The following is a 69,816-nucleotide window of genomic DNA, read 5'->3' on the forward strand; positions in this document are numbered from 1 at the left end:
TCCTTTAAACACAATTCTGACTTTGATTTTTGCTCACAAAAGGATGGATTCCGACTACTGTGCGTCGCCACAATGGGTGTTATAAATTTGAATAACAGAATAACTTGACAATTAAAGCTATGAAAGAAGGCGCACGATTTCTTTTTTCGTCCTATGCTATTGATGTACTCCTCACAAGAGAATCTTTATGAATACTGAATATTTTTTCTTCTATAACTTATATTAGTGTGCAACATAACTCCTTCTTCTTCTTCTTTATAACATGATTAAATTTATGTGAAAATAATCAAAGAATATTAAAATGCTTAATTCGCATTATCAATATAAACATTAGAAAAATTTAAATTTCTAAGACCAAAAATATTTAAATAAACATGTATAAAGGCTATATTAATATGTAGATGTTTTAAATGCTTATACAAAAACGCCTCGTCTTGTCTCTTGGAATCTCTGTGCGAGGGGAGAACGAACGAATTTTATAAACAAATTTTCGCAGTTATTATCGTTAAAATGGCGAAGAGTGAACCAGATCTGGAACTCAAAAAGGTAAATATAAATAAGAAAACTAGTAGTTATGAGTTCTTGGTGTAAAATAAATTGAATGGTGATTATACAGATCTAACAAGGTAACAATTACAATGATCAATGATGAGTCAAGTTTGATGAATAAACTCACTTGGGCACCTGTTTGCTTTTCATGTGCTGTCATTTGGATTTAGCACCGAAGCCTCGTCATTTCTATTTTGGGAACGCTCATTATCATCATACAAATGGTAGCGTCAGAATGTTAAGGGTTATGTTGCTAAATTGCAGTATTGAAACCAGGTCCTTTATTATTGGCTTATAACCTAAAAGCATCACGATTCTCTGTGTATACAATATATTCTAAGATTTTTTACATATTTATGGCTACCCCTAGTTGATTATCGGTGTTGTTTCAGTAACTTGAAAACATATTTTTCACATCTCTTTTTTTTAATATATATATTTTTTTTATGGAATGGTCCAAGTCTAATTTTAGATATCCATGATACTATGTATATCTGGAAAATTTCTTTCTTCAGTTAAAGAAAGCTCCATGGTTAAAACTTGTCGCAAGTAACCAATATATGGAGGTGATGTGTATTTTTATACTCTTGCTTTCAAGGCATGCAACTACAGTCACTTAATGCAAAGGTGTCAAGTTAGTGAAAGTGCATGTCTATGGGTAAAATTTTAGTTGTGCACACCTATATGATATAGCAATACAAAATGAATTATTAATTTTGTAAATCATAATAGATCAATGTAATTGCGATTTTCATGGCAGAAATAAATAAAGTTGCTAAAATGTATTTTCTAACAAACAAAGTTGTGGCAGTTAAATGATTCGCCATGTTTTCTTTTGATAGGTGACGATGCCGAAGAAATGAAAGGATGATAAATTAGTCTATTCTAACCTAACCTACTTTACCTAACCTAGCCTAACTAACCTACGTAACCTAAAGAATGTTTAGTAATTCGGTACCTCAAATTCTAAAGATCATCCAGGTTGTTGTCATCACAGATACTGACGGCCTGATTATTATTGTACCTCGGGCAATTAACAGTCAATGGCAGAACCCCATGTTCTCTCAAAGTCCAAGGAAGCCCTATTGTCTTTGTAACAGCGCTTATTAATGTCACCTGTAGTTGAAGAACACCCGGTCCACAACGTGAAATCCATCGTCTGATAGGGACTGGACTGGTATGGCGTCTGTACAGACATTTTAAGTCTGTTTTTACAATCGAGAATGAACTTGGCATTTGACTACATGGACGAAGAGATGGTTAAGAAATTAATTGTTACATTGATAAAACCAAAACTAGAATATGCTATATCAATGTGGGCACCTAGCACAAAGAAATTAGAAAGAATCCAAAGAGCGGCGATTAAGATGGCACCTACACTATCAAATTTGACATACGAACAAAGATTGGAGAAATTACAACTGACAACGTTAGAGCAGAGATGGGAGAGAAGCGATTTGTTGACCATTTTCAGAATTATGAAAGTAATGGAAGTTCTTGATAGAGATTATCTATTAAAATGGGACCAAAGAAAAACAAGAGGACATGCAAAGAAACTAAAGACAGTTACAGAAGAGATATGAAAAAGAGCAGTTTCTCACACAGAGTGATTGACGTCTGGAACAAATTGAACAGTGAAACAGTTAATGCCAGAACTATACACGAATTCAAAAGCAAACTGGATGTGGAGAGATACAAAAATGGGTCAAAACAAGCATAGCTCTAGTCCCGTAAAATACAACTAGGTAAAATATCCTTGCAGCTTCGTTCATTAGTAAATTTGCTTGTAGCAAGGTTTTTTTGTTTTTTATTTTTGCCAAGAAAATTGCACATTATGTTCATGTATTATGATTTACAAAATTAATATTCAATTTTCTAATGCTATATCGCATTGGTGTGCACAACTAAAATAATACCTGTCTATATATTTACCTAATTGTAGTATATGGGAAAAGGAACAATGCTCATTGGGTCCTATCTCCTATTCACTAATTTTCTAACATACCTAGACTCAAATCCATGTACGGTTCCAACTTAATCTATCTCTCTGATTTCCAATTAACATATTTAGGTAGGTTAGGTTAGAATAGACTAATTTATCATCCTTTCATTTCAACCTCTGCACCTATCAAAACAAATGTGGCCTATCATTCAACTGCCGTGACTTCGTTTGTTAGAGAACAGGTTTTAGCAACTTTTTTGTTATTGATTTCTGCCAAGACAATCATTACGTTGATCTATTATATATACATATACACATATACCAGAGGCTTTCTCCCCCTTACAAGGGAGGTAGCCAAAAACAAAGGCATGAAAACCACTCCCACCCATTCCATCCCTAATACACTCCACTCCCCTCCACCCTCTACCCTCCCTCTTATCTTGGCACCTCCTCAATGACAGGTCATCCCAGCACCTTGTCCATTGCCCTGGTTCGGAAGCAGTGACTCAAGACAGCACATCCACAGCAAGGCTGCTTCATTAAATCGGCGACCCCCCCCCCCGTCCCCTCATGCAGAAAAGGAGAAATCTCTCTGGGCTGTGTCTAATTTTTCTTATACATACTACCTCTCCCTGTCCCCCCCATCCATTCCACCTCATGCATCACAGCATCATCTGTATACAATCATTTTCCATTTGCTCCTGGCTTCTGTCCTCTCCTGTCCTTCCTCAACAGACTTTCCCCTCTTCCCCAAAGCCCCTTTCACCCCATCCATCCATTTCAACCTTGGTCGCTCCCTCTTGTTCACTCTCTCCACTTCTGTCTTCCACACCTTTTTTATTAATCTCGTTTCACTCATCCTTTCCACGTGTCTGAACCATCCCAATACTTTTTCATCAACCCTATCTCCCAACTCCCTTTCCACCCCTGTTCTCCTCCTCATCTCATTTCTCACTCTATCCAGTCTAGTAACCCCTATCCTACTTCTCAGGCACCTCATCTCAAACATATTCAAACTCCTCCTCTCTTTCTCTCTTATGTTCCATGTTTCTGCCCCATACATTGCTGTCAGCACAATCACTCCTTCATACAATCTCCTCTTAGTATCCATTCCCAAATGTCTATTTCTCATTACAAGTCATTTACTTGCTTCTCTCAATCTACATTCTACCACCACCTTTTCCTGCCACATTTGCACACAAGTATCTAAAACTATCCACTTCCTCCAGTCACTCTTCCTTAATGCTCACTTCCAGTCTGCTGCCACTTTCACCCCTTGTACATCTCATCACCTTACTTTTACCCACATTTATCTTCAACTTTCTTCTATCACACACTCTCCCAAACTCTGTCACTAACTTCCTCAATCCCTCCTCTGATCCTGTTACAAGTGCAGTGTCATCCCCAAACAAAAGCTGGCTCACCTCCCACTTTTTCTCCATTTTCTTTAACCATCTCCAATCCCTGACCCACCACCCTTGCATTTACCTCTTGCACCACCCCATCCATGTATAAGTTGAACAGCCAGGGTGAAAACACATCCCTGACGAAGTCCCACCTTTACCTTGAACTACTCACTCTCCATTTCTAATTCTGACACATGCTCTACTACTCTCATAAAAACTCCTGACAGCTCCTAAAAGCTTTCCTCCTATCCTGTATATCTGCAAGACATCCCACAGTGCCATCCTGTCTACCCTGTCATAAGCCTTTTCCAGATCCATAAAAGCCCAAAAAACATCCTTACTTTTTCCTATAGCTTTCTCACATATGTCTTACCACAAAAATCTGATCTACCTGTCCTAAATCCACACTGTTCCTCACCAATTACTCCCTCTGTTCCTCTCCTAATCTTCTCAATCAAGATCCTCCCATAAGCCTTCCCAACTACACCTAACAAGCTAATCCCTCTGAAACTACTACACTCACACATCCCCTTTTCCTGTGTACAGTGGAACTATACAGGCACTCCTCCAGTCCTCTGGCACTCTACCTTCTCTCCAACAAATATTAAATAACCTCACCAGCCAGTCCACCATCACTGTACCTCCTTTTTTCAGACATTCTGCATGGCATTCATCCAGACTAGGTGCCTTACCTGCTCTCATCTTAACAACTGCCTTCACTTCATCCCTCCTTATTTCTCCTCCATTTTCGTCATTCATCCCAGTCATTTTCTTGGCACTTCCCACTGCAACTATCCCCATTCCTCCTCCACTCCTAGATCTACTCTATCCTTCACTTCCTCCCACTCCTCTCTCAGTTTCTTGTACTCCTTTTCCTTCTCATTTAAAGAGTTCACCCTATGCATCTCCCTACCTTTTGTCTTTTTCCTCTTTCTCCATCTATCCTCCACTCTCAACTTGCCTTCCACCAAAAAATGATCTGATATTCCCCCACTCTCTCCCCTTAGAACATGTACATCCTTAACTCTTCCTATTATACTCCTATCTACCACTACATAGTCCATTAATGCTCTATCTACTACCCTTTCATCCACCACCCTCTCCCATACGTACTTATGCTTGGCTTTCTTCCGGAACACTGTATTTGCTATTATCAACTCTCTAGACACATTTCCACCATTAACTCTCCACTATGATTCTTTCCTGGAACTCCACATTTCCCAACCACTCCATCAGTTGGTTCATTTCCTACCCTAGCATTAAGGTCTCCCAATACCACTACATTGACATTCCTCCCTAATCCCTCTGCACTCATTTATATCTATCCAAAAAGCCTCCTTTTCTTCTACACTCTTCTCACTACCAGGCCCATATGCACTTACAAAAACCCACATCTCCCTTCCCAGTTTCACCTTCATCCACATTAACCTTGAAGAAACCTCCTTCCACTCCACTACACATTTACCTATCTCTTCACTTACTAGTTTACCCCTTCTCTCCCTCACCCTCTCTTCACTCCTGAGAACCTCCCAACTACACTCCCAAACTCACACTCACCCTTTCCTCTCAACTTAGTTTCATTCAAAGCCAACACATCCATCTTTCTTCTCACAAACATAATGCCTATCTCTTCCCTTTACTCTCTGTACCACATCCCCTGTGGGGCTACAGGGAGAAGGATGCCTGGTCCCAATCCCTGTCCCATTTTTCTTGCCTCTTACGATCCAAGTGGGAATACTTAGTGGCAACATTCTTTTTCCCCCACCACAGGGTAGGCATAACAAGGAAATGAAATTCAGAGAAATGGTATAGGACAACAACAAGGGGTTGGGGGACAGTAGTACACTTAACCCTCGATTTAACGGACAAATGCGTGCAGACCCTTGTCCGTTATTTGAATATCGGGTCCATCCGTTACCAATACTGGATACCGGACATAAGTCCAATACGTAGAAAATCGTCTGTTAGGTTTCGGCTTGCACATACGCATTAGATATGTAATAAAAAGCTACAGTACATATGTATAATGATGTACATTACATATAAAGAAGAAATTGAACCATTTCTTACCTTAAATCTAGTTGCTGCATATTTACATATGCACATTGGAATTTGCCCGATCGAGATAGCGCCCAGACCTCCTGGCCGCCATTTTTGTTTTGACGGTTCCTGATCGGGTCAGTGTAAAACATGGAATCTGCACTTTAGGTAAATACCAAATAATGATAAATTGACATAATAACAAATGAGAATTAAGCAAATAGGAATAAACAGACAAATGATAACAAAACAAATAATATAAAATAGATGATAGTCATTACAGCATCTTGCTTAGGTACTTATCTGCAGGAAGTTCATTCCATTCATTAACTACAAATTAGATATTCCCTGGCAGTTTTAGACCATTGTTTCTTGTCTGATTCTCATTCAATGTGAAAATTTTGTCACTTTTGATGTCAGTTTCCTTTATTGGAATTATTGCTCATTTTCCATGATTGACTCCATGCATATTGCCAAGATCCTGTCTGTCAGTTGGTTGCCCCAGGTCTCTCTTGCCGGTACCTGGCAATGGCATCTTGGTGGGCCCCTAAGTCAATAAAGGAGGTTACATTGTTTTGTTGTCTAGGGATTGTTAGTGTGGTACATTGAAGTTTGAGGTGCTCTGTCTTCTGAATGGTGGCTGCAACTAGGACAGTCTGAATCTGTGGCCAGGCTTATTCTGTGTTGGTATTAGTACAGTGCTGGATATAATTTTTTTTATGTAGTTTTTTATCGAAAGGAGTGTTGTTTCTTTGTGCAGGTTTTGGTGCATCCTGTTATTATATCCTCCGAATTCCATTCTATATTGTGTTCATCTTGTTGATTGTTGGGAACCATGCTGTGGAAGCATAGTCAAGGGTAATTCTTGTGAACTGTTTAAAGTGTTTCTGTTGTCAGTCAGTGTAAGCAATAGATTCTAATAGGTTTATTTTCTTGTTGATCTTCACACTTGGATCTTTTATATATGGCCTGAAAGTCACTTGAGTAATATTTGAGACCCAAAATATTAGGGTTCTTTTTGAATTGAGGAGAATTCAATGTGGTATGCCTTTCCTACAAACTTGCTTGAAAGGCAAGGTTCAAAGTATCTCCACTCCTGACCTCTGCCACAAGTAGTGCTTCTCTGACCTGCTCAGTTAGTAATCATCCAATCTAATGATCATATCAAGATGTAATTCCATGTATGGTTCCAGTTGCCTGTATTCTCTCTGTTTTGCTTATGTCTTTCATGGTGTGGGCACCATGCCACCTGCACATATTGTAATCAATATATCTAATGAGTTTATTTACTTTGATTTGTGGAAAACATTCAAAATTAGCCATTTACAGGTATTCGTCTATTTATGCATGTTCTAGTAACACCTTTTTGCTTTAGCATGCCATGTAATACAAGCAGGTTATTTTAGATTACGTGTTTTAAATTACTTTTATGTGTTCAGGGCTAACCACATCTTCAAATTGTGCACAGGCAACCAATGCACCACCAAGTGGCCATCTTGTAAACTAACCATTCCTGCCTTTTATATATATATATATATATATATATATATATATATACACGCGCACACACACACACACACACTTTCAACGAACGGATGGCTTGAAGAACGTTCTGAAGAAAAGTGAAGATTGTGGATCCCAACGCAAAGAGAAGTGCCTTTTTGTATTTGCAGGGTGGGGGGAAATTGCTCGTGGGGTAGTGGGAAAGTAAGGAAAGAGGAGAGGGGGAGGGATTGCTGGGGAAATGGAAGGTAATGAGGAGGTGGAGGAAATGGCCCTTACGGGCCGCCGAAAGGTAGACAAACGACCCCAAGACGAGTTGGATGATGACGACATGTCTAATAGGAATGTGAAGATTAGAGGTATAGATAGGAGCAATATAGCAGAAAGTGATGAGAATATTTTCAAGGGATTTAAAGAGAGTGGGGGGGACACAAACCCCCCCCGACTGACAAGACTAGAGAAGAAGGTTGATAAGGTGATCGAGGACTTGGAGAGTAGGTTAGGTCATATGAACACCATTTTACAAAGGGTTGAAAGATTGGAAGAACTGGAAAAGGCGAATAAAAACTTAACTGATGAAATAGAAGACCTGAAAAGACAGTTAAGAGAGGTAAAGGTGGAGAATGAGGAATTGAAGAAGAATAGTAAAGAAAACAGAGAAACGATAGCTAAAGAAAGTAAAAATTGGAAGAAAACCCAAGAAGGAAATAAGATTTCATTCACTGACATAGTCAAACAGCAATTGAAAGAACATACTGAAGACTCAGTTATTAAAGTGATGAGACAAAAGGAGAATATAGTAAGGGATTTAGCGGACAAGAAGAAATGTATAATTATATTAGGAATGGAAGAGAAACACAACACAGATAGAACCACAAGAATCAAAGAGGAAAATGAAAAAGTAAGCCAATTACTAGAATCAGTTCAGGAAGATGAACCAGAAATTATGAAACAAATCGAAGAGAAATTTAGACTCGGAAAGTATAGCACAGACAAGACCAGACCAATTAAGATTAAATTCAAGTCACAAACAACGGCAGAGAATATCTTATCCAAAACAGGGAAACTAGCAACAAGTGAACAATACAAAAAGATATGGATAAAAAGAGAAATGAATAAAGAGGAAAGAGAGGAAGAAAAGCAGAAAAGACTGGAAGCTAAGGCAAAAAACGAGAACAGAACGGAGTCAGAGAAAGAGAGATTCTATTGGAGAGTAGTGAACATGAAACTAAGGAAGTTCGACATACAAAAGAAAAACATAAGGGAAACAGAGAACACAATGGAAGTGGCAGAAAACTAAGAGTGTCTTACACAAATATAGATGGATTAATAACAGGATTGAATGAGCTGAATGATTATTTGAAAGAAAAAGAACCGGACATAATGGGAATTGTAGAAACAAAATTAAAAGGCCCACTACCACCCAACAGTGTAGGACATGATGCATACAATTATTGGATTAGAAACAGAGAGAAAAAGCAAGGGGGTGGAGTTATGTTCCTGACTAAGAAGGATATAAACGTGAAAGGTGTCATATATGGAAAGAATACAGTAGAGATGATTATGATAGAAGTGGAAGACAGAGATAAGAAGAGCAGAAAATTTGTGATCAATTATGTGCCTCCGAAAACAGCCTCATGGGAGGAGAGTGAATATAAAAGTATGTTAGAGGACACAAAGATAGCATTAACTAAAATAATGGAAGACGGAGGAAGAATAGTTATGATGGGCGACTTTAATTGCAAAGAAATCTGCTGGGAAGAAATGACAGTAAAGAGTGGTGATGACTCATGGGGAAATGCTCTACTTGAGATGATTACTGACCATTCAATGACACAATGGATACAAGAGAACACTAGGTATAGAAATGAAGAAGAACCATCGAGGCTAGACTTAATAATTACATCTGAACCTAGAATAGTGGACAAGATTTAATATAAAACACCAATAGGTAAAAGTGACCACATATTGATTGAACTGGAACTTAATGAAGAAAAATATATGAAAAGAAATGAACAATATAGAAAAGGAAGAATGATGTATGAAAAAACAAACTTTGATAAAATAAGAGAATTCTTCCAACAAGAAAACTGGGAAGAAATATACAAAGAAGAAACATCAGTGGAAGAGAAATGGAATATTTTGACAAAATTTACAAAAAAGGAGTGGAAAAGTATGTCCCAAGACAAAAACAAGAAAAAGAATATGTAAAATGCTGGTACAACAAAAGTTGTAGGGAGTTAAAAGACAAAAGAGACAAAGCCTGGACCAGATGGAAAAAAGACAGAAGACCTGAAAAATGGAAAATATATACTGGTTATAGAAATGAATATGTACAAAAGTGCAGAGAGGAAAAAAGAAAATATGAAAAAGATGTTATAGAAAAGTGTAAAGATCAACCAAAACTATTCTACAGATTTGTAAACAATAAACTGAAAAACAAACAAGACTTGGAGAAATTGAGACAAGGAGGAGTTGAATACACTGAGGAAATGGAAATGGCAGAAATTATGAACAAACATTTTAAATCAGTGTTTACAAGGGAAAATATACAACCTGAAGAGATTGAGTGGAAAGAAAAAGTCCCCCCTATGGAAGAAATAGAAGTAACAAAGAATGAAATATTGACACACTTGGGTAATTTTGATGTCAGAAAATTGCATGGGCCAGATGAAATAGCAAACTGGATTCTGAAAGAATGCAGGAATGAACTGGCAGACAAAATACATAGCATAATAAGCAGTTCCTTAAAAGAAGGAAAAGTTCCAGAAGATTGGAAAAAAGCAAATATAGTACCTATATATAAAGGAGGAAATAAAGAACCTACCAACTATAGACCAGTCTCTCTAACAAGTACAATAGCAAAAATTTGTGAAAGAATTATCAAAAGTAGATGGGTAAAATACTTGGAAAAAAACAACGTACTAAATCCAAGCTAATTTGGATTCAGACAAGGACGGTCATGCGTCACCAATTTAATATGTTTCTATTCAAGGCTAATAGATATAATACAAGAAAGAGATGGATGGGCTGATTGTGCATTTCTAGACCTAAAAAAAGCTTTTGACAAAGTACCACATAAGAAGTTGCTTAAGAAATTAGAATATGAAGGAGGAATACAAGGTAAATTGCTAAATTGGATGGAAGACTTTTTGCAAGAAAGAAAAATGAGAGTAGTGATAAGAGATCAGCACTCAAAATGGAATGAAGTAATAAGCGGTGTCCCGCAGGGAACAGTTCTGGCCCCAATAATGTTTGCTATATATATTAATGATATGGATGAAGGAATTGAAAGCTATATGAGCTTCTTTGCAGATGATGCAAAACTACTGAAAAGAGTGAAAACTGAAGAAGATTGTGAATCACTACAGAGAGATCTAAATAAAGTACAAGAATGGAGTAGGAAGTGGGAGATGGAGTTCAATACAAAAAAAAGTGTAGTATAATGGAATTTGGAAAAAGCAAAAACAGAATAACAGGATCATATAATTTGGGAGAAGAAGGAATAAAAAAGGTAGAAAATGAGAAGGACCTGGGAGTCATTGTTATGAATAATATGTCACCTGAGAAACATATAAATAAGATTTTTGGAGAAACTTATAATTTAATAAGAACAATCAAAGTGGCATTTACATACCTGGATGAAGAAATGGTGAGGAAAATCCTAATCACCCTGATAAGACCAAGATTGGAATATGCAGCAACGATATGGTCACCAAGTACAAAAAAATGTATAAAAAAACTTGAAAGAATACAAAGAGCAATCACAAAACTGGCACCAACACTCTCAAAACTATCATATGAAGAGAGACTACAAAAACTTAAACTACAGACACTAGAGCAAAGAAGAGAGAGAGGAGATTTGATAGCTATTTACAGAATCATGAAAGGCATAGAAATTACTGATAGAGAGAATCTGATAAAATGGGATGACAGAAATACAAGAGGACACGGAAAGAAAATAAAAAAAGACAGCTATAGAAGAGATTTGAAAAAGAACAGCTTTCCTCACAGAGTAATAGACAGTTGGAACAAGTTAGATGAGAAAGTGGTGTGTGCAAAAACAATACATGAATTTAAAAATAGTTTAGATAAAATGAGATATGAAGACGGGACCCCACGAGCATAGCTCCCCTTCCCGTAAAATACAACTAGGTAAATACAACTAGGTAAATACACACACACAAAATACAACTAGGTAAATACACACACACACACACTTTCGTCGGATTCACGGCGTGGATTGGAACTCCGGAAAAAAACGCATTTTTTGTGGATCTCAACTACGAGGAAGTACCTTATTGTATTTGTAGGGAAGGGGAAAACTCGTGGTGTAGTAAAAAGGTAATGAAAGGGGAGAAGGGAAGGGATTACTGAGGGAAATGGAAGAAAATGAGGAGGGAGACGAACGGGCTCCCCCTGACAGCAGAAAAAATGTAAACAAAAGGTCAGCTGACGACACTGGGGAAATTGAAAATATCAGTAAAAGCATTAAGGTTAGAAATATAGATAAGGTCAGCACAATGGAAGGTGAAGATAATAATTTCCAGGGATTTAATGAGGGGGAGAATACCAGCCTCCCCCGATTAGAAAGACTATAGGAAAAACTTGAACAAATGACCGAACATTGGGAGAAGAGGTTCGGTAACGTAGCAAAGATTGCGCAGAGAGTTGAAAAATTGGAACTAGAGAAGGTGAACAAGAACTTAACTAAAGAAATAGAAGATTTAAAAAGACAGTTAAAAGAAGTAAAAGAGGAGAATGAGGTATTAAAGAGGAATAATAAAGACAATAAAGAGGCCATAGCAAAAGAAGCACAGGGTTGGAAAAAAATCCAAGAAAACAGTAGAGTTGCATTTACTGACATAATTAAACAGCAAATGAATGAACAAACAACAAACTGAAGACTCGGTTATTAAAGTGATTAGACAGAAGGAGAATATAGTAAGAGACTTGGCAGATAAAAAGAAATGTATAATTATATTAGGAATGGAAGAGAAATATAACCCAAATAGAACCATGAGAATGAATGAGGAAAAAGAAAGTAAGCAGTTTACTAGAATTAGTTCAGGAAGATGAACCTGAAATCATGAAACAAATTGAAGAGATGTATAGAGTCGGAAAGTATAGTACAGATGAGACCAGACCAATTAAGATTAAAGTCAGGTCACAAACGACGGCAGAGAATATCTTATCCAAAACAGGGAAACTAGCAACAAGTGAACAATATAAAAAGGTATGGATAAAAAGAGAAATGATTAAAGAGGAAAGAGAGGAAGAAAAAGAGAAAAGACTTGAAGCTAAGGAAAAAAACGAGATAAGAACAGAGTCAGAAAAAGAGAAATTCTATTGGAGAGTAGTGAATATTAAAATAAGGAAATACGACATACTAGAGAAAAACAAAAGGGAAACAGAGAACACAATGGAAGTGGCAGAAAACTAAGAATGTCTTACACAAATATAGATGGATTAATAACAGGATTGAATGAGCTGAATGATTATTTGAAGGAAAAAGAACTGGACATAATGGGAATTGTAGAAACAAAATTAAAAGGTCCACTACCACCCAACAGTGTAGGACATGATGCATATAATTATTGGATTAGAAACAGAGAGACAAAGCAAGGGGGTGGAGTTATGTTCCTGACTAAGAAGGATATAAACGTGGTGTGTGTCACATATGGAAAGAATACAGCAGAGGTGATTATGATCGAAGTGGAAGACAGAGATAAGAAGAGTAGAAAGTTTGTGATAAATTATGTGCCTCCGAAAACAGCCTCGTGGGAAGAGAGTGAACATAAAAGTATGTTAGAAGACACAAAGATAACATTGAATAAGATAATGGAAGATGGAGGAAGAATAGTTATGATGGGCAACTTTAATTGCAAAGAAATCTGCTGGGAAGAGATGACAGTAAAGGGTGGAGACGGCTCATGGGAAAACGCTCTACTTGAGATGATTACTGACAATACAATGACACAGTGGATACAGGAGAACACTAGGTATAGAAATGAGGAAGAACCATCGAGACTAGACCTAATAATTACATCTGAACCTAGAATAGTGGACAAGATTGAATATAAAACACCAATAAGTAAAAGTGACCACATATTGATTGAACTGGAACTAAATGAAGAAAAATACATGAAAAGAAATGAACAATACAGAAATGGAAGAATGATGTATGAAAAAACAAACTGATAAAATAAGAGAATTCTTTCAAAAAGAAAACTGGGAAGAAATATACAAAGAAGAAACAACAGTGGAAGAGAAATGGAATATTTTGACAAAAATTTACAAAAAAAAAAAAGAGTGGAAAAGTATGTCCCAAGACAAAAACAAGAAAAAGAATATGTAAAATGCTGGTACAATAAAAGTTGTAGGGAGTTAAAAGACAAAAGAAACAAAGCTTGGACCAGATAGAAAAAAGACAGAAGGCCTGAAAAATGGAAAATATATACTTGTTATAGCAATGAATATGTACAAACGTGCAGAGAGGAAAAGAGAAAATATGAAAAAGATGTCATAGAAAAGTGTAAAGATCAACCAAATCTATTTTACAGATTTGTAAACAACAAATTGAAAAACAAACAAGACTTGGAGAAATTAAGACAAGGAGTTGAATACACAGGAAATTGAAATGGCGGAAATTACGAATAAACATTTTAAATCCGTGTTTACAAGGGAGAACATACAACCTGAAGAGATCGAATGGAAAGAGAAAGTCCCTCCCATGAAAGAAATAGAAGTAACAAAGAACGAAATATTGAAACACTTGAGTAATCTTGATGTCAGAAAATCGCATGGACCAGATGAAATAGCAAACTGGATTTTGAAAGAATGCAGGAATGAACTGGCAGACAAAATACATAGCATAATAAACAGTTCCTTGAAAGAAGGAAAAGTTCCAGAAGATTGGAAAAAAGCAAATATAGTACCTATATATAAAGGAGGAAATAAAGAAGACCCTACCAACTATAGACCAGTCTCTCTAACAAGTACAATAGCAAAAATTTGTGAAAGAATTGTCAAAAGTAGATGGGTAAAATATTGAGAAAAAAATGTTAAATCGAAGGCAATTTGGATTCAGACAAGGACGATCATGCGTCACCAATTTAATATGTTTCCATTCAAGGCTAATAGATATAATACAAGAAAGAGATGGATGGGCTGATTGTGCATTTCTAGACCTAAAAAAAGCTTTTGACAAAGTACCACATAAGAAGTCGCTTAAGAAATTAACCGAAGGAGGAATACAGGGCAAACTGCTTAACCACTTCAGTACGGAACTTAAATCTCGCGGGCAGCAGCCAATGCCAGCCGTATGACGTGTCGTAATAATATTCTTATCATAAAATATAGTCACCGCTTATATCGATCGTTCTCTCTTTCACCCGCGAATTTTGAAAACCACAGAGAATGGGATTCAGGGCGCATTTGGGAGAATGTAAAAACACAGGGGCGACTACAATAAATATAATCAAGACGCCGATATGGCAGCGTCGCGAATCCACTTGCTCCTCATGACGCCTACGTGTGCGGCACCGTATGGAAGGGGTTAAATAGCTGGAAGACTTTTTGAAAGAAAGAAAAATGAGAGTAGTGATAAGAGACAAACACTCAAATTGGGATGAAGTAATAAGTGGTGTTCCACAAGGAACAGTTCTGGCCCCAATAATGTTTGCTATATATGTTAATGATACGGATGAAGAAATTGAAAGTTATATGAGCTTCTTTGCAGATGATGCAAAACTATTAAAAAGAGTGAACATGGAAGAAGATTGTGAATCACTACAGAGTGATCTAAATAAAGTCTGGGAATGGAGTAAGAAGTGGGAGATGGAGCTCAATACTAAAAAGTGTAGTATAATGGAATTTGGAAAAAGCAAAAACAGAATAACAGGATCATATAAATTGGGAGAAGAAAGTATAAAAAAAGTTGAAAATGAGAAGGACCTGGGAGTCATTGTTATGAATAATATGTCACCTGAGAAACAAATAATATTTTTGGTGAAACTTATAATTTAATAAGAACAATCAAAGTGGCATTTACATACCTGGATGAAGATTGGAATATGCAGCAACGATGTGGTCACCAAGTACAAAAAAAATATATATAAAAAAAAAACTTGAAAGAATACAAAGAGCAATTACAAAATTGGCACCAACACTATCATATGAAGAGAGACTAGCAAAACTTGAACTACAGACACTAGAGCAAAGAAGAGAGGAGATTTGATAGCTATTTACAGAATCATGAAATGCATAGAGATTACTGATAGAGAGAATCTGATCAAATGGGATGATAGAAATACAAGAGGACACGGAAAGAAAATAAAAAAAGACAGCTATAGAAGAGATGTGAAAAAGAACAGCTTTCCTCACAGAGTAATAGACAGTTGGAACAAGTTAGATGAGAAAGTAGTGTGTGCAAAAACAATACATGAATTTAAAAATAGTTTAGATAAAATGAGATATGAAGACGGGACACCACGAGTATAGCTCCCCTTCCCGTAAAATACAACTAGGTAAATACACACACACACACGGAAAGAAAATCAAGAAAGACCCTATAGAAGAGATGTGAAAAAGAACAGCTTTCCTCACAGAGTAATAGACATTTGGAACAAGTTAGATGAGAAAGTGGTGTGTGCAAAAACAATACATCAATTTAAAAATAGTTTAGATAAAATGAGATATGAAGACGGGACACCATGAGCATAGCTCCCCTTCCCGTAAAATAGAACTAGGTAAATACACACACACACACAAGTACTTGCACCAGCATGCTCACTCCAAAGGATTATTTTTTGCGTATTTACAAATTAAATTAATTTTTGTGATATGATAGGCGGGGTTTCATCCTCCTTCCATGCCCATGGTATGGAGAATGACTCAAGGGGAATCCACTCCAATTTTTATTTGCACAATTTTGTAATTATACAATGGCTAAAAGAACCCATACATTGCATAAATAGATGAATGCCTGTACATGATAATGTAAAACATTTAGTGATCTCTCATTCTAGTTTCATGTACTGAACAACATGGAAAAACTCACTATTTTTCTCTCCCAGGTTTTTTTTCTCTTAGTTGAAGCTACAGTCAAACCTCGGTTCTCAAATGTCTCTGAACTCGAATAAATCTGTTTTTGAACTAAATATTCGACACTGACAAAACTTAAACAGTTCTCTGTTGACTGCTGAGCTGAATAGTTGTGCTCTGCTTTCGTTATCAATTTTATTGCATTCAGCATTTATTTTTCCTACACTAGCCCTCAGTCATGGCACCAAAGAAAGCAAAAAGTTATATTGGTCAAAGAGAAAGAAAAGTTGTGAGAAAAACAATCAAAATGAAGAAAGAAATTATCACAAAACATGAAAATGGTGTTCATGTATCTTATCTTGCTGTGCAGTACGGTATGGCAAAGTCTACAATTTGCACTATTCTCAAGAATAAAAAAAAAGTGACAAAGTCGGCTGATGTTGCAAAAGGAGTGACCATCATTAGTAAACAAAGACCGCAAATACTTGGGGAAGTGGAAAAGTTGTTGCTTGTTTATATAAATGAGAAACAGTTAGCCGGTGATGGTATTTCTGAAGCATTTTTATGTGAGAAAGCGTTAGCAATTTATGATGATTTAGTAAAGAAAAGCCCTGGTACAAGCGCTGATGATTTTGTATTTAAAGCAAGTCGAGGATGGTTTGAAAAATTTAAGAACAGAAGCGGAAAAATTTGTGGTTGAGTTTGGTGACTATAAAGAAAAGGTTTTCTCTCCCAATAGGTATGTATTTAATGCTGATGAAACTGGATTATTCTGGAAAAAATTGCCAAAAAGAACCAATATCACTAAGGAGGAAAAATCGCTGCCCTGGTACAAGCGCTGATGATTTAGTATTTAAAGCAAGTTGAGGATGGTTTGAAAAATTTAAGAACGGAAGCGGAAAAATTTGTGGTTGAGTTTGGTGACTTTATAAAGAAAAGGTTTTCTCTCCCAATAGGTATGTATTTAATGCTGATGAAACTGGATTATTCCGGAAAAAATTGCCAAAAAGAACCAATATCACTAAGGAGGAAAAATCGCTGCCCTGGTACAAGCGCTGATGATTTTGTATTTAAAGCAAGTCGAGGATGGTTTGAAAAATTCAAGAACAGAAGCGGAAAAATTTGTGGTTGAGTTTGGTGACTATAAAGAAAAGGTTTTCTCTCCCAATAGGTATGTATTTAATGCTGATGAAACTGGATTATTCTGGAAAAAATTGCCAAAAAGAACCAATATCACTAAGGAGGAAAAATCGCTGCCTGGGCACAAGCCAATGAAAGACAGACTCACTCCTCTGCTGTGTAGTAATGCAAGTGGGTGATTTCAAGGTCAAACCATTGCTAGTGTATCATTCTGATAATCCAAGAGTTTTCAAAAGAATGTTATGAAAAGTAAACTGCATGTAATGTGGCAAGTTAATACGAAGGCATGGGTGACAAGACAATTTTTTACAGATTGGATTCATGAGGTTTTTGCCCCAAGTGTTAGAAAATACTTGCAAGAAAAAAGAAATGGCACTAAAATGCCTTTTCGTGTTGGATAATGCTCCTGCTCACCCTCCAAGTTTGGAGGATGACTTAGTTGGTGAGTCTGATTCTATCAAGGTCAAATTCCTGCCACCTAATAACACCTCTAATCCAACCTATGGATCAACAGGTCATAGCTAACTTTAAGAAACATTACGCTAAAGCTATGTTTCGTAAGTGTTTCCAAGCTACTAATGTCACTCGGTTAACATTGAGAGAATTTTGGAAAGACCATTTCAATATCTTGAGTTGTGTTATTCTTATTGATAATGCTTGGAACCAAGTGAGTATTAGAACCATGAATTCAGCATGGCAGAACCTTTGGCCAGGCTGTGTACCACAGAGAGACTTTGAGGGGTTTGAAACTGCTGGATCTGCTGCTGCTATTGTTGAAGAGATTGTTTCTATGGGAAAAAGGATGGGCTTAGAGGTCGACAGTGAAGATATTGAAGAGTTGGGGGAAGACCAAAATACTGAGCTTACCACTGAAGAGCTTGTACACCTTCAAAATGAACAGCAAAAGAAATTGGCTGAGGAACAGTCTTCTGAGGAGGAGGAAAGAATTGAAGATATGCCAAGATCTTTAATCAAAGAAATTTGTGCTAAATGGGGTGATGTTCAAAATTTTGTAGAAAAGTACCACCCAGACACCGTGGTAGCACATAAAGCAGTAAATCTTTTCAGTGACAATGTCATGTCACATTTCAGAATTTTTTTTACAGCGGAAGCTAAAACAACAAACATTGGAAATATTTTTAGTGAAAGAAAAAAGGAAAGAAACCCAAGAGAAAGATTTACCTGAGCCAAAGAGAAGAGAAGAAACACCCGAACAAGAATCACCAGAAGTTGTTATGGAAGGGGATTCCCCTTCCAAGCAATAACTTGCCCCATTCCCTCCCTCATCTCCATCCACCTATGCCATCACATTACAGCCAAAAGGGTACAGTACATGATAACTGTACAGTGTTGCTTTGTCATTAAATTTACTTCCGTTATGTTTTTTGTTTGATTTACACTTTTGTTTTAATATATATATAAAGTGTAGGTAAATAAGCATTCATCTGGTGCTTGGGAATGAATTAATCTCTTTTTACATTATTTGCAATGGGAAAATATGATTCAATTTTTGAACAATTTGAATTTAGAACAGATTTTTGTAATGAATTATGTACCTAGGTTTGACTGTACCAATTTTTTGCTTCAACAATGACCCTGAATACCATTGCTCCCTCAACAGTGTATGCAATTGGTACATATTCTCCATTAGAGGTCTTTAAGAAGGCTAAGTTCAAGACATTGATTTTGCGTTGACTTAGTTTTACCTCTCTTAGTGTGTTACTGCATGTGTATTTGTGGTTGCATATGTGTTTGTAAATATTTGAATAAGGCATCAGGTTAGTTTGAGAATATGCAAACATAGTGCTTTATTTATGAAGCCTTACTACCAGCTTGGGTCATTCAGGTATGAAGTGAAAGCAGTAACCTGAGCCACCTGGGACTTTTCCCCATAGTGGTGAATGAACACACCTTTTCCTATATTTTTCAGGCATTTGGTGAATTGCAAGGAAAGATGCAGGAAACCAACCAGAAATTACGCATAGCAGATGTACAAGTTGAGGGATTGAAGAAACAAATTGTTCATGCTCAACTTACAGATAAGGAGATAGAGGTAATGTACAAACATACATATACTAAGGGCTTTTTTCCCCTTACAAGGGAGGTAGCCAAAGTCAAAGGCATAAATCCTCTCCCACCCATATCATCCCCACATATTCTACTCCCATTCACCACCTTTGCCTTCCTCTTTTCTTGGATCCTGGATTATTGATCATCCCTGCATCTCACCCACTGCCCTGGGTCAGAAACAATGCAGCAAGACACAGCGCATTCACAGCAAGGCCACTTTATTTAATCTGCAACTAGGGGTGTGCAAATTCCTTTTTATTTTATTTATTTATTTTTTATTTTATTTTTTTTATGCCAATGCCGAGTCCACTTTATATAATTACGTTATATCAAATTTTAATATAAAGTAATTAAACTATGATTTTTACTTGCTATATAATCTATGTAGATTTATACATGCCAGTTATTGAGATGTTGGATGCTAATGATTGAACTTAATGAACTACTTATTGATTGACCACTTTATGATTATCAGTGTATGATTGCATTATATTCTATCGGTTGAAAAAAAAAGAGGTTAAGAATTACCTATTTCACAGATTTTTATGTAACTACTTTAAGTAACTTGAATTATTTAATGTATGGTTTTAACATGTGCAGAGTGTAAAATTTATTAATCAGTTTCGTAATCCTAACTTAATAGTAAAACCTAAACCTAACTTAGTCTCTATCTAATATCAGGAAATCACATGGCCCAGATGGAATTGCAAATTGGATATTAAAAGAATGTAAAGAACATACATATACCAAAGGCTTTTTCCCCCTACATGGGGGGTAGCCACAAAGAAAAAGGCATAGAAACCACACCCACCCATTTCCTATATATTCCATTCCCCTCCACCCTCCTCCTTCTCTCTTATCTTGGCACCTCCTGGATGACGGGTCATCCCTGCATACTGTCCACTGCCCTGGGTCAGAAGCAGTGTCGCTGCATCAATTTTCTTCTCACACATACCTCCCCACCCCCCCCACCCACTCCCCCTCATGCATCATAGCATCATCTATACACAACCCCTCTCCATTCACCCCTATCTTCTGTCCTCTCCCGTCCTTCCTCCACAGACATTCCTCTCTTTTGTAATGCCCCTTTCACCCCATCCATCCATCTCATCCTAGGACGCCCCCTCATATTCTTTCCTTCCACACTTCTTTTACTAATCTTTCTTCACTCATTCTTTCCATGTGTCCAAACTCCTTCATAAAACCATCCTCTTAGCATCCATTCCCAGATGTCTATTTCTCATTACACTTTTCAATCAATTGAGACAATTTGGATTCAGATGGGGAAGATCATGTGCCACAAACTTAATCATTTTCTACTCAAGACTAATAGATATAATGCAAGAAAGGGATGGATGGGCTGATTGTCAAAGGCTTTTCGTAAGTCTAGGAAAACACAAAGTACCACAAAAAAAAAAAACATAGGAGGGATACAAGGTAAATTACTAAACTGGATGGAGGATTTCTTGCATGGCAGAAAAATGAGAGTAGTGCTCAGAGAAAAGAGTTCAGCTTGGGAGGAGGTGATTAGTGGAGTTCCACAGTTCCAATAATATTTGCTATTTATGTGCATGACATGGATGAAGATGTGGAATGTTACATGAGCTTCTTTGCAGATGATGTTAAATTGCTGAGGAAAGTGAATACTGAAATGGATTGTGAATCACTACAGGGAGACCTAAACAAGGATTGGAAATGGAGCCAAAAGTGGGAAGTAAACTTCAACATTAAGAAATGTAACATAATGGAGTTCAGAAAAAGTAAAAAAGGAATATCAGGACAAAATAAGATTGGAACAAAGGAAGTAAAGAAAGTGGGATCTGTAAAAGACCTGGGAGTAATTCTCAAATGACATGTCCCCTGATAAACAGATGAGCAAAATTGTCTGAGAATCTTACAACTTGCTAAGATCAATAAAGGTGGCTTTTACCTATTTAGATGAAGAGATGGTTAAAAAAAAAATACTAGTCACACTAATAAGGCCTAGACGTTTGCTGTGACACTGGTCACCCAATACCAAAAAGAATATAAAGAAAATTGAAAGAATCCAGAGAGCGGCCATGAAAATGGTTCAGACTCTTTCAAACTACATGAAAAGAGACTGGCTAAATTGAAATTACCGACTTTGGAACAAAGAAGAGAAAGGGGTAACCTGCTGATTATTTATAAAATCATGAAAGGCACGGAAGTCCTCGATAGATAGGACTTACTAAATTGGGGTAAGAGAAATACAAGGGGACATGAAATGAAACTAAAAAAGGATAGTTATAAAAGAGACATGGAAAAAAAAAAGTTTTCCACCCAAAGTGGTGGATATCTGGAACTTTATAAAACAGTGTGTGCAAAAACTATATACAAATTTAAGAGCAAACTAGACACTGTGAGATACAAAGATGGAACACCACAAGTATAGCTCCCCTTCCCATAAAATACAACTAGGTAAATACATTTAAACTTTTCCTCTCTTATGGTCCATATTTCCCTTTACTTGTACTTCATAAAATACCATTATAAGAAATGAATGTGAGTAAAACTAAATATTCTATGTAAGAAGGAGTTAACATAAGAAATGACAATTTGTGCCTATTCCAGAGGCCAGGTACCAACCCCCTGTACTGTGTGGAGGTAGGGGAAGGTGTGGTAGTTTGTTCCAGAGGCAATGCCTTGGTTGATGAAATTTTGCTTGGATCAGTAGTCCACATTTTGGGCAGAGTAGGCATACGAGGAAATGTTAAAAGTATGTTCTGCTTGTTGAAGCTTTTCAAGTACATGTACTTAAAAAGGCTTAAGAAGTGAAATGTTTTAATTTTAATAAAAGATTCATCATCGTATGGTGTCTACTCTGACCATTTTGTTGGCAATTGCCATTTTAAACTTTCCACATTTTGGACCTGTGTGAAAATGCTTAAATATAAACCTCTTTTATGTAAATAATATTTTTTGTAAAAGATGTTTTCAAAGTTTATATTGAAAGTGATTGTTCTATCCATCCTTTGTTTCATAGTTTTCTCAAGGGTCTTTGTTGTCAAAAATTTGCAAACTAAGCTCCTGTCTTAGTATGATGTTCATGTAATGCACATATGTTGATGATTTTAAATTTTCAGAGTTTGGGTGATGGAACACGAGTGTATGAAAGTGTGGGAAGAATGTTTCTTTTAAGAGATATTCCCAAAATTCGAAATAATTTGAAATTGAAGGTTGATAAATGCAATGACAAAATAACAAGCTTGCAGGTATGTGATATGAATATTTTGTGTTCTTTCATTTCTTTTTGTACTTGTCTTGTTGTGCTTGTGATGCATAAAAGGGAGTGGGTGGGGGATGGGGGTGGTGGTTAGGGAGTAATTATGTGTGAATGTGTCTTGCTGCATTGCTTCAGACCCAGGGTGATAGGCAAGATGAAGGGATTACTCATTATCCATGAGCCAAGATGAGAGGGAGGGAAGGGTGGTGGATGGTAGTAAAATGTGTGGGAATGGAATTATGCCATTTGACTGGCTACCTCCCTGGTAAGGGAGAAAAAGCCCTTGGTATATGTATTATTGTTTCTAAAGAGGAGAAACTTTCTGGTACTAATACATAAAAATACCATGGCTTTTCCCCCCCTTACAAGGGAGATAGCCACAGTCAAAAGGCATAATTCTACTCCCACTTGTTCCACTCCATTCACCACCCCTCCCTTCCTCCCTTTCATCTTGGCTACTACCAGATGATGGATCATCTCTGCATCTCACCCATTGTCCTAGGTCATAAGCAATGCAGAAAGACACAGCGCATCCACAGCAAAGCCACTTCATTTAATCAGGGAGCCCCCCCCCCCTCTCATGCAACATTGAAGATGGGGAGAAACCCTTCAGGCTGCATCAAAATACAGCTTCCACATAACCACCCTCCCAATCCCCCAACCACTCCCTTCCATGTATTACAGTATCATTCAGGTATGAAGTAAAAGCATACTGTGATGCATGGAAGGTACTAATATATATTTTCTATTTCAGTCAAATAAGGAATACTTGGAGCGCAGTCTACAAGAAAGTCAAAACAATTTGAGAGAATTGATTAAGCAGAAGCAGGCAACAGCATGATCCTGAGTTTCTCTTTTAAATTTATCTTCCTTTTATCAGTGTGCCCATTTAAAGTTTGTATGATTTACAGTTAATTTGTTTTATTAAATGCTGTGATTATTTTGCATTACACTCCTTTGTTAAGTTCTGTTAATAAAAAGTAATAGCAAAGTTGGAGTTTTATTTACACACACACAAAGCACCAAGCAGTCAACAGTGTCAACTAGAGTTCCATAGGCTACTGATTAAGAAGAATTCTCAATAGTGAAAGGAGAGTAGGAGACCTGGGTTGTATTGAGTGGGAGGGGGACCTTGGTTGCCCAAAATGATCTAGAGCAGTGCTAGTAGTGTCTATCGAGAGAAAATGCAATGAAATCAAGAAGGATCAAGTGAAAATGGCAATGAGTTTTAACTGAATGTCGACATGAATGCAGAGCCCTCTGGAGGCACTATACTGAAATTTAACTCATTATATACCACTGTCCTCATTTGAGGACGCCGAGTATATTATTGTTATATTCATAAATAAGCAAATAGAATAACTCAAAGATACATAAATTACAAAGTAGAATATTTTTTCAACAACCTCACATTAAAACTTTCACTGATGCATACAAAAGCATTTAGTTGGGGTCCAATTTCAGTGATAAATTGAGCCACAAATAAGCCAACATTTCATCTCCAATACAGAGTACTACTCTATCGACACCGATATTATAGGTGTCACATGTTTCTAAGACACTGATTTACCATTTGCATTATATATCATGTAATTATCATTAAGTTTTTGTAAGTGCATATTGGCCTGGTAGTGAGAAGAGAGTAGAAGAAAGGGAGGCTTTTTGGATAGATTTAAATGAGTGCATAGAGGGATTAGGGAGGAACATCAATGTAGTAGTATTGGGAGACCTTAATGCCAGGGTAGGAAATTAACCAATTGACGGAGTGGTTGGGAAATATGGAGTTCCAGGAGAGAATCGTAGTGGAGAGTTGATGATAGCAAATACAGTGTTTCGGAAGAAAGCCGAGCATAAGTACACATGGGAGAGGGTGGTGGATGGAAGGGTGGTAGATAGAGTGTTAATGGACTATGTAGTGGTAGATAGGAGTATAATAGGAAGAATTAAAGATGTACATATGCTAAGGGGAGAGAGAGTGGGGGAATATCAGATAATTATTTGGTGGAAGGTAAGTTGAGAGTGGAGGATAGATGGAGAAAGAGGAAAAGGACAAAAGGTAGGGAGGTGCTTAGAGTGAACTCTTTACATGAAAAGGAGTACAAGAAGAAGCTGAGAGAGGAGTGGAGGAGGAATGCGGATGGTTCAAGGAGGGAGTCGTAAAGTGTGCAAAGATGGTGTATGGAACAAGAAGGACAGGAGGAAATAGAAGGAAGGGTAGTGAATGGTGGGATGAGGAAACAAAGAAGGTTGTAGAAGAAAAGAAGTGAGCTTTCACAGATTGGTTACAAAATAGGACGAGGGAGTCATATGAGAGGTACAAAGAAAAGAGAAGTAAAGCACAAGGTAAAGGAGGCAAAGAGGAGAGCAGATGTGAAATGGGGTAAGAGTATGGCAGAAAATTTTGAAAGTAATAAAAAGATGTTTTGGAAAGAAATTAAGAGGAAGAGGAGGCGAATCAAATAGAGAAGAAAAGGTAAAAGGTGTAGATGGAGAGATGATAATGGAAGAGAAGGCAGTAAGGGGAAGATGGGCAGAGTATTTTAGGGAGTTGCTAAATGTGAATGAGGATAGGGAGGGAAAGATAGTTGCAGTGGGAAGCGCTAAGAAAATGACCGTGATGAGTGAGGAGAAATAAGGAAGGATGAAGTGAAGGCAGTTGTCAAGATGAGAGCAGGTAAGGCACCTGGTCTGGATGGATGCCATGCAAAATGTCTAAAAAAAAAAAAAGGAGGTAGAGTGATGGTGGACTGACTGGTGAGGTTATTTAATGTTTGCTGGAGAGAAGGTAGAGTGCCAGAGGACTGGAGGAGTGCCTATATAGTTCCACTTTACAAGGGAAAGGGGAACAAGTGTGAGTGTAGTAGTTTCAGAGGGATTAGCTTGTCAAGTGTAGTTGGGAAGGGGAGGATCTTGATTGAGAGGATTAGGAGAGGAACAGAGGGAGGGATTTGCGAGGAGCAGTGTGGATTTAGGACAGGTAGAGGTTGCGTAGATCAAATTTTTGTGGTAAGACAGATATGTGAGAAAGCTATAGGAAAAGGTAAGGATGTTTTTTGGGCTTTTATGGATCTGGAAAAGGCTTATGACAGGGTAGACAGGAAGGCACTGTGGGAGGTCTTGCAGATATACGGGATAGGAGGAAAGCTTCTAGGAGCTGTCAAGAGTTTTTACGAGAGTAGTAAAGCATGTGTCAGGATTAGAAATGGAGAGAGTGAGTGGTTCGAGGTAAAGGTGGGACTACATCAGGGATGTGTTATGTCCCCCTGGCTGTTCAACTTATACATGGATGGGGTGGTGCAAGGGTGGTGGGTCAGGGGTTGGAGATGTTTAAAAAAAAAAGTGGGAGGTGAGCCAGTTGTTGTTTGCAGACGACACTGTGCTTGTAGCAGGATCAGAGGGATTGATGAAGTTGGTGACAGAGTTGGGAGAGTGTGTGAAAGAAGAAAGTTGAAGATAAATGTGGGTAAAAGTAAGGTGATGAGATGTACAAGGGGTGAAAGTGGCAGCAGACTGGAAGTGAGCATTAAGGGAGAGCTACTGGAGGAAGTGGATAGTTTTAGATACTTGGGTGCGAATGTGGCAGCAAAGGGTGGAGTGGAGGTAGAATGTAGATTGAGAGAAGCGAGTAAATGCCTTGGTGGATTGAAAAGTGTAATGAAGAATAGACATTTGGGAATGGATGCTAAGAGGAGATTGTATGAAGGAGTGATTGTACCAACAGCACTGTATGGGGCAGAAACATGGAACATATGAGAGGAAGAGAGTAGTAGTTTGAATGTGTTTGAGATGAGGTGTCTGAGAAGTATGAAAGGGGTTACTAGGCTGGATAGGGTGAGGAGGAGAACAGGGGTGGTAAGGGAGTTGGGAGATAGGGTGGATGAAAGAGTATTGGAATGGTTTGGACACATGGAAAGAACGAGTGAAGAAAGACTAGTAAAATAGGTGTGGAGGGAGTGAACATGAGGGGGCAACCTAGGATGAGATGGATGGATGGGGTGAAAGGGGAAGAGGGAATGTCTGTTGAGGAAGGATGGGAGAGGACAGGTGAATGGAGAATGGTTGTATATGGATGATGTTGTGATGCATGGGGTGGGATGGGGGGTGAGGTAGTATGTGTGAGAAAAATTTGACACAGCCCGAAGGTATTTCTCCCCGTCTTCTCCTTTTCTGCATGATGGGACGGAGAGGGGGGGGGTCACCGATTTAATGAAGCGGCCTTGCTGTGGATGTGCTGTGTCTTCCAACACTTCCTCTGACCCAGGGTAGTGCACAAGATACAGGGATGACCAATCATCCAGGAGGTGCCAAGATAAGAGGGATGGTGGAGGGGAGTGGAGTGTATTCGGGATGGAATGGGTGGGAGTGGTTATTGTGCCTTTTTCTTTTTGGCTACCTCCCTTGTAAGGGGGAAAAAGCCTTTGGTATATGTACACAGCAGGCCAGCAATGTTAGAAAATGCCTGTCCTCAAATGAAGACACTGGGACAATATAATAAAAGCATGTGCTACTACAGGTTACAACAGGTTACAACAGGTTACAACAGAACCTGCGACTCCCTCCGATTATTCATGTTACAACAGTCCATGGATGACTGTGCCTGCTACACCCACTGAAACATCATGTCGTAGGAAACATAAAACTCCTGAATATAAGAAGGTCAAAGAGCATTCCGAATATCACAGGGAATATTTGCAGAACATGAAAGATAATCTAGCTACTTTATCATCTCTGGAACTGTTTGAGAAACTTATGACTCCCAGTACCTATGAGCACGTTGTCAAAGAGACAGTTCGCTATGCAAGTTCATGTAAAAATGTGTGATTTTACATTGTGTTAATGAATTGAAAACATTCACTGGAATACTACTATTTTCTGGATATCACAAAGTTCCTTCTGAGAGAGATTACTGTCAAGTGAGGAAGATCTCGGGGTCCCAATCATTCAAAGGGCAATGTCAAAAAATCATTATCAGCTTGTGAAAAGTCTTATACATTTTTGCAATAATGAAGATGCCAAGGACAATACACATGACAAAGGGTTCAAAATTAGGTCTCTATTGTCACTAGCCAAAGAGTCATTTCAGCAGTTTGGCATATTTGAGGAATTCATTATCTGTAGATGAAATGACTGAAGTACTATGGACATAATTCACTGAAGCAGTTTATGAGAGGTAAACCCATCAGATTTGGGTACAAACTCTGGGCTGTATGTGGAGTCTCAGGTTACTGCTATAATTTTGACTTGTATTGTGGTAAGAGTTCTAGGAATGATGATAATGATGGCCTGCTACTTGGAACAAAGGTTGTTTTGAGAATGTTAGAGGCAGTGAAAGTACCAAATTCTCACTGTTTTCTTTGGCATCTTTTTCACTGGGTATGGTTTGTTAGTTCATCTTAGGAATCTCGGTTATCTGGCCACAAGCACAGTCAAGGAAAACAAATTGAGCAAATATCCTTCACGGCCAACAAATATCATGAAAAAAGAGAAACGAGGCACCTCTGAGTACATGTTTGACACAAATAAAGAAATTCTTTTTGTCAGGTGGTCTGACAACAAGTGTGTGTGTGTTGGAACAAACTATGATACCATTGAACCTGTCAAAAAGGTTAAGAGATGGCAAAATGATATCAAAGCAAAAGGTGATGTTCCTCAGCCAAATGTTCTGAACAACTACAATGCTTATATGGGAGGTGTAGATCACCATGACTAGTTGGCTGGGAAATACGCAACTTCTCTATGGGGAAAGAAGTGGTATTGGCTGCTCTTCACATGTGTATTAGACATGAGGATTGTAAATGCGTGGATCATCCATAATTTCTACATCAAGGAAAGGAAGAGCTTGACTTAGTAAGCTTCAAAAGAGTAGTATGTGTGCCACATTTGAAGTCAGGAGATGCACACAGAAAACTGGGGAGAAAAAGTAATGCACCAAGCCCTTCTACGAAACTCGCTGATGTTCGGTATGATGGAAAGGACCATGTTGTTGCAAAACGGGAACAACAAAGACGGTGCCAAAGGAAGCCTTGCTCCAAGAAACCAAGAACATATTGTGCTAAATGCAATGGAACACTGTATAGAATGTTTTGTCCCTTATCACAAAAAGTGAATGCAAAATGATATATTGGCTTTCATGATTCTGTTTATTTGTATTGGGTTATTATATATGATTTTTCAGAATATCAGTTATTTTTACAAGTTTTCAGCATCAAAAACACAGGAAGAGAAGATATTTTTCTTTATAGTATCCTTTGTTAACAGCTTATTTTATGAAACTATTATATTATCCCAGTCTCCTCATTTAAGGACAGCTTATTATAAGCTTACTGCAAGAAATAAAGCATTATAACCACTATATATTGTCCCTCATAATCCTTCACATTACTTAGATTACAGAAAACCGTGGAAATTCCTTACAAAAAAAACTTGGGATGTAATGGGTTAATGTAAACAGAGGCCTTGAAACGTCAAAGGGACTGCTGAGGCTAAGTACTGATGATCCTTTTTCAGGATTTGGTAAGTACGAAAGAAGAATTTTTAGTCAAATCATAGACATGGAAAGGGTGAAGAGTTTTAATAGAAATGCATGTGATAGAGAATTCATGGAAAGATTATGAATTTCAGAAAGGATTACTTTGAAGTAAACAAAGAGGTGTGTGATTTAAAGAAATAGAATGCTGAAATAAATAATGAACTCAGTTAATTAAAAAAAAGAACTGATGTTAAATGTGAAAATGAAAAGATGAGAAACAAAGGTACCACCAGTGGTGAGAATTTAAAAATAGGGTAAGTGAAACGAAAGGAACAGAAAAATGGACAAGGAAAAAAAATTTAAAAGTGGCTTATATTTGACGGATTGATCTCAGGATTAAGTGAACTAAATGATTATCTGTCGGAAGAAAAACCAGACATAACGGGAATTGCACAGATGAAATTAAGGGGTCCACTACCACTAAAGAGTGTTGGACATGGATTATATAATCATTGGATTAAAAATAAGAGAATAGAAACAGGGCAGAGGAGTCATGTTTCTCGCCAAGAAAAACTGAAGTGATGAAGGTTACAGAGGGCATAAACAGTGTGGAAATGATCATGATAAAAGTTGAAGCTAGTGACATAAAAAGTAGAAAGTAATGATTTATGTGCCCCCAAACATGGGCTCTTGGAAAGAGGGTGAGCATTCAAAAATGTTAGAAGACACAAGTTTGGGAGATTTTAACCCCTTCCATACGGTGCCGCACACGTAGGCGTCATGGGGAGCAAGTGTATTCGCGAGGCTGCCATATCGGCGTCTTGATTATATTTATTGTAATGGCATTCTTTCTAATTCTTTTGTAATCGCATTTTCTATGGTTATCAAAATTCACGGGTGAAGAGAGAACGATCGATATAAGCGGTGACTATATTTTATGATGCGAGTATTATTACGACACGTCGTACGGCTGGCATTGGCTGCTGCCACCGAGATCTAAGTCCATGACGCCTACGTGTGCGGCACCGTATGGAAGGGGTTAACTGTAAAGAAATCTGTTAAGAAGAGATGACAGTGAAAAGTGGAGAGGACCTATGGGGGAATGTATTACTTGACTATAGAATGTACAATGACACAATGGGTAAATAAAAATACCAGGTACAGAAGTAATAAAGAATCATCAAAGCTAGATTAAATATTTACAACAGAACCTGAAAATGAACAAAATTAAATACAAGACACCATTTGGGAAGAGTGATCACATATTACTAGAATTTGAACTAAAGGAGGAATTATAGAGAAATGAGAAATACATTAAAGGAATACTGATGTACAACAAAATGGACTAAGGGAAACTAGAAATTCCTTCAAAATGCAAATTGGGAAAAATTCTCAATGAAGAGATGGAAGTGAAAGATAAATGGATGATTTTTATGGAAATTCATAATGAAGGAACGGATAAATACATACCAAGACAGAAACAGGAAAGGGTATATATTAAGTGCTGGATCAACAGAAGATGCAGTGAGGTAAGATAAAGCTTGGAAAAGATGGAAAAAAGATAACCCAGAAAGTGACAAATACACATCAACCAAAAAAATATGTAAAAATGTGCAGAGGAAAATAGAAACAATGAAAAAGACATTATAGAAAAATGTAAAGATCAACCTAAGCTATTCTATAGATATGTGAATGGTAAACTTAAAAATAAACGGGAAATGGTGAAACTACATGGAAATAGTACACAGAAGATTTAGAAATGGCTGAAATCATGAAAAATCACTTCAAGTCTGTTTTCACTAGAGAAAAAGTACAGTATTGGGATGAAGGGAGTAACTTCAACATGAAATGTAGCATAATGGAATTTGGACAAAGTAAAAAAAAAAAGAAAGAAGAATATCAGGACAATATAAAATTGGAACAAGAAGAAGTAAAGAAAGTGGGATTTGAAAAAGACCTGGGAGTAATCATCACAAATGACATGTTCCCCAATAAACTGATAAACAAAATTGTTGGAGAATCCTAAAACTTACTAAAATCAATAAAGGTGGCTTTTACCTATTTGGATGATGAAATGGTAACAAAAATCCTAGTCACACTAATAAGGCCTAGACTGGAGTATGCTGCAACACTGGTCACCCAGTACCAAAAAGAATATAAAGAAAATTGAAAGAATCCAGAGAGCAACTATGAAGATGGCCCCAACACTTTCAAACCTGTCATATGAGAAACTGTCAAAACAATTTACTGACTGGAACAAGGAGCATATGGGTCTGGTAGTGAGAAGAGTGTAGAAGAAAGGGAGGCTTTTTGGACAGATTTAAATGAGTGCAGAGAGGGATTAGGGAGAAATGTCAATGTAGTGGTATTGGGAGACCTTAATGCTAGGGTAGAAAATGAACCAATATATGGGGTGGTTGGGAAGTGTGGAGTTCCAGAAAAGAATAGTGGAGAATTGATGGTGGAGATGTGTCTAGAGAGTTAATAGCAAATACAGTGTTTAGGAAAAACAAGCATATGTACACATGGGAAAGAGTGGTGGATGGAAGGGTGGTAGAGCATTAATGGACTATGTAGTGGTAAATAGTATAGTAGGAAGAGTTAAGGATGTACATGTTCTAAGAGGAGAGAGTTGGGGAATATCAGATCATTTTCTGCTGGAAGGTAAGTTAAAGAGTGGAGGATAAATGGAGAAAGGGGAAAAGAACAAAAGGTAGGGAGGTACTTAGAGTGAACTGCTTAAATGAGAGAGAAAAGAAGAAATACAGGGAAGCTCAGAGAGGAGTGGGAGAGAAGGATAGAGTAGAACTAGGAGTGGAGGAAGAATGGGGATAGTTCAAGGAAGGAGGCACAAAGTGTGCAAAGATGGTGTGTGGAATAAGGAGGACAGGAGAAAATAGAAGAAAGGGTAGTGAGTAGTGGGATGAGGAAACAAAGAAGGTTGTAGAAGAGAAGAAACAAGCTTTCTCAGATTGGTTACAAAATAGGACAAGGGAATCATATGAGAGGTACAAAGAAAAGAGAAGTAAAGCATAAGATAAAGGAGGCAAAGAGAAGAGCAGATGTGAAATGGGGTAAGAGTATGACAGAAAATTTTGAAAGTAATAAAAATGTTTTGCAAAGAAATTAAGAGTGGAAGAGGAGGCGAATCAAGTTGAGATGAAAATGTAAAAGGTCCAGATGGAGAGATGATAATGGAAGAGAAGGCAGTAAGAGGAAGATGGGCAGAGTATTTTATGGAGTTGCTAAATGTGAAGGAGGATAAGTGGGAAAGGTAGATGTAGTGGGAAGTGCTAAGAAAATGACCGTGATGAGTGAGGAAAATGGAGGAGGAATAAGGAAAGATGAAATGAAGGCAGTTGTTATGAAGATGAGAGCAGATAAGGCACCTAAGTTGGATGGATGTCATGCAGAATGTCTGAAAAAAGGAGATAGAGTTATGGTGGACTGGCTGGTGAGGATATTTAATGTTTATTTAAGAGAGGGCAGAGTGCTGGAGGACTGGAGGAGTGCCTGTATATTTCCACTTTACAAGGGAAAAGGGGACAGATGTGAGTGTAGTAGTTTCAGAGGGATCAGCATGTTAAGTGTAGTTGGGAAGGCTTATGGGTCTTGATTGAGAGGATTAGAACAGAGGGAATAATTGGTGAGAAATAGTGTGGGTTTAGGACAGGTAGGGGTTGTGTAGATCAGATTTTTGTGGTAAGACAGATATGTGAGAAAGTTATAGGAAAAGGTAAGGATGTTTTTTGGGCTTCATGGATTTGGAAAAGGCTTATGACAGGGTAGATGGGTACTGTGGGAGGTATTGCAAATATATGGGATAGGAGGAAAGCTTTTAGGAGCTGTCAAGAGTTTTTACAAGAGTAGGAGAGCGTGCGTCAGGCTTAGAAATGGAAAGAGTGAGTGGTTTGAAGTAAAGGTGGGACTTAGTCAGGGATGCGTTATGTCGCCCTCTCTGTTCAATTTATACATGGATGGGTGGTGCAAGAGGTAATGGCAAGGGTAGTGGGCCAGGGATTGAAGATGGTTAAAGAAAATGGGGATAAGTCAGCTGTTGTTTGCAGACAATATTGCATTTGTAGCTGGTTCAGAGGAGGGATTGAGGAAGTTAGTGACAGAGTTTGGGAAGGTGTGCGAAAGAAGGAAGTTGAAGATAAATGTGGGCAAAAGTAAGGTGATGAGATGTACAAGGGGAGAAAGTGGCATCAGACTGGAAGTGAGTATTAAGGGAGACTGGAGGAAGTGGATATTTTTAGATACTGTACTTGGGTGCAAATGTGGCAGGTAATGGAGGAGTGGAGATAGGATGTAGATTGAGTGTGTCAGGAATAGAAATGGAAAGGGTGAGTGGTTTGAGGTAAAGGTGGGACTTTGTCAGGGATGTGTTATGTTGCCCTGGCTGTTCAATTTATACATGGATGGGGTGGTGCAAGAGGTAACGGCAAGGGTAGTGGGCCAGGGATTGGAGACAGTTAAAGAAAATGGAGATAAGTCAGCTGTTGTTTGAAGACAACACTGCGCTTGTAGCAGGATCAGAGGAGGGATTAAGGAAGTTAATTACAGAATTTGGGAAGGTGTGCGAAAGAAGGAAGTCGAAGATAAATGTGGGTAAAAGTAAAGTGATGAGATGTACAAGGGGAGAATGTGGTAGAAAACTGGAAGTGAATATTAAGGAAGAGAGAAAGGAAAATGCGGATAGCTTTAGATACGTGGGTGCGAATGTAACAGGAATAGGAGTGGAGGTAGAATGTAGATTGAGAGAAACAAGTAAATGCCTTGGGGGATTAGAAAGTGCAATGAGAAATAGATATTTGGGAATGGATGCTAAGAGGAGATTGTATGAAGGAGTGACTATGCCAACAGTACTGTATGGGGCAGAAACATGGGGCATAAGATAGGGAGGAGTTTGAATGTTTGAGATGAGATGTCTGAGGCTGGATAGAATGAGAAATAGATAATTGGGAATGGATGCTAAGAGATTGTATTTACCTAGTTGTATTTTGCGGGAAGGGGAGCTATGCTCATGGTGTACCGCCTTTGTATCTCACAGTGTCTAGTTTGCTCTTAAATTCATGAATGGTTTTTGTGCACACTTTCATTCTCCAGTTTGTTCCAAGTGTCCACCACTCTATGTGGAAAACTGTTTTTCTTCAGATCTCTTTTGTAGCTATGTTTTTTTTTTCCATGTCCTCTTTTACTTCTCTTGTCCCAGTTTCACAAGACCTCTCTATCGAATATTTCTGTGCCCTTCATGATTCTGTAGATGGTCAGTAGGTCACCTCTTTTTCTTCTTTGCTCCGGAGTCGGTGACTCCAGTTTAGCCAATCTCTCCTCATGTGACAAGTTTGCAAGTACAAGTGCCATTTTTGTGGCTGCTCTCTGTATTCTATCTATTTTCTTTATATTCTTTTTGCTACTGAGTGACCACAATGTCGCCGCATATTCTAGTCTAGGCCTTATCAGTGTGACCAATATTTTTTTTAATAATTTCTTCATCCAAATATGTAAATGCCACTTTTATTGATCTTAGCAAGTTGTAGGATTCTCCGACAATTTTGTTTATCTGTTTATCATAGGACAAGTCGTTTGAGATAATTACATACATACATACATATACCAAGGCTTTTTCCCCCTTCCAAGGGAGGTAGCCAAAAAGGGAAAGGCATAAAAACACTCCCACCCATTTCATCCCTAAATACACTCCACACCCCTCCCACCCTTCCTCTCATCTGAGCACCTCCTGGATGACGGGTCATCGCTGCACCCTGCCCACCGCCCTGGGTCAGAAGCAGTGTCGCCAGACACAGTACATCCACAGCAAGGCCGCTTCATTTAATCGGCGACCCCCCCTCTCCGTCCCCCTTTGCATATAAGGCGAGGACGGGGAGAAATCCCTTCGGGCTGCGTCAAAATTTACTCACACATACTACCCCCCCCCCACCCCCCCCGCCCATTCCTCCTCATGCAGTCACAACATCATCCATATACAACCATTCTCCACTCACCTCTGTCTTCCGTCCTCTCCCTTCCTTCCTCAACAGACATTCCCCTCTTCCCCAAAGCCCCCTTCACCCCATCCATCCACCTCATCCTAGGACGTCCCCTCATGTTCACTCCCTCCACATCTGCCTTCCATACCTCTTTTACTAGTCTTTCTTCACTCATTCTTTCCATGTGTCCAAACCATCCTAATATTCTTTCATGAACCCTATCTCCCAAATCCTTTTTCACCCCTGTTCTCCTCCTCACCTCCTCATTTCTCACTCTATCTAGCCTAGTAACCCCCACCATACTTCTCAGACACCTCATCTCAAACACATTCAAACTCCTTCTCTCTTCTTCTCTTATGTTCCACGTTTCTGCCCCATACAGTGCTGTTGGCACAATCACTCCTTCATACAGTCTCCTCTTCGCATCCATTCCCAAATGTCTATTCCTCATTACACTCTTTAAACCACCAAGGCATTTACTCGCTTCTCTCAATCTACATTCTACCTCCACCTTCACTCCACCTTTTCCTGCTACACTTGCACCCAAGTATCTAAAACTATCCACTTCCTCCAGTCGCTCTCCCTTAATGTTCACTTCCAGTCTACTGCCACTTTCACCCCTTGTACATCTCATCACCTTACTTTTACCCACATTTATCTTCAGCTTTCTTCTATCACATACTCTCCCAAACTCTGCCACCAGCTTCCTCAATCCCTCCTCTGACCCTGCCACAAGCGCAGTGTCGTCCGCAACCAACAGCTGGCTCACCTCCCACTTTTCTCCATTTTCTTTAACCATCTCCAATCCCTGACTCACTACCCTAGCATTCACCTCTCGCACCACCCCATCCATGTATAAGTTGAAAAGCCAGGGCGACATAATGCATCCTTGACGAAGTCCCACCTTTACTTCAAACCACTCACTCTCTCCATTTCTAATCCTAACACATGCTCTACTACTCTCATAAAAACTCTTGACAGCTCCCAAAAGCTTTCCTCCTATCCCATAAATCTGCATAACCTCCCACAGTGCTTTTCTGTCTACCCTATCATAAGCCTTTTCCAGATCCATAAAAGCCCAAAAAACATCCTTCCCCTTTCCTATAGCTTTCTCACATATCTGTCTTACCACAAAGATCTGATCTACACAACCTCTACCCGTCCTAAATCCACACTGTTCCTCACCAATTACTCCTTCTGTTCCTCTCCTAATCCTCTCAATTAAGATCCTCCCATACGCCTTCCCTACTACACTCAACAGGCTAATCCCTCTGAAATTACTACATTCACACTTGTCCCCTTTTCCCTTGTAAAGAGGAACTATACAGGCACTACTCCAGTCCTCCGGTACTCTACCCTCTCTCCAGCAAACATTAAATAACCTCACCAACCAGTCCACCATCACTGAACCTCCCTTTTTCAGACATTCTGCATGACATCCATCCAGACCAGGTGCCTTACCTGCTTTCATCATCTTTACAACTGCCTTCACCTCATCCTTCCTTATTTCTCCTCCATTCTCCTCACTCATCACTCTCATTTTCTTCGCATTTCCCACTGCAGCTATCTTTCCTTCCCTATCCTCCTTCACATTCAGCAACTCCCTAAAATATTCTGCCCATCTTCCCCTCACTGCCATCTCTTCCATTATCAACTCTCCATCTGTACCTTTTACCTTTTCTTCTCTACTTGATTCGCCTCCTCTTCCTCTCTTAATTTCTTTCCAAAACATCTTTTTATTACTTACAAAATTTTCTGTCATACTCCTACCCCATTTCACATCTGCTCTCCTCTTTGCCTCCTTTACCTTTTGCTTTACTTCTCTTTTCTTTTCTTTGTACGTCTCATATTACTCCCCTGTCCTCTTTTGTAACTCTCTTTCTAGACACATTTCCACCATCAACTCTCCACTACGATTCTTTCCTGGAACTCCACACTTCCCAACCACTCCATCGATTGGACCATTTCCCACCCTAGCATTAAGGTCTCCCAGTACTATTACATTGACATTTCTTCCTAAACCCTCTATGCACTCATTTAAATCTATCCAAAAGGCCTCCCTTTCTTCCATGCTCTTCTCACTGCCCGGCCCATATGCACATACAAAGACCCACATCTCCTTTCCCAGTTTCACCTTCATCCACATTATCCTTGAGGAAACCTCCTTCCACTCCACTACCCCTTTACCTATCTCCTCACTTACTAGAATAGCCACCCCTTCCCTCCCTCGCCCTCTCTTCACTCCTGATAACCTCCCACTTACACTCACCCTTCCCTTTCATATTGTCCTGATATTCTATTTTTACTTTTTCCAAACTCCATTATGCTACATTTCTTAATATTGAAGTCCACCTCCCATTTCTGACTCCACTTCCAAATCTTATTCAGGTGGTCTTCCTGTAGTGATTCACACAATCCGTTTCGGTTTTTACTTTCCTTAACAATTTAGCGTTTGCTGCAAAGAAGCTTGTGTAACATTGCACATCATCCATGTCATTCACATAAATAGCAAACATTATTGGAACCAATACAGATCCTTGCTGAACTCCATTAATCACCTCTTTCCAACCTGAATATTTTTGTCTGAGTACTACTCTCATCCTTCTACCAATCAGGAAGTCCTCCATCCGTTTTAGTAGGTTCCCTTGTATACCTCCTGTATGTTTCAGTTTTTTTTTAATCATTTTTTGTGTATGAAGGAGTGATTAAGCCAACAACACTGTTTGGGGTAGAAACATGGAACAAAGAGAGGAAGCGAGGAGTTTGAATGTATTTGAGATGGTGTCTGAAAAGTATGATAGGGGTTACTAGGCTAGAAAGAGGGAGAAATGAGGTGGAAAGGGAATTGGGAGATAGGATTGATGAAAGAGTATTGGGATGGTTTGTACACATGGAGAGAATGAGTGAAGAAAGACTAGTAAAAGGTGTGGAAGGCAGAGGTAGGAGAGAACATGAGGGGTTGCCTTAGGATGAAATGTATGGGTGGGGTAAAATGGGCTTTGGGAAAAAGGGGAATGTCTGTTGAGGAAGGACAGGAGAGGACAGAACACAAAGGTGAATAGAGAATAATTCTATATGGATGATGCTGTGATGCATGATGTGGAGTGGATGGGGGATGGGGGGTGAGGGAGGATGTGTGAAAAATAAATTGGCACAGCCTGAAGGGATTTCTCCCTGTCTTGTCTTTTTCTGCATGAGGGGGTGGAGGGGGGTGCCAATTTAATGAAGCAGCCTTACTGTGAATGTGGTGTGTCTTGTAACACTGCTTCTGACCCAGGGCAGTGGGCGAGATGCACGGATGACCCATCATCCAGGAGGAGCCAAGATAAGAGAGTGGAGTGTGATAGGGATGGAATTGGTGGGAGTATTTTTTATGCCTTTGTTTTTTAGCTACATCCCTTATAAAGGGGAAAAAGCCTTTGGTATACAAGGGTGATAATGCCTATTTGAAAAAAAAAAAAAAAAAAAAAAAAAAAAAAAAATTGGCTGGGAGTCAAAGGGCCGCCAAGGGCCCCTTGCTGGTCTAGGGCAGTGCCCTGGTGGGGGTCCAGGGGGTGGAGGCCCTAGAGGCTCCTGGATTTTAGCATTTTCCAAGCATTTTTGAAGCCATTTTGAAGTAGATATGAACTACTTTTGAAACACCATGATCACAATAAATCCTATCCCCTATGTCCACTTTATCTTAAAGTAATTATTGATTGAAGATACCATTGGCAATTCATTGGAACTGGGATATGTCAATATTTTTTTTTAAAACAAATCCTCATTTCTATTTAGTTTCCACCATATTCACAGAGATATGAGTCTAGCATCTGATGGTGAGTACTGCAATGTTTTTTATGTCGCATGCCATGTACTCTCAGTTTCTTGAGTGTGTGCTCCACTGGTTAGGCTAGGTTAGGTTAGGTTTGGTTCAGTGAGATTTGGTTAGGTTAAGTTGCATTAGGTTAGATATGGTTAGGTTATGTTAGGTATTTGAAAACAACCACTGCAAGTTATATTCAACATCCATCCTCTCCATGGTCTCTTTACATACTGATGCGTAATGCCCAACTTCGCCAGGGAGTCACCTAGTAATTGTGCTTTGCAAACTAGTGTGCAGTAAAAATTTTTTTTTTTAACTTTCATTTCTCCACAAAATAAATGTTATACTCATATTCAGCACTAAAATTTGTATTACTGGTGAAATTTTGGTGAAAAAATTCTGCATGCCATAAAATGGAAAAGATCCAAATGTAGAACCATCTACACGTTGTCCCACTCCAGCCATGGACAGTTGATAAAACCCTATTACCCCCCCCCCCCCCACTTGAATTTATGTCAATCTTAAAAACGGTCCTCAGAGCCAAAAATCTGTGGAAAATTGCGGATCCGTGAAAGATTATCACCCCTGGGTATATGTGGTATACGTGTGGAACAAAGAGAAAGAGATGACCTGCTGACTATCTACAGAATCATGGAAGTTCTTGATAGAACTTACTAAATTGGGATAAGAGAAATGCAAGGGGAGATGAAAAGAAATTCAAAAAGAATAGTTATTGAAGAGACCTGACAAAACTGCTTTCCACACAAATATGGAACAAACTGGATGAAACAATAGTGTGTACAAAAACTATACACAAATTTAAGAGCAAACTATACACTGCGAGATACAAAGATGGAAGACCATGAGCATAGCTCCCCTTCCCATAAGATACAACTAAGTAAATACACAGTGGATAAAGGAGCCAACAAGATATAGAGGGAAGATAGGCCTGCAAGATTGGATTTTATTTTAACCAAGGAGCATGAGGCAACTGAAACATTATGCCCAACTGTTCCTCAATAAGAGTGACCATGTCATACTTGAATTTATGCTGGAAGTAGGAAAGATATACATACATACAAATATATACCAAAGGCTTTCCCCTTACAAGGGAGAAATATATAGACAAGAATGGCAGGTCCCACAGGGGGTTTCTTATGCTCAAGTCAATCCGTCTACTGTTCCAGGGCTCTCTTGCAGGATAACCATGGCTCCCGGGTAATTGGCATCAGCTGCTGGTTGGCCCCACAAGTCACTTGGGGAAGAAATATTGTGTTCTAGTCTTGCAATTGTTAGTGGAGGACTTTGTTGAATAAGGTGCTCTGTGTCTTTTGTGTGATGATTGTACCTATGGCAGTTTGATTCTGAGGCCATGCCTATTGTGTTGATATTATAATACTGGATGGTGTCCTGAATGGAAGCATGCAAGTATTTGTTTTGAGGAAGTGTTGTCAAGGGTGGATCTTTGAACTGTTTGAAGATAATTATTAGAGTTTGTTTCTCTAGTCCATAGTCCATGTTTGTGATGGATTTTAGTAGGTTAATTTTCTTGATTATCATTGCCACATCTTTCATGCAGGCTGAAGGTAATATGAGTTTGTCCATTTAGTTTTACTGTAGGGTGATTTTTTTTTTTTCATGGCTGTCAGGAATAAGCAATGTTACTGTTGAGAAATGGAGGAGAAATAAGGAAAAATGAAGTGAAAGCAGTTATTAAAATGATGAGAGCAGTAAGGCACCTGTGTTTGATGGGTGTCATGTGGAGTGTCTGAAAAAGGGAGGTACAGTGATGGACTGGCTGGTGAGGTTGTTTAATGTTTGTCTAAAAGAGGGTAGAGTGCCAGTGGACTGGAGGAGTGCCTTTGTAGTTCCAGTTTACAAGGGAAAAGGGGCCAAGTGTGAGTTTAGTAGTTTCAAAGGGATCAGTTTGTTGAGTGTAGTTGGGAAGGCTTATGGGAGGGTTTTGATTGAGAGGATTAGGAGAGGAACAGAGGGAGTAATTGGTGAGGAACAGTGTGGGTTTAGGACAGGTTGGGATTGTATGAATCAGATTTTTGTGGTAAGGCAGATATGTGAGGAAGTTTTAGGAAAAGGTAAGGATGCTTTTTGGGCCTTTATGGATTTGGAAAAGCCTTATGACAGGGTAGACAGGAAGGTACTATGGGAGGTATTGCAGATGTATGGGATAGGATGAAAGCTGTTAAGAGTCAAGAGTAGTAGAGCCTGTGCTAGAATTAGAAATGGAGAGAGTGGTTCGAAGTAAAGGTAGGACTATGCCAGGGATGTGTTATGTTGCCTTGGCTGTTCAATTTATACATGGATCGGGTGGTGTGAAAGGTAAACACAAAGGTAATAGGCCGGGAATTGGAGACGGTTAAAAAAAAATGGAGAAAAATGGGAGATACGTTAGTTGTTTGCTGATGACACTGTGCTTGTAGCAGGATCAGAGGAGGGATTAAGGAAGTTAGTGAGGGAGTTTGAAGTGTGCAGAAGGAAGTTGGAGATGAATGTGGGTAAAAGTAAGGTGATGAGATGTATTGGGGGAGAATAAGCAGCAAATTGGAATCAAGTATTAAGGGAAAGAGACTGGAGGAAGTGGATAAGTTTAGATACTTGAGTGCAAATGTGGCGGGAAAGGAAGGAATGGAGGTAAAACATAGATTGAGAGAAGCAAGTAAATGCCTTGGGGGATTAAAAAGTGTAATGCTAAGAGATTATATAGAGTGATTGTGCTGACAGCACTGTATGGGTCAGAAACTTGAAACATAAGAGTGGAAGAGTTTAAATGTGTTTGAGATAAAATGCCTGAGAGGTATGGTTGGGGTTACTAGGCTGGATAGTGTGAGAAATGGAGAGGTGAGGAGAAGAGCAGGGGGTGGAGAGTTGGGAGATGGGTTAATGAAGGAGTATTGGATGGTTTGGACACAGAACGAATAAGTGAAGAAAGATTAGTAAAAGAGGTGTGGAAGGCAGAGGTGGAGGGAGTGAACATGAGGGGTCGACCAAGGATGAGATAGATGGATGGGGTAAAAGGGGGATTGGGAAAGAGGGGAGAAAACACAAGGTAGGGGTGAGTGGAGAATGGTTGTATATGGATGATGTTGTGATGCATGGGAGTGGTTGGGGGATGGGGGGCTGAGGAAGTATGTGAATGATATTTTGATGCAGCTCAAAGGGATTTCTCCTCATCTCTTTTTCTGTATGATGGAATAGAGAGGGGGGTTGCCAATTAAATGAAGTGGCCTTGCTGTGGATGCACTGTGTCTTACTACATTGCTTCTAACCCAAGGCAGTGAGCAAGATGCAGGGATGACCCATCATCTAGGAGTCAAGAAAAGAGGGAGGGAGAGGTGGTGAATGGGAGTGGAGTATGTGGGGATGCAATGGGTGGGAGTGGATTTATACCTTTGGCTTTGACTACCTCCCTTGTAAGAAGGAAACACTCTTGGTCTATGTATGTACTGTTGATTCCTGAGGTGTGGCTACCATTATGTTATTTCTGAGCTATTGCTCTAGTCTATTCATTTAAAGGCTACAGCAATAGCTCAGAAATAACAAAATGGAAGCCACACCCCAGAAATCAACAGTACATACATATACCAAAGGCTTTTTCCCCCTTACAAGGGAGGTAGCCAAAGTCAACAGGCATAATTCCACTCCCATTTCATCCCTACCCATTCACCACCCCTCCCTCCCTCTCATCTTGGCTCCTCCTGGATGATGGATCATCCCTGTATCTCACCCATCACCCTGGGTCAGAAGCAGGGTGATGGGCAAGATGCAGGGATGACCTGTCATCACCAGTAACATTGCTTTAAAAAAGGAGAGAGAGAGGGTGGTAGTGGATGGGAGTGGAATTATGCCTTTAAATTTTGGCTACCTTCCTGGTAAGGTGGAAAGACCCCTTGGTATATGTATGTATTGCTCTAGTATGTTAGTTGGATTGGGTGCTGCAATGCTATAGTTTCTATTCTGGGTTATTTTATTGGGTCATATACATGAGTGTTAAGTTCAGGGGTTGGGAGATTGCTTGTGAAGAGATTGAATGATGTAGGTGAGAGTATTACCAGTACACTAAAATTTCCTACACAATATGGGGATGTTGATAGGGTAAAGAGATGTGATGATATTTCCAAATTAATGTTATCTGGTGGGGATATGAATAGAGTAGATTGGGCAATATAGGAAAACTTGGCTGCGATGACTTGTAGAGGGCTATGGAGTGTAAGTGGTAGTGATGAGGTACCTGGGTAGATAAGGAGTATTGTGCTTCCTCATTTGGCTTACATAGCTTGGGGGAGCAAATAGTATGTGGTAACCTTATGGGGTGGGAGGGGGTTGTGCATCTGTCTAGTTGTGCTTCTTGTAAACGGAGACAGTGAAATTTATATTGCTGATGATGGATACATATGTTTTCCCAGTTTTGCCTAGCTACCTCTCTTATAAGGGGTAAGAAACCTTTGGTATATGGACAGTGATAAATCCTCTGCTGCTCATTGTATGACAGAGTACATTATTGTCGTTTGGTCTGATGTGATATAGTGTTTGTTTTGGGGCATGTACCATCAGGGGTTGGTGTAAGATTTGTTGGTTGTGGTAGTTGATAGTATTTTTTATTGTGCTTGGGTTTGTGGTTTGGTGCAAGTCTGAACTTGTTATATACAGTACTTGTACATACTGGTCTGGTGTGGGCAGTAGGAAATCTAGGTAGCTTACATAGTGCTTGTTGTTGTTGGATCACATGCTGCACTCATGATCAATAGCTATTACTTTTTGGAGAAGAGCTAATAGATCATATATTGCCCAATCTATGGATGATACTATGAGCTTACACACACCCTATCACCTTGCTCAAAGGAATGTGGTGCTTTTTGGCAATGGGTGGGAACCAGTCAGGACTGCTTAGCAGGCCAAGTCAATACCACTACACCATCAAGGTGCATTTACCTATTTGTTGTATACAGGAAAGGAACAATACTCATGAGATCCTGTTTCTTAGTCTCCAATTATTATATAAATACATATATGGCTCCTACTTGGGCTATCTCTTTATTCTTCCAATTATCATACATGCATATAGCTCTTTTTTCCTCCTTACAAGGGAGCCAAAGTCAAAGGCATAAATTCACTCCCACCCATTTCATCCCCACATACTCCCCTCCCTCCCTCTTTTCCAATTATCATACTAAGATTTAAATTCATGTATTGTTCCAGCTTGGGCTTTATTGCTGCCTAAGCTATTCCAAGTATTTATGCAGTTGTAATGAAAAGTTAGTTTCTTCTCATCCTTTACACATTTATTTATTTATTCTTGTGTCCTGATTATATTTATTTTGTAGTTGTGGCTGAGTGACCCCCATATTCTATGAATAGGTTTGGTCGCATTTTCTGTGGATATAAACAGTCAGGGTGAAAAAGAATGAGTATAACAGCTGTAATTTTATATTTTATAACATGCATGTTATGATGCATCACTGTACATCAAGCAACCAAATGTGTGCATGAGTAAACTCATATTGAGGAGGATAAAGACCTCCTATCCCTAATCAAGAGATATCTTTTAACAATGTAGTGTATTCCCTTTAATGACCTGAACACTGTAATCAAGTCACCCTTTTCTTCAATTTTTCAATACTGGCAGTTCCAAAGGTTTTTGTCTTTCCTTGTATTGCTAATCTGCCAGGCTGGGAACCAGTTTGGTTGCTGCTCTTTGTACCCTCTAGATCTTGCTTGTATATTTCACTGTATGGGGACCATACCACAGATATATTAGGGGTTCTATAAATTACCATCACTTCATGTAGTAAAAACACACTTTACTTTTCTGCAGCAAGATTGGAAAGATGCAAACATGGTACCAATATATAAAGGAGGAAATAGGGAAGATTCTACAAACTTCAGACCGGTATCCCTCGCAAGCACAATAGCAAAAATATGCGAAAAGGTCATCAGAAACAAATGGACCAAACACTTGGAAGAAAATAATAATAAACCCCAAACAATTTGGCTTTAGAAGTGGAAGATCATGCACCACAAACCTAATCTGCTTTTACTCGAGATTGAGATAATACAAGAAAGAGATGGATGGGCAGATTATGTCTTCTTGGATTTGTAGAAGGCATTTGACAAAGTACCACATAAAAAAATTAATAAGAAAAATTGAAATAATAGAAGGAATACAAGGTAAACTGCTGGAATGGATGAAGGATTTCTTAACTGGGAGAAAAATGAGAGTGGTACTTAGAGACAAAAATATTGTATATAGTAATAGCATTTTGTATCCATATTAGGAAATGCAAGTGATGCATAATTGGAAGTGTGTGTGTGTCATACGTATGTCAAATCATTCTTGAAGTTCCAGGAAGAAATCGTAAATTAGCATGCCTGTTTACTTATCATTTCAATTATTGTAATGTGAAAGTGGAATTAATGTAAAATAGATTATCCTTATATAATTATGCTTATTAACATATCATTTTGGGTGTCCGTTGTTTTCTGTGTGAAAGGGAATAAATGAAACAACTGGTAACCGTAGGATGAATATGCCCAGTGAAAGAGACGTGCAGTGTCGCAGAGTAGTTAGCGGGCTACCAAGTGAGTGAGAGGTGTATATTTTGCAGTGATCCAATAAACAGTGACCAGGAACTCTAATATAATTTTGTTCACCAAACCTATGTTGAGTCTTAAATGACACACAACATAATGGTGGCACACTTGTGGGATCTTAGCTATGAATATTAACTACAAGTGAATTCTTACCCACCCACCCACCCATTGTACATCAACTCTTCAACGCTAATTCCGATGCTATCAGATGACATCCTGCTTCACACTTCATGGCAAGAAGTGATTACCTGCTTCCGTCCTCAGTGACCAACATTTGCCTGCAAAAACATTCTCTTCCATCTCTAGAGAACACCTCTGAGATCTTCTCTAGGGTCACCTCCGCCTCCACAACCACGTTCACCAAGTGTGAAGGGTAAGCCACAGCCCAGCAAGTTTACCCACTTTCTGTTTATCACACCTGCGTACCCTCCACCATCAGCTCTCACTCCCTCTGTCTAGCAGTGGCAGGAAATTGCCTGTCACTCATCGGTCCGTGTGGGTCAACTCATCTGCCACCCTACATCCTCGTGTGACCTAGTTTCTGCACGCTATCGGCACGGATCCACCTCTACTACCCCAACCTCCACCACCTAGCTGTGGGCCACCTCATCCGGTCTTCCTCCCCCACCATCTTTGCTGAGCGTTGAACCTCCTCTTCTGCTACCCCTCCACCGTGCCCTCCATTGTTCTCTGAGAACATCCCACTCCTCTGCTCCTCCACACTTGCTGTCGTTCTCCGATCAATTCCCCCACCTCCGCCCTACTGCACTCATTGAGTCAGGACTTCACCGAGCATTTCTTCTCCCCCACTCAACGGCATTCACCAACTGAGTGAGACCAGTGCTTCACTTCGCCTCCTGAGTGCCAAATTCTGTGCTGTGAACTTGACTAATAGTGTTTATTGTGCCTTCCAGTATCTATAAATACAACATTTTTCAAATTGTCTTATACATATCATAATTATATACAATTAAGGTTGTACCTCCTCTCCGTATCTTTTCTAATTATTTCCACTGTTTGCAGCCAAGAAATTCTTTGTGTCTTCCTTCTTCAGTGTTTCTCCTTCCCCTTCGATACTACCTGCTTCTTCAACAATTCTTCCTACTACAGCCACTATCCGAGTTACGACCAACCAGTCGTAAGTCGGATCCTATTCAAAATGGCCGACACGAGGGTTCTACTCTAGGATACATGATATCAATCTGGTGCGTTTTTAAATAACTTTTTCTATTGAATACTATTAAATACAAGCTGTTTACTGTTTATTTATCAATGCTTTTTAGTTTCATTTTTATAATTTTTTTAATGTTTTAATACTGTACTGTATTTCAGTATACATACGTATGCAGGTACTGTATGTATATACTATACCTGTATATACACACACACACATATTAAATATAACCTTGCTTACCATTTTTAAGTTTTTTAAATTGTAGTTTCCTTTTAATAATTTTTTCTTAATTCTTCAATTGTTGTATGTACTCTAAATATATGTGAATTTTAAGATCTATTTTTCTCATCCATTTCAATCCATTCTAAGTGTGAGATATAGGTACAGTACATTTATCTTTGTATACAGCATTGAGTAAAAGCAGCAATGACTGCAACAGCACTGTAGGAGAGAAGCCAAACGCAGAGTATGGGATCCAATGTATTTAATGTTGCGCCCAGCAGGGCTTCTCCCGAAATAACATAGTGGACTTTTTTAAGGTTATCGACCCATAAGGGGGTCATTAAGCCTGGTGTGAAGTTGTTCAGTCTCTACTTTTTTTTTTTTTTTAATACCAGTTTCATGTTCGTTTCTCCCCGCAAGCTTGGGTTATATAAGGAGTCAGATGTTTGTCCACTATGTTATTTCTGAAGAAGCCCTGGTGGGCTTCTCTCCTACAGTTGTATACAGTATTGTTTTCAGTTGCTTAGTTGTTAATATGATATGGTAAGTTAAAGAAAGAAAATACTTATTATAGTGTATTCGTATTAGTAAACTCATAATAGGCATCAGCTAGACGTGGTCGTAAGTACGTAAATATCCTTCATCCATAATTTATCAAACTATTCCACAAATGCCTTAGCTGCAGGCGCATCACTGCTAGCAGCCTCACCTTTCGACAACATGTGGTGAACCTGGTAACGCTCTCGAAAGCAACGAAACCACCCAGCACTCACCATGAACTCATGTGAAGCGTATTCTTCACCTGCACGTTCTTTCAACATGTGAAATTAACTTGTAGCCTTACTTTGCACTGCTTGCAATGTCACTCTCACATTTCTTTGCCTATTATCTTCCAACCACATGTATAGCAACTTTTCCATCTCTGCCATAACTGCCGTATGCGATGCTGGTTGCCACAACTATCTTACGCGCTGTGCTGCCAGACATGTACAGTAAACTCATAATAGGCATCTGCTAGATGTGGTCGTAAGTACGGGTGGTCATAACTCGCGTACGTCGTAACTCGGATAGTGACTGTATTTCCAAGGTAAGTGGAAAACTCTTTGGCACTACAGCTTTCCTGCATGACTAAATTCCCATGATATCCTCTTCCAAATCCCAAATTCCCTCGTCATTCAATCCATTTCTCTCCACGCACTCCACCATTCTTTAACCGTCCACCGCCCCACATGGCCCCAGTGTCACCACCTCCACTCCCTCCATCCCTAGAGTCACCACCTCTACTACCTTCATCCCCAGTGTATCAGACTCCACCTTTGAGCCCTCCTACCATGGCTTCCTTGTCCACCCAACCTCCCCCCCACAACTAATGACTATAGTACATGAAACTGTCAACGTCACCAAGTTTAATGGTGACAACATTTCCACCCACACCTTTCTTTCAAATGTCCATATGGCTATTGACTGCAGAAAATGTGCAACAGATCAAGAGAAAATTGCAGTTCTCCTCAGCTTTGTTGACCTTAACTCTAATGCTGGTGATGTCCTTCATCCTGATGCATTCATAGACTGCACTAATTATGCTGACTATGTTACCCAATTCAAACGTACCTTTGGGGAACACGACACCCTGGGTTCCCTCACTCCTCTTTACAACCTTGCTCTGAAAACAAACTCTCCTCCTTATGTGCAAAAAGAGAAAACATTAAAACTCGCATCTGACCTTAAGTCCGAACTGAAATCAGCTCTCACATCTTCCGACTGGCTTGAAGCTGGTGACAAAATCTCCCTTGCCAATGTTGTTTCCCTCATTTCCTACTTTCAATTTCTTTCTCCTCTCCATCCGGACACCTTAGCCAAAACTTCGTCCATGCAGTTCACTCCAGGTATGACCTTAACAGATTTCTCTCATAAATTTCATGATTCATCCAAGACACTGAATGACATTGCTGCTCAGTCAGTCCCTGTCACCAAACCTACCTTCCCTATTGCTCATATTTCCAAATCTTCATCTCGTTATAAACACACTTCTCGCGCCAGATCCAACTCCCGTCCTAGACACAGATCGTACTCCCGTAACTCTGTCATCTGCTACTTCTGTCAGAAACCGGGACACTATGCCAACTGTTGTACTCTCTGTCTTAACACTCCTCCCGATAAACAATGCCCTATTTAAGGCCTTTGTTTTCACACTGCTGCCGAGTGTCATGTTTTGAACTCCACCCAATCTAATAATCCCTTCCCTCCCAGTCAGACTTCCCCTTCTTCTCCTAAATGACTATCTGCCTCTGTTTCTCTCAAAACTCCCCTCCTAGCATTCATGTCCCATCCCCACCACCCGCCCCCATGTCTCTTCCCGTTAGTACTCTTTCTAACTCTAACACATGGTCACATGCTCTTTCCATTCCTGCTACTGTACATAACATTGCTATATCTCTCTTCATAGATACTGGATCCCCTGTAAATATTATATCTTCTTCAACCTTCCTCAAACTCTGCTCCTACTATAAGCGTATCACCTTCTTGGAACCCTCCGACTTACAATTTACTAACGTAGATGGTGTTCCATTTCCAGTCCTAGGTAAGATCCATCTTCCAATCAGTCTCACTACTCAAAGTCCAGAGATTCAAACTCCCCTTTATGTAGCCGATGTACAGTTTCCTGCAGATGTGCTTCTAGGTCTACACACCATGCAGCAATATATCATTGTCGTCTACCCCACATATCATGGCATTGCTTATGGTAGTCATTTCATTCCTGCCCTCCCTTTGGCGACTACCCCTACACCACTTCCTACAGTTCCTAGTTCTGAGCAATCCCCCTCCCCTCAACAAAGCATGCCAGTTGTTTCTGTTCCCACTATTGCTGCTCCTCCTCCTTCTCCCCCTGACCATGTTCAGTCACCTCCAAAGGATATTACTTCCTCCCTGCCTACTCGAGATTCCACTTCACAGGATACTGTGCAGCCTTCATCTGAACCTTCTATTCAGACTTCACTCCCTCCTTCCAGTGAACCTGCCTTGACCAAATCTTCCAACCATACGAAGTGAATGCGTTCTTCTCGCATATCCCAATCTAGGAAACGGAATACCAAATGCCCTTCCCCTTCTCCAAAATTCTCTCCAACAGAGCAACATTTCTCTCCTCCCTTAGATGAATTGGTAATTACCTCCTCCCCTGTCTTCACTGTGCTTTCCTCCATGTGTCGTACCACTCATGCAGTGTTAACAAGATCCGTGACTCTACCACCACATGAGTATTGCAAAGTGCAGCTTCGCATTTTCCGAGCTCAGGAATGCGATGTTCTCTGTATGCCAGAATCCACCCGTGTCAATGGCATATCACTAAATTCAGCCTTATGCACTACCACCAAGAAAGGTCATACTTCTTTTCTAGTTGCCAATGACACTAATGCTCCCCTCCATCTCAAACTTGGTACAAACTTATGTGATTTTCTAGTGTATCCTTCAAGAGTAAAAGTCATCGATGACCACAATTCTTCCTTGCCAGTTTGTACCATTACCTCCGATGTGCCTCATGCACAGGTTCCTATTGACGCATCTCACTTCAATTCCCTTGACTTCCCCGATGCTCAACAGGATTTAGTTTCTCTATGCAATGCCTTTCGACATGTCATTGCCTTGCCTGGTGAATCCCTAGGTTCTACTGACCTCATTCACCATCACATTCCCCTTCGAGATGGCTCCAAACCTTGCTACATTCCGGCTTACAGAATGCCGCACAGTAAACGTAAAATTGTGGACAAGCTCATTGCAGACATGCTTGCCCAAGATATCATTGAGCACTCCATTTCTGAATGGAATTTCCCCTTGTTTGTTGTACCCAAACCAGATGGTACTTTCCATCCTGTTGTAGATTTCCGAGAACTAAACAAGATCACCATTCCAGAACGAACACCTATTCCTGTCTTACAGGAAATTTTACATTCTGTTGGTCAGAATAATACTGTCTTTTCAACTTTAGACCTAATGTCCAGCTATTTCCAGATTGCTCTTACTCCAGAAAGCTGACCCCTGACAGCCTTCTCAACCCTTTCTGGTCATTTTCAATTCAGACGCTTAGCTATGGGTCTAACCTCTGCTCCTTCTGTCTTCACAAGACTTGCATACTGTTCTTGATGGCTTACTTGGTGATAATGTCTTTATGTATTTGGATGACATCATAGTAGCCTCTAAGTCAATACCAGAGCACCTTCAAACCCTTCAACAGGTATTTTCTCATCTTGCTGATGCCAACCTCAAACTGAGCAAATGCTCTTTCCTTAAGAAATTCGTTTTCTCGGTCATGTCCTCATTTTTCATGGCATTCTTACTGTTCCTGATAAACTCAAAGCTGTTGCTGACTTCCCTCGTCCCACAGATGTTGAGCACCTTTGCTCCTTTCTTGGACTTTCAGGATATTACCGAAGGTACATTTCTAATTATTCTACTATTGCAGCTCCTCTTCATTGCTAAAGAAAGATGTTCCTTTTCACTAGTCATCTGCCCAGGAACAAGCTTTTGCAGACTTAAAGATGCCTTTACTACTGCTCCTGTCTTAGCTTTTCCTGACTATAACTTACCTTTCATTTTCTACACTGATGTTTCTTTCCAAGGTCTTGGTGCTGTCCTTATGCAAGAACAAGACACACACCTTCGCCCCATTGCCTTTGCCAGCAGACTCTTTTACAAAGCTGAACGTGACTATTCTGTTACCGAAATTGAAGCTTTAGTGGTTATTTATGCTCTTCAACATTTTAAAGAAATTATCCTTGGCTACCCTGTCACAGTCCATACAGACCACCAGACGCTTCTTCAGCTTTTTAAAGGCAAGAACCTATCCGGGAAACTTGCTCGTTGGTTCTTGACCATTCAGGAATTCAACCCCACCTTCTCTTATGTCCAAGGTAAAGCAAACGATGTTGCTGACACACTTTCTCAGAATGTTGCTGCTATCAATTCCCTCCCTCAGCCAATCACTCTTACTCATGCATGTATTCATTCAGCTCAAAGATCTGACTCAATGTGGAAACGAGTGATATTTTCTCTTGCGTCAGGAGATACATCAGACCTTACAGACTTCCCTACCTCCTTGGAACATTTCAGATTCATTGATGACATTCTTAACCACGAAACCATGCTTTCCAACAAGCATGAAGCAAACAGACTTGTACAACAACTTGTAGTTCCTTTTTACATAGTATCTGAAGTTCTGTTCCTTTTACATGGTTCTCCACTTGCTGCACATCCAGGTAAAGACAAATGCTTAACACAGGCCAGACATCAGTACTTTTGGCTTACTATGAGAAAAGATATCCATGCCTACATTGACTCCTGCCATTCTTGTGCTACCCATAAAGGTCATATTCATAGTAAAGTTCACATTCTGACATATCCAATCCCTAGCAAGCCCTTTGATATGGTTGTGATTGACCTTCTCAAATTACCACTCGCTTCTAGTGGAAATCAGTACCTGTTTGTGTATGGACCATTTTTCCAGATTCTGTATCCTTGAACCTGTTCCAGACAAGACTGCTAAAATGATTGCAAAGACCTTCATTGACAAAATTATTTGCCCCTTCACTACTCCCAAAATTCTTCTCTCTGACAATGGAATGGAATTCAACAATGAGATTCTTTCAAATATTTGCAAATCCTTTCAGATAACAAAATGTAATATTGTTGCTTACCACCCCAGTTCAAATGGCCTTGTCGAATACCAAAACAAAAAGATTCTCAATGTTCTCCGACACCTCGCTTCCGACCTTCATCTCTCCTGGGATCACCATGTCCCTATGATTCAGTCTTGCCTTAACAGTGCCATCAATATTGGAGTCGCCTCACTTTGTCATCTTTGCTTCAGACAAGCGACTTCCATATGACCTTCTTGCTTCAGATATAGGCCCTATTTACAACCTTGATGATTTTGTAAAGGTTTCACTTGCCAACTTCAGCACTCTCTTTCTCTCGCCAAAGATGAGATGGCCCATTTTCATGATAAAAATACGAGAGAGTCTAACGTTGCATTAGGTGACATTGTGTATGCCCTGACCCATTCTCCCTCTTCCAAGCTTTCACCAAAATTCCTTGGTCCCTTCCATGTCCTCACCTTTGGACCTATTAACAAAGTCAAATTGAAACATCTACAGACACAGAAACCATTATGCACCTGGACACCCTTAACCTCTTCAGTACGGGCCTTAAATCTCGCGGGCAGCAGCCGCTGCCAGCCGTACGTGTCGTAATAATACTCGCACCATAAAATATAGTCACTGCTTATATCGACTGTTCTCTCTTTCACCTGTGAATTTTGATAACCATAGAAAATGTGATTAAGGACAGTTTAGAGAGTGTGTAAAAACGCAGGGGCAACTACAATAAATATAATCAAGACGCCGATATGGCAGCATCGCGTATCCACTTGCTCCTCATGCCGCCTACGTATGCGGCACCGTATGGAAGGGGTTAAGCTCTTCTCCTGAGGTGTAGAGCTGCGACACTGAACCTCCGATTCCCTCGACTCCCACTGACACAAATCCTCCTTCCCTCCCCCTTCACCTGTCTCCCACCCGTATAATCTTCACAGCCATAATAATTCTTCTTGAACCTCCTAACCGTCTAGCTGCCAAAGTGTTCTCCACTTCCATCCTTTCAAAACCCTTAAAATTTCATTAATACATTTGTTCTTGTCTTATGTGTACATTATATCTTAATGTTTGTTCATTCTTACAAGATTGTATAAATACTGCCTGTTCAATTTATACATCACTGGGGTCAGCGACAGATAGCTGGCCGAGCATTTATTGTATATAGTAATAGCATTTTGTATCCATGTTAGGAAATGCAAGTGACGCGTAATTGGAAGTGTGTGTGTGTGTGTGTCGTATATCTGTCAAATCATTCTCGAAGTTCCAGGAAGAAATCGTAAATTAACATGCCTGTTTACTTATCTAGTTATCATTTCAATTATTGTAATGTGGAAGTGGAATGAATGTAAAACAGATTATCCTTATATAATTATGCTTATTAACATATTATTTTGAGTGTCTGTTGTTTTCTGTGTGAAAGGGAATAAATGAAACAAATTGAGAAAATGGTAACCATAGGATGAATATGCCCAGTGAAAGAGATGCGCAGTGTAGTTTGCGGACTACTGAGTGATTGAGAAGTGTATATTACGCAGTGACCCAATAAACAGTGACCAGGAACTCTAATATTATTTCGTTCACCAAACCTATGTTGAGTCTTAAACGACACACAACAAAAATTTGAACTGGGAAGATGTGAAAAGTGGCATCCCACAAGGCTCTGTACTGGCTCCTTTAATGTTCGCCATATATATAAATGATATGGATGAGGGAGTAAACTGTTACATGACCTTCTTTGCTGACGATGCCAAATTACTCATGAGAGTAAGAACAGAAGAAGATTGCATATCACTACAAGACCCCCTAGACAAAATATGGGAATGGAGAACTTCAACATTAAAAAATGTAGCATAATGGAATTTGAAAAAAGTAAAAATAGAGTATCAGGACTATAAAATTGGAAACAAAGAAGTCAAAAAAGTAAATTCAGAAAGGGACCTGGGAGTAATCATCTCAAGTGACTTGACACCTGATAAACATGTCAATGAATTATTTGGAGAGACTTATAACTTATTGAGGAGATGGTTAAAAAAAATAGTTGTTACACTGATAAGACCTAAACTAGAATATGCTGCAACACTATGGGCACCTAGCACAAAGAACATAGGAAAGTTAGAAAGAATACAAAGAGCAGCAACAAAGATAGTGCCTACACTGACAAACCTGACATACGAACAAAGATTGGAAAAATTACATCTGTCATCACTGGAACAGAGAAGAGAAAGACCATTTTCAGAATTATGAAGGGATGGAAATTCTTGACAGAAATGACTTATTAAATTGGGACAGAAGAGAAACAAGAGGACACAAAAAGAGACTAAAGAAAGACAGCTACAGAAGAGACCTGAAAAAGAATAGCTTCCCACATAGAGTGATTGATATCTGGAAGAAACTGAACAGAGTAACAGTGAATGCCAAAACTATACATGATTTTAAGAATAAACTGGATGTGGAGAGATACGAAAACGGGTCACTACAAGCATAGCTCTCGTCCCGTAAAATACAACTAAGTACAACTAGGTAAATACATATGTCTCTCCTACAACCTTAACACCATGCAAGTAAAGCTTTTAGATCTTGCAACAGCTGACAGCCCTCCTCATGATTTTTGCATCAATTGCAAACATGTTAGCATAGCTCACCTTCCATCATGTCACTGACATAGATGCATGTATACATACATATACCAATGACTTTTTCCCCCTTACAAGGGAGGTAGCCATAGTCAAATGTATAAATCCACTTCCATCCATTTCATCCCTACATACTCCACTCCCATTCATCTCTCCCTCCCTCTTTTTTTGGCTCCTCCTGAATGATGGATCATCCCTGCATCTCGCCCACTGCCCTGGGTGAGAAGCAATGTAACAAGACACAGCACATCCACAGTAAGGCTGCTTCATTTAATCAGAGACCCCCTCTCTCCCCTCAAGCAGAAAAGGAGAATATGGGGAGAAATCCCTTCGGGTTGCATCAAAATATCATTCACACATACTCTTTCACCCCACCCTTCCATGCATCATGGCATCATCCATACACAACCACTCTCCACTCACCCCCAACCCCTCCTATATCATGGTTACTCCCCCAACCTCCCCTGCTAATCTCTCCTCACTCATTCTTCCCATGTGTCCAAACCATCCCAACACACTTTCATCAACCTCATCTCCCAACTCCCCTCCTCACTCTACCCAGCCCAGCAACCCCCACCACTGACATAGATAAGAAACATTATCAGTGCTACCACCAAACCTTGTGGAACTCTACCGGTCATTGCTTTCCATTCTACTGCTTTATCTATTATTACTGTCCTCATGCATCTGCCCTTCAGAAAATCTTTGACTCATTCAAGTAGTTTACCTCTAAATCTTCCAGCATGCTCCATTTTCCACATAACTCAATTGAGAGGTATTTAATCTTAACCCTTCTCTAGAATGAGGTACACAGTTCACCTAGCCCTCCTCTTGCAGTACATAAATCACTTGAGTAAAAAATTAATATGTTTAACTTTCCAGCTCTTAAAGCCAAACTGAGTGCCAAAACATTCATCTTTGGCACATGTTTGCTCATTCTTTATATGAAGTGATGGGAAAATGGTGAAAGCCGATAGATTTTTTGGGAATGGTTGACCAAATGCCAGCCCCTTAAGGTTGTAATTCTTGATGGAGGTGAGGGTACTGATGGGGTTTGAAGACAGGGTGTAGGGAGAGGAGCCTAACATGTATTCTGTAAAACCACCTTGCAGGTGCCTAAAACCAACCCACCACTTGGTGCACCTCACTAGTCAAAATGACAAAGAAAGGAAAAAAAGGAAAAATAATGATACATACATATACCATGGGCTTTTCCCCCCTTAAAAGTTAACTAGCCAAAGTCAAAAGCATAAATTCACTACCACCCATTTCATCCCCATATACTCCTCTCCCATTCACCACTCCTCCCTCCCTCTTTTCTTGGCTCCTGGATGATGGGTCATCCTTGCATTTTGCCCACTGCCCTGGGTCAGAAGCAATGTAGCAAGACACAGCACATCCACAGCAAGGCTGGTTCATTTAATTGGTAACCACCCCCTCTTCATCCCATTACACAGGAAAAAAAGAGGCCATAAGGCCTACACTAGGCAGTTCCATGTTCATTACCAAAAAGGGAGAAAAAGGAAGAAAAGCAAAGAAAAAATACAATAATTGTTTTCACTGACTACCTTGCATTGACTGCTTAAGTTTCATGCATTCAATATTTTAGGGACTGAAGACATCTCTATAGACCAGTCACACAGCATTCTTTTAATAAAGAAAAATCTTCACTCAAGTCAATCAATCAATCAATTTACTGCCTTAAATCTCTCTGCTCCAAAAAAGAATGCTGATGGCTTTCAATTTCTGCTACCTCTCTGCTGTCATCCTTATTAAATCTCTTCTTGACCACCTCCATTATGCTGACAACTGCAGCACCTCTTCTCAGTGCAATACTGTTTCCTAGGATAGAAGTGCTTGTCACCAATAAAATACTTAGAATTTAAAAAAGTGAACTTGGAAAGAGATCTTGGAGTAATAATCAGCAAAGACATGACACCGGACAAACATATCAATTAAATAGTTGGAGAAACCTTCAACCTATTAACCCTTTAAGCAGTTGCGGCACAGCATCTGTGCCAGTACAAAAACCCATCTCTGGTGGGTATGGCTCACGTTCTGTGCCAGAAAGATTTTTTTTTTTTTTTTTTTTTTTTTTTTTGGAGTACTGATTCTTCCCATCACGTCTCCAAGGGGATAATCGTATTTTCCATCCATACCTACTTTATCTAGTAATTTTTACACAGTGTTCCAGTCATAATCAATCACGAAATTAGTAAAAAGGAGTAATTTATGTTGGCAACTATAACTGCGGCTGTATGGCGGTATCTGGCATCTTACCCTGTCACTGAGTCGAGGCCACGCCCACCACGTTAGTTGCAATCAAGATGTCAAAGGGTTACTGTTACGAATTTGATGAGCAGGACGATGCTATGCTTCTCAGCGACAATGACTCCTTATATGGTTCTGATGGCTCTCATCAGTCCGATCGTCTATATATAAACAAAGAATTACTTTATGAAAGTGGTAAGTAACCCCCAATTTTTTGTAATAAATTGATGTGTTAATAAAATTGTTTCAGTTGACGTTTATCATAGTCTAATAAGCCATAAAATTACTTTATGTGCAATGCTGTACGACTTCCGAATCATACACATTTCCAGACCATGCCAGTGAGGATTACATAAATGGCACAATAACACCACGGTCAAAGCGTGCTAGAGTTAGGAGTGAAGAATCAGGTGAGTTTAGTAATTTAGGTAAACGGGAGTCAGATTATTCATTCAGAAATACTGTTCATTCATTGAGAAATAGAATAGTTACCTAGCTTTTATACGTCTAGATTATCAGCATAGGACAAAGGACATAAGCATCGAATTACGAGTTCAGAATATGAAATTTATGATTTCGAAAATTTAGCTTTAGTAATAGAGTATAGAGGACTTACACAGGAGATGAGGACTCCGCTTTACAAATATAAGAATTTTGATGAGATTTACATTTTTATTTATTAGAGGTCTATAAATTCCAGATTATTTATTTCTAACACCGTATTAACTCATTCATATAGATGACATGTATCAATATACATACAATATACCCGTCAACATGAACCCACGAAAAACAGCTTTGGCAAAAGGGAAGTGACATTACGTCACTGCTAACCATCGTTGCTGTCTTGCCTGTAAGAAAGTGTAACGGTTGATGTTCTGGTCCACGGCATTATTCTGACCAAGCTAAATAATTTCCTTTGCTCATTTTGTTTTAATTTTCTTCGTAAGGGAATTTTTTTTTTTTTTTTATTGAATAAGATATTCTTGTCATTGTAACAGTGCTTGCCATGGCTTTCAACGTTACTTTGGCTTCTATCATGAAGATTTTTCCTGATCATAGGTTTCAGCCCTGCAACTCCTAATCTATTATGATTTTGTTGCAAATGCTTATACCACTGTTGATTTATTATTAACATTCTAGAAAAGTAACATTTAGTCTAAACTTTTTTTGTAGTCGAGTCCACTGCAACCGTAGGTGCTTCCACAAGCGGAGAGGATGCAGCTACAGCGAGAGGCTGCCTGGTTTGGGAGCACGTACAGCCGCAGGAGAACACGGCGATTGACAGGCTTGAGACCCCAAGATGGAGTTCCAGCAGATTCACTCCAACTTTATTTCCTTTCACAGAGGATGTAGGAATATCTGATGAGTCTGTTACTGATGACTCAGAAGAATTAGAGTATTTCCTTGAATTTTTTTATAACAACCTTGTGGAAAAAATTGTACAAGAAACCAATAGTTACAATGATTTCCTAATGCAGACTAAAACATTTCCATTATATAGTAGAATACGCAAGTGGGTTCCTACTAACATAGATGAGATGTACGTTTTTCTCGGTATGGTAATGGCTATGGCTCATGTAAAGAAGAACAGACTGAAAGATTACTGGGCAAAAGATTCCCTGTTTTCAACTCCAGGATTCACACAATTTATGACCTATGACAGATTTTTACTTATGCTGAAGCATTTACATTTCTGTGATAACAGGTCACAAATGGAGGGTGACAAGTTAGCAAAAATTAGAATTATATTAGAAGATATTAGAGAAAAATTTTCCTCCAAATTCAAACCATTCCGTGATCTTTGCATTGATGAAAGTCTTGTTCTGTGGAGGGGTAGGCTATAATTTCGTCAGTTCATGCCTCTAAAACGTCATAAGTTTGGGATGAAACTTTTCACTCTGTGATGTAGAGAGGAGGGTGGAGGGGCGTGGAGTGTATTCAGGGATGGAATGGGTGGGAATGATTTTATGCCTTTTTCTTTTTGGCTACCCCCCTTGTAAGGGGGAAAAAGCCTTGGTATATGTATGCATGTATGTAGAGAGTGGCTACATTTTGGATTTCATACTGTACACTGGTGGTGGCACAGATCTGAATTTTGACAGTGAACTAGGCTATTCGGGATCAGTGGTAAAAACAATGATGATGCCATATTTGGATAAGGGACACAATTTGTACATGGATAATTGGTATGCTAGTCCTACATTGTTTCATTTTCTTCATGGCCACCAGACTGGTGCATGTGGAACGGTGCAGGCCAGAAGGAAAAAAATGCCAATGTTTCCAAATGTAAGGCGTGGTGAAATGATGTCACTTCACAATAACGGAGTAATGTTTATGTATAAAATGGCGTGACAAGTGTGTTGTACATATACTAACATCAATACATGCAGACGAAATGGTAAACACAGGTAAACGAAATCATGCTACTGGAGATCTAATCCAGAAACCTGCTGCTGTAGTTGAATATACACATAAAGCCAGAAGCGTTGATATGGTTGACACGATGATCAGCAATGTTGATTGCATGAGAAAGTCTCAAAAGTGGTACAAAAAACTATTTTTCCATATTCTTGACATGACTGTCCTAAATTCATATTATATGTTTCTAGTAAGAACAGGAAATAAGCCACCACTTGCAGATTTCAGTAAATCAATTATAAGGCAAATCATTGTAAGATTCAGTCACCATACATATACTAGGAGACCAGGCAGAAGTCCAAATGTTCTTTCAAACCCGACAAGACTAGTGGCACGGCACTTCCCTTCGGAAGTCCCTGCTTCAAATGCCAGCTCTAAGCCGCGCAAGCGTTGCCATGTATGTGCACACAGTGTCAGACGCAATAGAAAACGCCAAACTACGTACTGGATGTGTAGCGAGTGTGGTGTTGGTCTTTGTCTCCCAGAATGTTTCCGAGAATACCATACTTTGGCCAACTTTTGAGGAGAGAATAAATGGTGACAAAGGCAAGACTTATGTAGGGGAACTGTGATATAGTTTATGTTCTGTATCTAAAAATGACACATCGACATAGTACTGCAGTACCTTATTTTTGTATCCTCACATTTGCCTGACATCCTTTTCATGTAATATGATATATAGTTTATGTTCTGTATCTATAAATAATACATCCACATAGTACTGCATTACCTTATTTTTGTTTCCTCACATTTGCTTGACTTCCTTATCATCTATAGAAGATACACAGGAGTTATGTATCCAGATATAATGTGTATTAATTTTGTATTTGTATATTCAGTGGAATTTACAGTCACACACACATGGTAGTTGAGGGTCATCGAACATCTGCTGCATTTTTAGGGTGTGCTGGCACGAGCCGATGCTTAGAATTGGAATAAAACCTTCTTTAAGGTGACATCCTTTATACTGTTTACGCCAGGATGGTTGACCATATAGCAATTGAGAGGGTGATATGCATTGAGAATTTAGAGAGTTCAAAGAAAAAAAACTACAGTTTGTGTTTGAACTTAAAAAAAAAGAGACTATATGTGGTAAGTTCGAATCTTTCTCATAAAACTCATCTAATAAATACATTTAGTAAATACACTTACATGCATACGCCCATACACTCATCAGTACTTGTGCTTGATAGCCAACTTATCTATAAGTCGTGCCTTTACAATCGCCTACATTTTTTCTCAACTAAATACGAGACGAGTGCATGCTCTCTCTCTCTTTATATATATAAAGATTTCATCCTCCCTTCAGCCCGCCCCCAGGAACATCATCCCCAACAAAAACAACAAAATCAAGGTGCATCCGAACCCCAACTAGACCAATACCTTCACCAAAACCCTCAGCAGCTTCAAAATTCCCAGCCCACAGGACCTATAACCAGAAGTCGAGCGAGACTTTCCTCCACAAGCTCCGGAACAAGACTGGTGTCCTTGCCTACCTATCCTAGTGACCTCACCCAGGGCCCCCTTCCGACTTCGCCCGCTTCTCCAAGTGACCTCCCCCAGGGCCCCCTTCCGACTTCGCCCGCTTCTCCAAGTGACCTCCCCCAGAGACTCCTGTCGTCCTCGCCTTCCACTAGTGACCTCACCCAGAAACTTCTAACCTCCAGTGACCTTTCCCAAAAATTGGGATGACCTCTCCCAATACCCTTACCATCCTGCTTTTTAAGGACTGACAGTCGGCCACAGACCATTCACATTTCCCTTCATCTTCGACGATAGCAGACCTAGTTAGCCTTGATATTATAGTTCTTCTCACCCTGAAGAAGCCTCCGTGAGAGGCGAAAAGACTTAAGTTTTCGGTGATTGTGTCAACAGCTTGTGTACTGTTACCTTGTGTTATTATAACCATTGGCATTCAGCAGCGCCTTTTACTGCACCCTCTTCTCCATGATTTTGAAATCATGAATGATTATGTTCATATTTTGAACTGTGAAGACAAAAGATTATTCTTCAAACTGAAGAATTTGAACCTCAAGATAGCCAAAGCTATTAGCGCAGTTGATTTTAATCAAAATTATATATATATATATATATAGCCATACATACATGAATAATGACAGTGTGTACTTCTTGTAGTTGACGAATCTGATGGGGTAACACCACATCGAAATTGCCACTAGTGTTTTGAGTTACTGTATGCTACTGACGATTCTGTTACTTGTGGCAAGAGAAAGATGACCATCTATTTTTTCATATGGTTAGTCATGACTGCGTATTTCCATTAGTCTGACGAAGTAAAATGTACCTGTGTATATGTAATAAAGCACAATCTTATTATACATATTTTCATTAGGGTGACGAAGTAAAAGTATCTATGTATATGCTCAGATATTCATTTTGTCTGATATAGAACGCACAATTTGATTGAGTTAGTTGTATGGCATTCACCGCGTTACCGTTTACAAATTTTCATACATCTGGCAGCGCGGGTAAATCAAACCAGCAAACCACTGGGGGGGTGCGAACAGACTTTCGAATTATCACGCTGAAAGGGTTAAGGTCAGTGAAAGTGGCATTTGACTACTTGGATGAGGAAATGATAAAAAAAATATTAGTTACACTAATAAAACCAAAACTGGAGTATGCAGCAACACTATGGACACCCAGTACTAAAAAGAATATATAGAAATTAGAAAGAATACAAAGAGCAACGACAAAGTTGGCACCAACTCTTTTCAAATGAACAAAGATTGTTCAAATTGGAATTAGCAACTCTGGAACAAAGAAGAGAAAGAGGAGATATGCTGACTATAGAATCATGAGAGAAATGGAAATCCTACATAGGAATGATTTACTAAAATGGGACAATGGAAAAACAAGAGGACATGAAAAGAAACTCAACAAGGATAAATATAGAAGAAATCTGGAAAAAAAAAAAATAATAATATCTTCCCACACAGAGTACTGGATACCTGTAATAATTTAGATATAGAAACAGTGTGTGCAAACACTATTCAAGATTCTAAGAAAAAAATTGATGCTGAAAGATACAAAGACGGTCACCACGAGCATAGCTCCCTTCCTGTATAATACAACTAGGTAAATCCTCCATGACTACATTTAGTAGTCCAAATGCCTTAAAATCAATATAAGAACATAAGAATAGAGACTGTTAGAGACCATAAGGCCTACACTAGGCAGTTCCATGTGCCTTACCACCTGTAATCCCTAGTATGACTTGAACATTAATCTACTTCATCCTCAGAATGTAAGCTAGTATACTTCTTACTTCAGCTCCAAGTAATAGGCATTACACCTGTCAGGGGTCCCAGCACATTTCTCCATCTGGCTCTATCATAGAAGGCCCCTTCCTTCCTCAGTTCCATGTCCCTTACCACCTATTATCCCTCGTATAACTTGAACCTTATTCTACTTCATCCTCATAATGTAAGCTAGTATATTTTGTGGAAATAACTCCCTTATTCACTACTAATCAGTCATAAATTACACTGGTTGAAGGATTTAAAAATTAAAGATTCTTCAGTATCATTAACAATGGAGACTTTGTGCAGTCTTGACAAATAAAACAAATTATTTGTCCAAATTGGAGAAGAAGAAGAAAAAAAAAAAAAAAATTGTTTTAGACAAATTTTTGACAAGTGATTTGTCATGCATAAAGTTACAGTGACCAATGACATGTGCATTCATATAGCAGTCCTGTAACATGAACATCTGACAGAATCATCTCCCCATAGCTCATCTTCAATATCTATTAACATCTTCACCTGCATCTCCAACTGTCAGTTTCAACTACTTTTAACAAATTTTTAACAAAAGGTGAGCTAACAACTGACAAATGTTCCTCTCCTCCTTCTGCCAGCCAGTGACATTGAAACAGAGGGATCCGGGCCGGATAGCGACTGTCAAAACAGCGACAGTCATAATAGCGACTTCATAAGGGCGACGTAATCAGGTGAGCGACTTTCAAAACGGCGACTGTCCTAATGGCGACCGCATTATAACAGCGACTGTAATAATAGCGACTTTACTACCGACCGGTCAGAATGGTCGCAGACTTATGTTTCATTTGCTTGTGTTTTCGTGTTTGTATTTACGCGTTCAGTTTTGTTTACTTTGTGAGATAGGTTCAGAATGAAATATGCTCAAAAGGTCGCAGACTTATGTTTCTATCGCTCATATTTATTTGTGTTTACATGTTTGTGTTCACTTCGTGAGATAAGTTCACTGAAGTGAATTTACTGGTCGGTTGCTCGGTCGTCGGTTTTTTAATTCTTTTTATAATATTTTTCTTTCAATAATAAGTAAATAATAATAGCAACATTTAGGATTGGCCGAAACGTCGTACCCTGCAGAGTTCTTGCCGAAACGTCAGTTGCCGAAACGTCTGTGGCCGAAACATCCTATATTCGATGCGCTCCCCTCCTGCATGCTCATAATGATGTTGAACTTCTGGACTGGGTTGTTCAAAATTATTTTTTGTACTATCTTGGCGTTCAATCCATCTTGACATTGAAAATCATGGTAACACAGAGCGTTACCATGACTTTTAACATCAAGATAAACTAACGCTAGAATTAGTATTTGAACAACCCAACCCTAGACTCCTTGTTATGATATGTTATCAATGTTAGACAACTTTTTGTGCAACAATAACACAATTTCCCTTAGTCCACACATGAAAGCTGTATAATTTTAATCTAGATAATTTGGTGCACTGTATAATTTCAATTTAGATAATTTGTTTCATAAATTTAATTTCGTTTTCACACAGTATGTGCAAAAAATATTGTCACTTGAAATTATATATATATTTCTTTAATTCTTTTAATAATATATTTTCTTTCAATAATAAGTAAATAATAATAACAACATTTGGAGGACTGGCCAAAACGTCCTACGTCGGTTTTTTAATTCTTTTAATAATATTTTTCTTTCAATAATAATTAAATAATAATAGCAACATTTAGGATTGGCCGAAACGTTGTACCCTGCAGAGTTCTTGCCGAAACGTCAGTTGCCGAAACGTTTGTGGCCGAAACATCCTACATTCGATGCGCTCCCCTCCTGCATGCTCATAATGATGTTGAACTTCTGGACTGGGTTGTTCAAAATAATTTTTTGCACTATCTTGGCGTTAAATCTATCTTGACATTAAACATCATGGTAACACAGAGCGTTACCATGACTTTTAACATCAAGATAAACTAACGCTAGAATTAGTATTTGAACAACCCAACCCTAGACTCCTTGTTATGATATGTTATCAATGTTAGACAACTTTTTGTGCAACAATAACACCATTTACCTTAGTCCACACATGAAAGCTGTATAATTCTAATTTAGATAATGTGGTGCACTGTATAATTTCAATTTAGATAATTTGTTTCATAAAATTAATTTCGTTTTCACACAGTATGTGCAAAAATATTGTCACTTGAAATGATACATATTTCTTTAATTCTTTTAATAATACATTTTTTTTCAATAATAAGTAAATAATTATAGCAACATTTGGAGGACTGGCTGAAACGTCCTACCCTGCAGAGTTCTGGCCGAAACGTCAGTGGCCGAAACATCCTACATTCGATGCGCTCCCCTCCTGCATGCTCATAATGATGTTGAACTTCTGGACTGGGTTGTTCAAAAAAAAAATTTACATTGTCTTGGCGTTAAATCTATCTTGACATTAAGCATCATGAACATCAAGATAAACTAACGCCTTGTTATAATATGTTATCAATGTTGGGCAACTTTTTGTGCAACAATAACACCATTTACCTTAGTCCACACATGAAAGTTGTATGAATTTAATTTAGATAATTTGGTGCACTGTATAATTTCAATTTAGATAATTTGTTTCACAAATTCAATTTCGTTTTCACATATTATGTTAAAAAAATAGTCACTTGAAATGATATATATATATTATATATATATATATATATATATAATCTTAATTCTTTTAATCATATATTTTCTTTTAATAATAAGTAAATAATAATAGCAACATTTGGAGGACTGGCCGAAACATCCTACATTCGATGCGCTCCCCTCCTGCATGCTCACTAATGATGTTGAACTTCTGGGCTGGGTTGTTCAAAACAAATTTTTGCATTATCTTGGCGTTAAATCTATCTTGACATTAAGCATCATGAACATCAAGATAAACTAACGCCAGAATTAGTTTTTGAACAACCCAACCCTAGACTCCTTGTTATAATATGTCATCAATGTCAGGCAACTTTTTGTGCAATGATAACACCATTTACCTTAGTCCACATATGAAAGTTGTATAATTTCAATTTAGATAATTTGTTTCATAAATTTCATTTCATTTTCACACAGTATGTGCAAAAAATATTGTTACCTGAAATTATGTATAAGTAATTTTTTTTTTTATTATTTTAATAATATATTTTCTTTCAATGATAAAAAAATAATGATAGCAACATTTGGAGGACTGCTGATGCGATAATGTCGCTGTTATGACAGTCGCTCTTATAATACAATCGCTATCATGTGGTCGCTGTTGTGATGGTCGCTGTTTTAAAAGAATCGCGATTGTGAAGTCGCTCTATTGACAGTCGCTGTTATGACAGTCGCTATTCGGAACCCGAGCCGAAACAGACACACAACTCAGTTTCTTCCCTGAGAGATCAGTGGGAGAGCCCAAGGACCTGTTACTAGCTACTTTGGGGCTGCAGGTTTCCAGTCAGTAAAGCTCGGGGCAACAATTATCATTATCAAGTTGTATTATAATAATGCTTAAAATAAGCTAAGAACTACAGAGTTCATAAAATATCCATAAATACAATCTTAGCTGTAAAAATGCCAAATGACATTAATATTAAATACCTTTACCAAACTGCTGCCTGTTACATGTGACTTTCAGACCATAAGAAATGGAAATTGCCACCAATTATAATTTGTAATTCTATCATCTGTAACTTACAAGCTAAACTTTTTTGTGGCAAAAACACAACCATTCTGATATATTATACATGCCAAATGCTGCAATGGATTATATAGTGTGTATTATTGCATACAAGTTAGTTATTTTACTTTTGCATAACCTCAATACCTTCTACTTGGTGATGTACTTTACAGATTTTGTTGTGGCTGATGCTATATAATAATTGAATGCATTTGATTTGTGGGTCCTAGACAGGACTTAAATTGAGATCTTCAATTTATGGTCTGCCCCTTGACATCACCATTTGGCATTAGCCATAACAAGGTCTATACAGCATGCCACCATGTTCCAGGAATATCTGACACATGATCAGTGATACATGTTCTTAAATATGTATAATCTCCTACTCTAGGGAAAGTCCTGACATTAGGGGGCACAGCAAGGCAGCCTGGTTATAATTATCACTAAGTTACTTTTTCTTCTAAATATAAATGTATCTAACTTTCCTCACGCTTTTTTTAGCACCATTGTAGACAAGTTGTGCCATCAGTACCACAGCAAATATTCGCTTGAAGTTAAATAAATGCACTGATCACAGTAAATAACTTAAAAAAAAAAAATATAAATGTTAGGGAAAATACAATTTATAACCTAGCTATGAATGAACAATAAAAGAAAACTTAATATTTTCCTTCAAACATTGAAGACAATCAAAACATTATTCTTTGGAATTATTCCATTTCCTTTACTGTTGAAACAAATGTTCCAAGTAAAGACAATTTCAATTCCTTATATACTTATATTTCCAGAGGCTTTCAACCATTAAGATTAATTAGTCAATCCCAAGGCGAAGAATGTCAGTATTTTCAAAGATTTCTACAATGGGATTTTCAGAGTGAGTAGGTGCCTGTGGAGGCTCAAAAGTGTTGGCAACCATGGCACGAGCGACCGTCTCTGTGTCTATGCTGATCTTGTTTCTCCAATCAAACCCTTTAAGAAAAACCTGAAGTGGAAAAATAATTAGTATAATCAAGGAATTAACATCCAATCAGCTGTTATCAACAAAGCAAATTTGCTAGACATCTATTTATACACCATGGGCTTCTTCACCCTTATATGGGAGGAAGCCAAGTTTGCTAGACATATGAAATGAAAATTTGCATCCCTTACACTACTGTCAAAAGCTTACTTTAGACTCATTCCTCCTTAAACCACATAAAAAATGCTCTTCATCACTCCCACCAATACTACTAGTTTGTCCTCTGTCCTCTATTAGTATTATTGTACATGTCTGTGTTATACATTTTGTTTGTAAGATTGACTGGGGATAGCATCAAAACCTTTACTGATGTCTAGTGTCATGAGAAGTATTCAGTGTGGGGGGTTATCTTAATTGGTGCCACCAAACTCTTTGTGTGAGGTTTATCAGAAGTATGTTTGTGGAATGTAGTGGTCTAAAACTTTGTTGAGATTCAGCAAGGGTGGTTGGTGGTGTGACAAGATGTAGTATGAGGCCAATGAGGTTGTGCTATGACCAATCATTGCACACCAGAAACTTTAAGAATGGAGTATTACATGGCTCAGTTCTATCCCCCACACCCTTTAATCTATACATGCACAATATACCTAACCCAATGCTTTAGAAATACAATCGCTTCTTATGTATACAATATAACAATTATATCCACACACTGCAATTCAGACAAAGCTGCAGAAATACTACAACCATACCTTGATACACTCAATACCTGGTTCACTACAAATAAGACTCAAAATAGCCCCAACCAAATCTACAGCCACACTTCTCACCAATTGAACAGCAGAACACAAATGCATAGCATGCAACAACACTCTCATACCAGTGCTGGCTCCGATAATGTTTGCTATATATGTAAATGACATGGACGAAAGTATTGAATGTTAAATGAACTTCTTTGCGGATGATGCAAAGTTATTAAAGAGAATAAACTCTGAAATAGAATGTGACTCATTACAGAGTGATCTGAACAAAGTCTCAGAGTGGAGCAAGAAATGGGAAGTAGAATTCAACACCAAGAAATGCAGTATAATCGAATTTGGGAAAAGCGAGAATAGAATATCAGGACAGTATAAAATTGAAGTAAAGAAAGTAAATTCTGAAAGGGACCTAGGAGTAATCATCACCAAAGACATGTTGCCAGATAAACATATAAATAAAATATTTGGAGAAACATACAATTTGTTGAGATCAATAAAGGTGGCCTTTAATGCCTGGATAAGGAAATGATTAAGAAAATATTACAAACACTGATAAAGCCAAAACTGGAATATGCAGCACTGATATGGTCACCCAGTACAAAAAAGAATATAAAAAAATTGGAAAGAATACAAAGAGCAATGACAAAGATGGCCCCAACACTTTCAAATCTGACATATGAACAAAGACTGGCCAAAATGGAATTGCTGACCCTGGAACAAAGATGAGAATGAGGAGACCTACTAACCGTCTACAGAATTATGAAAGGAAAAGAATGCATTGATAGAGAGGACTTGATAAAGAGGGACAGAGGAAAAACAAGAGGTCATGCAATGAAACTCAAAAAGGACAACTACAGAAGAGACCTTAAAAACAACAGCTTCACACACAGAGTAATAGATATATGGAACAAATTGGACAAAAAAATAGTGTGTGCAAACACAATACAAGAATTTAAGAACAAAC

At 38.8% G+C, this 69,816-nt stretch overlaps 2 protein-coding genes across 2 annotated transcripts; one reads left to right on the plus strand and one right to left on the minus strand.

Moving 5' to 3' along the window:
- The first annotated feature begins 389 nt into the window (after positions 1–389).
- On the plus strand, positions 390–23,930 carry Pfdn1 (prefoldin subunit 1). Its single transcript, XM_076175864.1, has 4 exons — positions 390–546; positions 19,556–19,678; positions 22,800–22,928; positions 23,694–23,930. Exons 1-4 carry the CDS (start codon positions 511–513, stop codon positions 23,778–23,780), a joined length of 375 nt encoding a protein of 124 aa, XP_076031979.1. The 5' UTR covers positions 390–510; the 3' UTR covers positions 23,781–23,930.
- A 43,001-nt stretch (positions 23,931–66,931) lies between these two features.
- Positions 66,932–68,122, minus strand: LOC143030927 (protein HTATIP2-like; the record flags this gene model as incomplete). The annotated part of the gene is given in 1 exon segment (XM_076194195.1): positions 66,932–68,122. A coding segment is annotated over 1 exon segment (175 nt), but the record flags the coding sequence as incomplete, so codon positions are not given.
- Between the last annotated feature and the right edge of the window lie 1,694 nt (positions 68,123–69,816).

The sequence above is a fragment of the Oratosquilla oratoria genome, chromosome 1 (assembly GCF_046742065.1).
Source record: "Oratosquilla oratoria isolate Oo_2021 chromosome 1, ASM4674206v1, whole genome shotgun sequence".
NCBI lineage: Eukaryota > Metazoa > Arthropoda > Malacostraca > Stomatopoda > Squillidae > Oratosquilla > Oratosquilla oratoria.

Coding starts and splice junctions, on each gene's coding strand:
- Pfdn1 (XM_076175864.1), top strand. CDS start 511: ATGGCGAAGAGTGAACCAGATCTGGAACTCAAAAAG. Junction 547..19,555: donor CAGATCTGGAACTCAAAAAG/GTAAATATAAAT, acceptor TATATTTTTCAG/GCATTTGGTGAATTGCAAGG. Junction 22,929..23,693: donor ACAAAATAACAAGCTTGCAG/GTATGTGATATG, acceptor TTTCTATTTCAG/TCAAATAAGGAATACTTGGA.